The sequence below is a fragment of the Diplotaxodon limnothrissa genome, linkage group LG5, assembly GCF_057381915.1.
Source record: "Diplotaxodon limnothrissa isolate DT_005_m linkage group LG5, D_limnothrissa_male_GT1.1, whole genome shotgun sequence".
Classification (NCBI taxonomy): Eukaryota; Metazoa; Chordata; class Actinopteri; order Cichliformes; family Cichlidae; genus Diplotaxodon; species Diplotaxodon limnothrissa.
In genome coordinates, this window is record NC_140600.1 from 19,586,274 (window position 1) to 19,647,221 (window position 60,948).

General features: G+C 42.1%; 4 protein-coding genes across 5 annotated transcripts; all 4 read left to right on the forward strand.

The window, feature by feature from the left end:
• The first annotated feature begins 5,588 nt into the window (after positions 1–5,588).
• On the forward strand, positions 5,589–7,719 carry endou (endonuclease, polyU-specific). Of its 2 annotated transcripts, XM_085354096.1 has the most exons (8): positions 5,589–5,662; positions 5,773–5,854; positions 6,212–6,400; positions 6,487–6,692; positions 6,802–6,915; positions 7,007–7,113; positions 7,196–7,338; positions 7,418–7,719. In XM_085354096.1, the coding sequence occupies exons 1-8, from the start codon at positions 5,614–5,616 to the stop codon at positions 7,530–7,532; spliced, it is 1,005 nt and encodes a 334-aa protein (XP_085210222.1). In that variant the 5' UTR covers positions 5,589–5,613; the 3' UTR covers positions 7,533–7,719. The 2 variants fall into 2 exon arrangements, with proteins under 2 accessions (XP_085210222.1, XP_085210221.1); XM_085354095.1 differs by lacking the exon at positions 5,773–5,854 and having other exon boundaries at positions 6,241–6,400.
• An 8,426-nt stretch (positions 7,720–16,145) lies between these two features.
• LOC146632135 (neurogenic differentiation factor 4-like) lies at positions 16,146–17,135 on the forward strand. Its single transcript, XM_085354097.1, has one exon. The coding sequence runs from the start codon at positions 16,146–16,148 to the stop codon at positions 17,133–17,135; it is 990 nt and encodes a 329-aa protein (XP_085210223.1).
• Positions 17,136–23,955: 6,820 nt separating this feature from the next.
• On the forward strand, positions 23,956–50,107 carry LOC146632136 (zinc finger protein 385A-like). Its single transcript, XM_085354098.1, has 8 exons — positions 23,956–24,428; positions 39,217–39,362; positions 43,423–43,533; positions 48,135–48,315; positions 48,494–48,823; positions 49,299–49,486; positions 49,577–49,663; positions 49,778–50,107. The coding sequence occupies exons 1-8, from the start codon at positions 24,416–24,418 to the stop codon at positions 50,003–50,005; spliced, it is 1,284 nt and encodes a 427-aa protein (XP_085210224.1). The 5' UTR covers positions 23,956–24,415; the 3' UTR covers positions 50,006–50,107.
• A 2,105-nt stretch (positions 50,108–52,212) lies between these two features.
• LOC146632137 (G protein-coupled receptor 84-like) lies at positions 52,213–53,409 on the forward strand. The gene has a single exon (XM_085354854.1). It carries the CDS (start codon positions 52,213–52,215, stop codon positions 53,407–53,409), a length of 1,197 nt encoding a protein of 398 aa, XP_085210980.1.
• The last annotated feature ends 7,539 nt before the right edge of the window (positions 53,410–60,948 follow it).

Genomic DNA, 60,948 nt, shown 5'->3' on the forward strand with positions numbered 1-60,948 from the left:
ACATTAACATGAGACATGGACTTTCAAAGTAAAACAGGAAACCCAAAACACAGACTGAACAAAAGACACAGACTCACATGCAAGCACTACAACAGAGGGAACAGAGACGTGGGACCAGGACAGACACAGACACTGACTGGATGTGGGGATACAGCAGACAGGGGAGACAGCAACTAAGGAACACAGACAGAAAACCAGAACACTAAAACTCTAACCTAAACCTAAACTAAGAATGATCCTAAAACCCATAAAGCAAAGCTAGAATATAATGAAATAACAAAATCAAAGAACCAAAAACACAAAACACTGGGTCAACGACCCAGGGACCCTAACAACTCATGCACACAGGTACACACACTATCTTGGGCTGCCTCTAAAAATATCTTGTATTATCAGTACTGTGAGCTGTTCAGTAACATTGCCACTGTTATTTATGCATATGTTGGTTTTTGCTGTGGTTTCTCTGCTGTTTTCTTTTTCTTTTTTTCTCAATAGGTGCAGAAGCATTTCTCCTCTTTCAGCCTTTCAGTCATATTCTCTAATGAAATATGACTATCAAGTGGACCATAATAGTACCTTATATACACTTGTTACAACCAAGGTATACAAGGTATAACCAAGACCACAGAGGGTGCCACTCGTGTCTGCTAAAAACAGACAGCTGAGTCTACAATTCCCAAGGGATCAGCAAAATTAGACAGTAGAAGACTGGAAAGTGTTGCGTTGTCTGACATGTCTTCCTGCTGTAAAATTTGGGTAGTAGGGTCAGAATTTGTCTTCCTGCCAAGTATAATGCTGGTGTTCACATTAGACACTAGACAGCAGACAGGTCAGTAGTCACTGTAAAATCTAATTAGTTTGCAGAACTAAAAAAAACTATGCAAACTCGTTGCCTTGAAAAAATTGAGTAAAGCTTACTTAAGACGGCTAATTTAGGGCAACTTATTGATTTTGAGTATGCATTGTGTACTCGGTGACCTTTAGCTTGCCAAATCAAAATATGCTAGCTTCAAAAGGAATTTAAATCCAATTGTCCACTATAAAATATTATTGTATTAAAGCAATTCAAAACTGCCTAATTTTTTGTTCCTTGTTTCATCATTTTGAACATTTTCAATATAAATGTTCAAAATCGTGTTGAAAATTTGTCGATCAAATATAACACTGCAGGGCAGGCTATAACACAGGCTACAACAATAACACTACAATATTTTATGTGTTTCTCAAAGGTTAAAAGCCCAAAGGCTAAACAGCAATTTTGTAGTTCTTTCCAGATTTTAAATTAAAATAAATCTGGTTGAGAAAATATGCACATAATATGGGCACAAAATATGCACTTATGCAATATAAGTTCTATTTTTGGGGGGGGGGCATGAACCCTCGTGTGTACTTTTGGGGTAGGAAAATCAAACATTTATATGTCATCAGGCATCCCAAGAAAAATCCAAACCAGTGTTTGTTGCAGAAGTAGTTTTATTTGTAAGTGAACTTCATTTCAAGGCATCAATTTTTCCAGGCTTTAAATCAAGGTTGCACTCTCAGTTAGTGTTGCATTTGAGCATGTGATCTCCACATGATGAGAGATACCGAAATGTGTGAGCTATTCTGGGTTATCTCACATAAACCCTGTGAAATACAGCATCTGGTCATTCAGGTGGAAAAATCAGAGAGGGTCCCATAATAATGCATAAATGTACTTCAGATTACTTTGATGGAAATGACATTATTTTTCAAGGCAAATTCCATATACAAAAACAGCTTATGACATATATGTTATGAGCTTTGATGTTTTTTATGTGTTAAAGCTCTGTGTGATAACCAAATGTAGTTTCCATTGAAGAGAAAAAAAACTGGAGATGTTTATCCTTAAAAAGATTGATACATATTTTTTTTTTAAATGTGATTCAAATATAACTTCAATCATATAAATACATAATTAATTAAGATAACACCTCAAAAAGCACACTGGTGTGTTTTGCATAAAAGGTGCAATTGTGATGAAGTGACATGACTTATGGGTCTGGGTAATGTGAGTGCTGCTTTCGGATTGTTCGAGTGAATTTGTAATTTATTATTTTCTTTTAACTGCACACACACTTGAACAACATAAAGGCTGTGTGCTCCTTTGTGGTATGCCTGGCATTCCTGATAGCACACAACTCACAACAATAACACAAAAGACTGCTTTCAAACAAGGTCTCACGGCTGGTGTGTCGGTGTATGCCGGCATGGACTGGTCCCAGCACCACACTCCATAAGGGAAGAAAACTTTAATAATCAATGCACAGCAGCTGTACTAACCAGCTCCACCTGGCACTGCTCTATGAACTCCCTCAGCCACCTCTCTTTATGCAGCTGGGGAAAACTACAGCTCACTACCACACAGGCTCACTGGCTGACTTAGGTTGGGGAACCAGCCTGTTTTGTTGTTGCAGTTGCAAGCTTCAAATAACAGCAAAACTCACAAGGTGTGTAATGTGTAATGCACCAGTCGTAGTGACAGTGTGACTTGAGATAGTGAGCTCCAACTCATCACATGCTGACGCTTCTTTACACATCATTTTTCAACATGCGGGACAAATGTTTCAAAGAAATGTTGGCAAGCCAAGGCAATTTTTAAAAAAAATTAACCAAGCAGTTTTCTTGCTTTCTTCAGATACAAAAGTAATCACTGAGTGACAATAAAGTGGAAAGCATCAGCTCTTAATTTGTCATTTAAAACACCATCTCTCACTCTTATTTTTATTGAGCGTCATTTGCTAACAGGGTAATTTGTTCCAATGTTGCAACAGTTGGTGTTTCAATCCAAAGGACACTTTTTTTTGGACTGACATGAATCTACAGAGCCGTGAAGCTAGATCCAGCATGAAGCCAGTGGCTGGACTCCTTCATGCAGTGAAGTCACTGCAGTTTGACATGGTCTCAACAGAGGGTGGTACTAGTTTTCATCCTGCATACTAGTACTGCAGAACATTGGTCATCAACCAGATTGGCAGGCATACATTTATGTTATCCATCCATCCATCCATCCATCCATCAGGAACAATAGGTCAGGAGGAGACTGCGAGTGGTTAACCCCAGGAGAGCCTGAAGGCCTCCACTATCATTCCCGTCCCCCCAAAAACTGGTATAGACAGCCTCGATGACTACAGACCTATAAACCTCACGTCTACAGTCATGTAGTGCTTTGAGCGGATAGTGTCAGTGTCAGCACATCAGAGACGATCTACCCTACCCCCTCGACCCCTACCAGTTTGCTTACAGAACAAATCAGTCCACGGAGGATGCCATCACCATCACCCTTCACACAGTGCTGAGCCTTCTCGAGAACAGGGAGAGCTATGTGGAGACAGTCTTTGTGGACTATAGCTCAGTGTTCAACACCATAATCCCAGACATCCTCACCAAAAAACTGGACCATCTTCATATTCCCCCTGTCACCTGCTCCTGGATCAAAGACTTCTTCACCAACCAGCCTCAATCAGGCCTACTCAGTCCCCACCTTTCCCCTCCCCTGATACTCAGTACCAGATCTACTGCACACTTATGAGTGCACACCAACCCACCCAACAAATGCTCTTTACATCACCGTGGTTTGGCTCATCTCTGATGGAGATGGGGCAGTGACAGGGCGGAGGTAGAACATGTCCCACTGGTGCTCAGAAAATAACCTGAAACTGAACATCCTTAAAACAAAAGAGCTCAGGAGGCACAGGAAGATCCACTCCCCAATTATTATAAATTGAAAACGGGTGGAATCTGTCTCCAACTTCAGATTTCTGGGCACCCACATGTCCACCGATCTCACCTAAACCCACAACACCAAGCCACAGCAGTGGCTGCACTTCCTTCGTGCCCTGAGAAAGAACAATCTGGACCAGAAGCTGCTGCTGGCCTTCTACACCTCCTCAGTGGAGAGTGTGCTCTCCTACTGCCTGGGTGTTTGGTACACAGGGCTCACAACTGAGAGCAGGTTGCACAGAGAGTAATTAACATGGGGGCACACCAAGTTGTTCACAAGCCAGCCAAGATAGAATTGCTCCAGCGACTTATGGGTGTGCCACAGAAAGCCATCCTAATCAGGTGCCCAAACCACCTCAACCACCACCATGCTGCAGCCCATCAGAATCAACACGAAGTGTGTGGAAAACGTGTCCAGCTTCAAGTTCCTGGGTGTGCATATAGACACAGACCTCCAATGAAGCTCAAACACCTCTGCAGTAGTGAAGAAGCTCCAACAGCGTCTCCATTTTCTGAAAATCTTCAGAAAAATGGACCTGAAGAGGGAGCTGCTGATCGTCTCGATTGAAAGTGTGCTGGTATACGGCATCTGTGTGTGGTTCTCCAGCTGCACCACGGTACACAAAAAGGCACTTCAGCGGGTCATTAATATGGGCCAAAAAATCATTGGCCATCCTCTTACCTCCCTGAAGCAGCTGTACAGCACTCGCTGTCTCAGGAAGGCACACAGCATCCTACGGGACTGTACACAGCCAGGACACTGGGTGTTTAAGCTGCTGCCATCTGGTAGGAGACTCAAGGACAGCTTTTACAACAGGGCAATAGCCCTAATCAGTTTTTTTTTTTTTTAATTTTTTAATATAATAATATTAATGTGCAATAAACATTCACTCATTCTTTTATTTATTAAGCCATTCCTATTTTTTGCTCATACTTTTCTTGCACTTTTAAAAAAAATGAAAAGTTACTGTGTTTTTTTGTGTTTTCTTGCTTTTAGTTGCGCTTGGTGCTGACGTTGGACAGTTTCCAATTTTGTTGTACTATTGTACTAGGTATGAATGGGCAATGGCAATAAAGAGTTATCTTAACTGCCTAATTTCAATGTGGAGAAGCAATGGCTCTACTCTGCACCATTGTGAACGTGAAGCATTTAATCTCCTAGTTTAAATTTCTATAAGTCCCACTTTTTTAATGGCGTAGTTAGCATTCATGTGAATTGAATGCAGTTTTCCTCTCAAGTTCAGGACATGATGCTGAAGTTTCCTTCAAGCACCTTGAGAACTTCTCTATAAGAACAAAAATCCAGTGGAGGCCTGGAGCTCCAGCTGTGGGGAGGTGAGGGCACTTTAGTTTAGGGGGTGCCACAGTCCCCCCTGCCATATCCCCTTGGAGCTCAACCACCTCTAAAGGTGCTGTCAGTTCATTACCGACTGTGTCATCAGCTGCTGACATACATATGTGTGCTGCTACTAGTGGGTTCCCATCATCAGGTTAACAATGCTATTGTTTTCTCATTTTAAAAGCTGTGCCCTTCACTGTGGTTGGGTGTATTTAGCACTTGGGATTACCCAAACAACAATAACCACAGACTCTTCTTTAAAAACGTGATGCAATTGCTGCCATGTTGATGCCTGCTGGTGTGGTCAAAATGTATGTGTGGCCATCATGTTCCAACAAGTGACTACTTGAGAGAATTAAAGCTGAGTAACCTGTGCATAGGTGCTCTGTCACTTAACTCCACCTCCAATGGTCCCTGAACCAGTATGCCCTACCTCTCTGATGGTAGTTGGGCAAAAACCACACCCCACTTTGACATAAAGGAAAGGCCATAACAGTTAGTACACCCAGATATCAGGCTGCTGCTAAGCAAAGATGAAGCTCCTTGCTGTCCTTGTACTCTGTTTGACCCTGGGTTTCAGCAGTAAGTCATTTATTTTTTAACCCATCTTTGCATTTTTATTATGATCATATTACAGGCAGAACAAGGATGTCAGTGTGTTTATAACACCAGTCTGTCCGGTTTGTTTCCAGATACGCTGGACTCATGTCAGGGACGATGTGTTTATGGAACAGATAGCAATTACTCGTGCCAGTGCCAGTCAGCAACTCATGGGCAAAGCTTTTTTTTTTTTAGTATATGTCCAGCAGGTGTCATTGTTGGGCTAGTCCATATAATGAACGGAGATTAAAAGGGTTCAGTTTGTTCATTCCCTAACTGCATCTGTTGCCTCTATGTTGAGTATAACCCAGTGGTGGAAGATGTATTTTGATACATGAAAGCAGCAATACTAGAGTATAAAGATACTCCAGCTTTCATTGTGGAAAGTTGATGTTTTATGGTTTGTGTGGTGATCTAAACAGCGGTTTAAATGTGATCTCTGACTCAAGCAGAGTTAAGTTGGACTATTTCACATACTGTTTTTAACGTGACTTATTTACATTCCTGTTATCTGTACTCTGACATCTCCAGTAACACACATATGTGCATGTATTTTGTAGATGCGGGTGGTACCGTAACTGATGCAGAGATCAAGTCTATCTCTGAGAGACTTTATTCTCTGGACTCAAACAAGGCTTCAGCCTCAGACTTGGTCATTGACCCTCAGGCTCTGGTGGCCGACTCTCAGACCAGCTCTGAGACAGATCGCTCCTCAAAGCCGTGAGAAAAGCCGTTTTATCAGCACAGCAATCTCTCGCTACATAGCAGTTTTTCTATGTCCTAAATCTTTTTTTTTCTGCTTTCAGCTTGTTCAGCTACCTGAATGAGAATGCTCTCTTCTCCAAGCCCACCTACGCTGCTCTGCTGTCTGTGCTGGACAACTACAACAGGATGACTGGACAGGCAGAGAACTTCAGCTCTCAGCAGCTGGCTGAGCAGGACAAGTTTGTCAGGGAAACTATGTCCAACACTCAGCTGGGACGGGAGCTGTTTGCTTTTCTCTACAACAAGGGTAAAACATTTCTATGCATGATATTTCACCTTCACGCATCCTCAGCAATACTTGAAGGTCGGGTACGGTTATCCTCGTGTGTTTTCAATGTCTGTGTTTATATCTTAAGGCATTTACAAATCAGAGGAAGACTTCATTCAGGACCTGAAGATGATGTGGTTTGGTCTGTACTCTCGCAACAACAACCAGCTGGACTCCAGCGGCTTTGAGCACATCTTTGCAGGTTTGGACAGAGCAGATTTCTTTTGAACATCTTATTTATTTGAAAACATATTCTCTTTTTTGTACTATTTTAAAACCACATTCTCTAACAGGAGAGATCAAGGGAGGAAAGGTTTCCGGTTTCCACAACTGGATCCGGTTTTATCTTCTTGAAAAAAGTGGAAAGCTAAACTACTACAGCCACAGCTTCAATGGGCCTGTAAGCACTGATGATAAAAATCCTAAAATACTCTTTTAATTTACAAAGGGCGCTGCATTCATTTTTTTCTTTCTTGCTTCAGTGGACTACATTTCCTGATGTCTTGGGGATGCAGTTCATGTGGGACAGCTACTACAAGCAGGTTGGCTCTGCGGTCATTGGCTGCAGCCCGGAATTTGACTTTGCCATTTACAGCCTCTGCTACATCACTCGTCCTGGAAAACAGTGAGTAAATGTTCACATCCTGTGACGCCTTATTGAACGTGGATCTGTTCTCATTTCTGCTGTCTATCATCATCCTTAGGTGTCATCTAAGTGTGGGAGGGAAAACGCTCATTATTCAGACTTACACCTGGGATAATTCCTCCTATGGAGATGGGAAGAAGTTCATTGGCTCGGCCTATCCCGCATCCCCTTAAAGACTGACATTTCCCCCTAAACAATAAACAAATTGCAGAGCTGCCTGCAAGTGTTTCATTGCACTCATTATATAATTGTTTTGAAATCATTTTCCCAATAGTAGCATTTAAGTTCAAGTTCCCGAATTGAAAGATGTAATGTGATGTAAATTTGTCACAACCTTCCCTCCTGTATTAAAACAATACAGAGCAATAAATTAAAAAATACTTTATCTCCTAATGATGGTTTCTTTCTGATTATCTAGTTGCATAAACAAAACTGTAAACCAGCAATTAATCTGCAGTGAAACCTTTCAGAGAAGTCTCTCGGAGCATGAGAATGTGGCGATCTCCCAGGGGCACGATCAAGCTGTGCCTAATGGGGCAAAAAATGGGCGTTTACACACCGTGAGCGGGCACAACGCTGACACTAACCGTTCAGTCATAAGAGCGTGTGCACACTTGACACAATTGCTTATTGTCTTATGTAAGAGCAAAACAAAAAAACAGAAAACAAAATGCAGTCTTTTGCAGTATGAACTATAGAAACAAAGAGACATTAACAGATCTTGTTCTGCTTGACCTGCTCTGAACAGTAACCACCAGCTAAACCTGTTCTTATCAGCTGTCCATAAAGCTGCCAGTGTGTATAACTCCCCAGTGTGTGGGGTTAAGAATGTGTGTGTGTGTGTGTGTGTGTGTGTGTGTGTGTGTGTGTGTGTGCTTGTGCGTTTCTGCCTTTATAAATGGATGTGTATGTGTGTGTCCAGCTGGTATGGGGGTTGATTTTACTCTTTCACTCATCTAGGGTGACTAACAGGATAAATTCTGGTCTGCCGACAGAACAGGGGGGACACACTTGCTGCCCTGTTTAAAGAAAGTATTACAGGAGGTGGATCTGCCACTGATCCCATTGTCCACCAGTCTGTGTGCATTCATGCAAAACAAGAGCACAAGACCAGTCAGTCCGCAGGAAAACTCAGCCTTCAGCAATTCATCTGATTTAGGCCTCACATGTAGTCAAAGTGCTGCAGCAACATGACAATAAAGTTCGCCCAGGGAAGAATTTCTCTTGCTATTTTGTCAGACCATATTACATTTTCTTTGCTGGTGGCTCTGGAAATTAGAAGAGTAAATCTCCTCTCTTTTCACTCTGCCCTCTTTTTTAAGCCCCAGTGGAATCAAATTAAATCACAGTGGGGCAAATAAAAGGGGGAGAAAAAAAAAGATTCAATTGTTTCTTTTGTCACTCACACAACTTCATAATCAAATTATAGCTGGCCACCCGCCAGCGTGTCCTCGCATCTCCCTCAAATGGGCTTCTCCTGGCACATCTCGTGAGCCACCTGACTTTTGTTTTGTAATTATATTATCCCGCTCTCTCTTTCGCGTGTTGCGGCTAATGGCTGAGCGGGCTAGCCCAGCTGCACACGCAGAAACAAAGCTGCTTATGGGGGCCAGACAATGGGCCTGTGGAAAAGGGACGCCTGAAGGCGGTCAGCCAATGAGCACGCTCAACAGGGGGCCAGCAGGGGGTTTAGGAAAGGGTTAAGGGGGTTTAGGGTTCAGCCACAGGGAGAGGAGGAGGAGGGGAGGGGCGTGTATTTTACCCAGTGGTGGGGTCCATCAGTGAGATGGTTAGTAGAAAGACACATGGTCACCATCACCCCAGTCTCCCCAGGGTCGATCCTGGGCTGGAGGGAGGTTCAAGTTTGGCTTAGAAGACTGGCCATTTCTAAAGTTGATGGGGGACCATGAAATACAGAACAACATTCATTCTCTGGTGTTGTTTTGTACGTTTTCCAAACAATTTGAAGACCGTATTGTTATTGCTGTTACCGCTGGTATAGATGTTGAAATGGATACTGACATGTGCAAAGTGAGAGATACAATCTCAGTGCACCGATACAACCTACGGCCATATCAAATTACATGTTCACATTACATTTCTCATATGGAGAAAAAAAAAAACTTTTTAAAGGCTACACATGGGCTCTATCCTCATCCCCAAACATGAGAACGCGCACAAACACAAACAGACACACTGTCTTCATGCTGCGGCGCTGGCATCTCTCTATGGAATTCCAGTATGACAGATGGACAAAACCCACTTTCCCCACTGTCACACACAGAAACACTGGGGATTCAGAGGAAGGTCATGTCTGTGTGTGTACTGAAGTGAAGTTTTATCTGTCCTTCTTTTTTTTATTAAAACAAATTCCCGTCTCATACCTAGAGAAGGTGAGGAGTCCTCTGAGCATGCGAACATGCTGAGTGGGCTGAGCAGCCAGTGGAGAATAGATGAGCATCTGAGCCACAGACTGTTAAAATATGATATATGTTCAAGCAAAGACCATCTGCAGCAGGACTTCATCATGTGTGGCCAGCACACAGGGATCAGGGGACATCATGGCATACATACGAGCACCACTTGTCGAACATAAAGATCGGATAAAAACTGCAAGTAGGTTGCATTTAAATAGAATTATTAACAGGCTAGAAGAGAGAGAAGTTTTTCAAGTTTGGATCAAAGCTCTTAGAAGAATAATGAATAAAATTTATTCTGCTAGGTTGTTACAAAATGTTTTACAAGCATATGCAATGGGGACACGAGGCCTCAGCTATCATATTCCCCTGCCGGTTCCACTCTGGGGATGTAAGAGACCCAGCTCTGCTATTCCCATCTCAGGCTGCAGGTGTGGAATAGGACAGGAAAAGATGCGGGGGGAGGAGCATGGGGCAAGGTGGTCGACTTGGGAATGAATATAAAGTGAAAGCACATAGTTTGGAATTGCAGATTACCCTGTAAACTATGTTAAGCCCCTCTGTTAGAGCATGTGGTGCTCTTTTCCTAAATTGCATATACAGGGAGTGCAGAATTATTAGGCAAGTTGTATTTTTGAGGAATAATTTTATTATTGAACAACAATCATGTTCTCAATGAACCCAAAAAACTCATTAATATCAAAGCTGAATGTTTTTGGAAGTAGTTTTTAGTTTGTTTTTAGTTTTAGCTATTTTAGGGGGATATCTGTGTGTGCAGGTGACTATTACTGTGCATAATTATTAGGCAACTTAACAAAAAACAAATATATACCCATTTCAATCATTTATTTTTACCAGTGACACCAATATAACATCTCCACATTCACAAATATACATTTCTGACATTCAAAAACAAAACAAAAACAAATCAGCGACCAATATAGCCACCTTTCTTTGCAAGGACACTCAAAAGCCTGCCATCCATGGATTCTGTCAGTGTTTTGATCTGTTCACCATCAACATTGCGTGCAGCAGCAACCACAGCCTCCCAGACACTGTTCAGAGAGGTGTACTGTTGTCCCTCCTTGTAAATCTCACATTTGATGATGGACCACAGGTTCTCAATGGGGTTCAGATCAGGTGAACAAGGAGGCCATGTCATTAGTTTTTCTTCTTTTATACCCTTTCTTGCCAGCCACGCTGTGGAGTACTTGGACGCGTGTGATGGAGCATTGTCCTGCATGAAAATCATGTTTTTCTTGAAGGATGCAGACTTCTTCCTGTACCACTGCTTGAAGAAGGTGTCTTCCAGGAACTGGCAGTAGGACTGGGAGTTGAGCTTGACTCCATCCTCAACCCGAAAAGGCCCCACAAGCTCATCTTTGATGATACCAGCCCAAACCAGTACTCCACCTCCACCTTGCTGGCGTCTGAGTCGGACTGGAGCTCTCTGCCCTTTACCAATCCAGCCACGGGCCCATCCATCTGGCCCATCAAGGCTCACTCTCATTGCATCAGTCCATAAAACCTTAGAAAAACCAGTCTTGAGATATTTCTTGGCCCAGTCTTGACGTTTCAGCTTGTGTGTCTTGTTCAGTGGTGGTCATCTTTCAGCCTTTCTTACCTTGGCCATGTCTCTGAGTATTGCACACCTTGTGCTTTTGGGCACTCCAGTGATGTTGCAGCTCTGAAATATGGCCAAACTGGTGGCAAGTGGCATCTTGGTAGCTGCACGCTTGACTTTTCTGAGTTCATGGGCAGTTATTTTGCTCCTTGGTTTTTCCACACGCTTCTTGCGACCCTGTTGACTATTTTGAATGAAACGCCTGATTGTTCGATGATCACGCTTCAGAAGCTTTGCAATTTTGAGACTGCTGCATCCCTCTGCAAGATATCTCACTATTTTTGACTTTTCTGTGCCTGTCAAGTCCTTCTTTTGACCCATTTTGCCAAAGGAAAGGACGTTGCCTAATAGTTATGCACACCCGATATAGGGTGTTGATGTCATTAGACCACACCCCTTCTCATTACAGAGATGCACATCACCTAATATGCTTAATTGGTAGTAGGCTTTCCAGCCTATACAGCTTGGAGTAAGACAACATGCATGAAGAGGATGATGTGGACAAAATACTCATTAGCCTAATAATTCTGCACTCCCTGTACAGCATTCCCAATCTCACGCTCTCTCTTTTCTCCAGTTTAGAAAAATGACAACAATCAGCAAGACAATTTGTCATCCTCACTTTTTGGAGAACTTTGGATGGTTATGAGCATGCGTCTATTTACATCTGGATTGCTAACATTTTCTTTCCTTGAAATAATATGACTTTAAATCATTGTGTGAAATTTGCCACCTACTTGACGTTACCTGTATATTAGTCGAATAAAATGTCAAATATACAGTCACAAGTGTTTTAGTTGTAATTCTTAGTCAGCTGAAAAGTTAATGTAATCTGTATAATCATTATTAATTATTAATCATTATTAATCTAATCATTAGTATACCTCATCATATTCCCTTGTCTTTAAGACTTTCAGCCACGTTTCATGGTCCCCATCACTGAATAGAGTGACGTGGCTGAAGCGATACAGCAGGTTCTGCGGTCAACACTGAATAGAGCTAGCATCCATATAATTTTTTGTTTTTTGAGCAAATCAGAGTGAAAACTGTGTTGCAATTTGCTCAAACTACTGACATAAAAGTTCAATGCAATAAAAGAAATTACTGGACTTTTCAAATTCAAGGTTAACTTACAGCTATTGAATAATTCTGTCACAGTCTGGCGAGGGCAGACTGTATGAATTGAGAAAAGGACCCAAAACGCAGACTCCAAGGAACAGGGAACAGAACTTGAAATGTTAACAAAGGCGAGCCGTTTAATATGGCTGGTAGAAAAGGTACAAACAAAGGGCAAGGCAAACTGAAGCAAAATTAACACAAACCTAAACTGGGGAATCTAAACAAACAATAAGAAAAACCTAGACAAGGAAATTGGAAGCATGGCATCGGAAACATGGCGTGGACAACAGACGACCTGACAATCACACACTGAAAACAGAGGACTTAAATACACAGGAGGTGATTAGGGGAAGTGGAGACACATGGAGGAACAGCTGAGGGTAATAAAGCAGGACGAGGCAAGGGAAGCAAAACTAGAAACACTCACATGAGACATGGACCTTCAAAGTAAAACAGGAAACACACTGACTGAATTCTAAACATGCAAACTTAACAGCAACTGGGGAGACAGAATATAGGAACCTGAAATATGGTACAAAACCATCACAATGGACATAACATGGAACACAGGGAAGCCATATGACGAAGCCAAAGAGCAAAACCTAAGATAACCATAACTGAGATCTAGGGAAACACGAAACAGTACCACAAAGGACTCAAAACATAATCCATAATATAAAAACACGAGATCTCTCCAAAATGAAACAGGAACATGAGAGGCAGACATAACAACATAAGACAACAGACATGAAACACACGAAGGGCAAGGGAGATTTAACATAGTTGGAACACGAGGGGGAAATAATAAGAACTAGAAACACTTAGGCATGATAACAAATAAACTTAGGAAACCTGATAAGCTTAAACATACACTATGAACATCAAAAGAACTGAAACTCAAAACACTGGGTCATAAGACCCAGGACCGTGACAAATTCTGATAAGCGAAGACATTCATTCATTGTCAGTGAATGTGGGTTATGGTGCTAAGCCTCAATATTCAGACACCCATGTCCCGCAGAGAGGACGAGGGGGGCTGGAGCGAGTCTCGAAGTCACATTGCTCATTTAAGCGCACACCTCAGGAGACCAAACTTACCCCTTCTGGTCAGAGCGGCCTCTCAGTTGAGGTGAACTTGTTTAACAGCCTCATCTCCACAGCGCAAAGGGCCTATGCTGGACGAGGGGAATGGCTCAAACACCTGCTCACACGCAACTCCGAGCTGTCACATACAGTTAGGCTCACGCGACCGAGCGCGTCTCCCCTCCGTTCACTGACACCGTGCTGCGGATTTGGCGGCCGCCCTCGCGCCTCAACAAAGGCCCGGGCCTCCCCTGTTTGTCTCGACAATTTCAGTGAGCTTATGCACATCTCTCACACACGCGCTCGCGTGCGCGCAAGTCTTTGAGCTCCAGGGGCTACAGCCACGGGCCGGCCACGCGCGAGCCGAAGCGCGTCAACAGGAATTGGATGGGAGTGGGAAGAGGAGGAGCTTTAACGTGAAGGTTAAAACCCGGAGCCCCCTCAGAGTGACCCGCACTGAGAGGCTGAGCAGCTCCGCACAAGGAGACGCCACTGAACTTCAGCGCTGCTTGATGGACGGTGTGACCGAGCTGTGATCCGTGGAGAAAGGACAAATATCATCTGACAGACTTCCTGAGGCGGTCCCGGGACACATCAGCACCGGTATGTTTCATAGCGCAGCCGAGAGAGGCTCTGCGGGTCTCACATGTGAGTGAGTCAGTGTGGACACACTGTTTACACGTAATTTACATTTTAATGTATCTTACAGGCAACTTGCTTTCAGTTTAGAGTACCAGATTTTTTTGGCATAGGGATTTTATTTTGAACTAAAGCAAGTGCACGTAAAGTCAACAAGAAATTAATATATCTAATGAAAAAAGTACAAAAGGCTTATCTTAATATACTTCAGCAATAACTGCTTAGGCACGCAATTTGTGGGGAGACATTAATATTTCTGCCTTTGAAAATGTCTATTTGAATTCAGACTGAGCCCTCTGTCAGGCTACTGATCTGCGGGATGTCGATCTTTCATTTAATCCCATGGTCGTTGCTTCATCCACGGAGTAAATCCTGTGATGGCCCAGATTAAAGTCCTGTCGGTGACTTGCTGGGGCATTACCAGTTCACAAGTTGACCGGGATTACCCAAAGAACAAGGGAAGGGGAGAAGACGGGTAAAGCAGATAATACATATAGGGGAAAATTCATGTAGCTATAAAAGCATTAAAAGCCATCACCTCTCTCTGCAGCTGTAATGTTTGGCCAATCAGAAGTACATGAGGCTGAGAAGCGCGCATCAGGAACTGTCCGGTGCTGAAACCGTCGGCCCGTTTGAGGACTTATTTGTGCAAAAATAATGGTTTTAAAGGTTATTGATGTTTATTCCTTGTGACTTAAGACTTGTATTCACTAACCCCAGGTTACCACGGCCATCAGACCCCTTAATTCACCCCTTAACCTTCCCCAACCTTAACATCGTATAATCTTTCTGGGAGTCAAAGGAGCTTGCTAAGAAAAGCGTCTGGACTTCTTTAAGTTACTTGAAGACGTTTCACCTCTCATCCGAGAAGCTTCTTCAGTTCTAAGGTCAAATGGTGGAGAGTCCCAGATATCGCCACCATTTGACCTTGGTCTTATACTTAATTTCTTTCATTTAATTTGCAAACTTTTGATTTTTTATTTCCACTTCCGTTGGTGAGGTTTAGGAACCAAATAGTGTTGGTTAGGTTTAGGAGATTATGCTAAAATATCCTTGAACAATATTAACCACCTGCTACATTTTGTAGTCATACATGATTAAAACAACAGTCAGAAATTAGTAACATTAGTGGCAATGTCATTACAAAATTATTTTATGATGCATTAAAAACATGATCCAGAAGAGATTACATGTTCCTTGAAAAACAAACGATAATACTGATGAGCATTTGTAGGAGGTGGGGCTGTTAATTATGGCTAACACACCTTTATTATGAAGCCAGGAAAGATAAACTGCTGATCACCTGCTGATTTATGAAGAGCTGTTTAATCCACTGGAACACTTATAATCTGAGACAGGTCCAGAATCACCATGTTCAGTCCAAACAAAAGCTGCTAAGTATTCCTCTTTAGTGGTGCTAAAAAAAAATTAAATAAATAAAATAAAAGTTAAAAGGAGCAAATTCACATGTGAAAAGGCTCTGATCAAAATATTACAGAAATAAATATATTTCAGTGCATTATAAATTATTCAGAATTTAGGTAATACTTATGTAGGATGACCTCAGTGACCAATAACCTAAAATATACATTCCAGTTTAATGCAATACTTTCAACAGCACATGACTTTAGGAAAAAAACCCAATATTTTGTATTATCATATGTTTAGGAAAAACAGATAACATTCATAGAATTTCAAAACAAATCCTAGTGTAAGTACAGTCACTGTATGTATTACAGTACTCATGTTGAATGCATTGCTTTATATAAAAGAAGAAGCTGGAAACCAACAACAACGAACTTGACAATGATGAATCTGAGGTCTAATAAACAATACTGTCTGCTATTATTACAGCATGTGTGTCACAAAGATGTTCTTTATTCTCTATTTTTTGGCAGATTGCTATGATGATAAAGCCATATGTTAGACAAGGGGAGGGTGAGGAGGTCGTCAGCCCTCTGCAGTGGATGGACGGAGACATGAGCTCACCTGATGGGGATCCATCGGCCCCATCGCACAGCTACAGAACAGGTGACATGATCCAACAGGCCAGAGAGATGGGGAGTGAGGACGCAGAGGAAGATGAGGAGGACAGAGAGGAAGGACCAGAGGATGAATCAAAACGACGAGGGCCTAAGAGAAAGAGGATGACCAAGGCCCGGCAGGAGCGTTTCCGTGCGAGGCGAATAAAAGCGAATGCCAGGGAGCGCTCGCGTATGCACGGCCTAAATGATGCACTTGAAAACCTGCGCAGCATCATGCCCTGTCACTCCAAAACACAGAAGCTGTCCAAGATCGAGACGTTACGGCTGGCCCGCAACTACATCTGTGCTCTGTCTGAGACTCTGGAGGGGGGCCTGTCCACAGAAAGCAGGGCTTTCATGGAAACGCTGTGTAAGGGACTGTCACAGCCCACGACCAACCTGGTTGCCGGCTGCTTACAGATGGGACCAGCTCCGGGTCCTGGGATGAGGCCTGAAGACAGACATGGAGGTCGGCCACCACCTACACTTGGTGGCATGGTGAGCTACTCCTCTCCAGGACTGCCAAGTCCCCCATATGGCACATTTGACTCAGCTCACCTGCTTCACTTGAGGGCGATGAAGGGAAGACCCTATGAGAATCACTCACCAAACGAGTACAATGCTGGTGGCGTGGGAACCCCTCCATATGACGGCCCGCCTACACCACCTCTCAGCATCAGTAGCAACCTGGTGGCCAAACAGGAGCCTTCACCTCACTACCCACCTTCCCACCGCTACTCTCCCACCCCTGTGGAGCAGGTGCTGTATCATACACATACCGGATATGATGTACACTTAGAGGGGCCATATGACTCCTATCATCCACCGCACATGCCTCCCCGACAGATTACATCTGTCTACAGAGACTGAGGAGGATCGGTTCCACATCAGCCTTCAGTACGACTTGAAGGATGGAGTCCCGTCCTTCACAAACACTCAGGCTGATTTAAAGAAGCTGGCTCTCTCTCAGTAGACAGACTGGTAGTCAAGCACTGTAGAATAGTTTGTTTTTTAACACTTGTGGAACATTTGCACAGTAGAGTAGCACTACTCAGCATTGCTAGTATTAGAAAATATTTGACTTAAACCAATAAATTGTTTTCCAAAACTCATTTACCAAATGATATAAGGACATAGCAGGCTGCTGCTGTCCAGCTGCCCGGGTACTGTAAAATAAGCACTTCTAATTAAGCTTTGGTAACACCAGATATTATTCCACATAAAGTATTTTTAATTTATTCGTTAATTTAAGATGGTGTAAATTAATTTTTTTCTGATGTGTGTGTTTTTGTTTTTTTTGTTTTTATTTGTACATATTTGTAGTCCAAGCTTTTCTTTGTCACTTAGACTCATCCATCTAATATCTTATCCTTGTTTTGTGTCCAGTTTTTTGTTCCATTATATTCAAGTTTCACACTTGAAACCATTCATTTGTGGGGATCAAGCTGATCTTCTGTGAGTAATGACCGAAGAGAGAGATATTTGTTTGTTTGTCTTTATTTTAAATTTTCTGTAATGTGGAGGTTTGCAAAGGGGATCGCGGAGAAGCAAAAATTGTAATTCTCAGGTTAAAATTGTAAAGAAACTGCAACATATGACTGTTTTTCTTTTCAGTCTTGTTTCCTTTGGGACAATTGATGTTATTAAAATACTGAAAGTTCAATTAAGTCTGTTTTTTCTTTTGTTTACTACTTGATGAAATGTTTTATTTTTAAGCATATATATTCATCAGAATCCATCGTTTAAACACTACCAACATTAACACGCCTTGTTTACTTGCTACTTTGTTTCTCATTTTTCTCTCCAGATCTCTGTGGTTTAGCGGCACTAATCCCCGGTGCCGTCTTTTAATGAAGGACGAATGTGCGAGGCAGGATTGCAAGATAAAGATTTATGATTAACATGGCTGCCCGCCTTCTTAGGCTTTCTACTTCTCTGACATTGCGTTGGCATAATCCTGCCCTGACATCCACCCAGGCTGCAACTTAACACTTGTATTATACACATTTAATAAATACATTTCAAAAAACATTTGAAATGCTGGAATCAAATTTTAAAAGCCTGGAAATAAACAGCCAGAGTGAGAAAATGATGAAGATAAAAGCAAAAACAAGAGAGACCTGATTTGACAGCAGCCAGTCTTGCTTTATAGTCCTTGCTGGTCACTTTAAGGGCCACCCACTGAGAGGTCAGGGAGAGGGGTCAAGAGGTCATGGGTCAGTGGTGGGAATGGTCACTGAAGGAACACTGGTGACCAGTTTCTTCATCACGTTGCCGGTCATCTTTCTGCGTGTTTCTGCCCTGCCTTCATCTTTTCATTCAGAGCAGCGAGCGTTAAGTATGACGTTAGAGGTTATATTTTGGCTGAAATGCTCCTAATCCCGATAAACACGCTGATGAACATCCCACGCATGACCTGCACTGGGAAAAAATATATCGCTTTGTTTTCACAAGGATTAGTATAAGCCTGTGCGTGTATTTGTAATGCATTTGCACTACTAACCAGGAAAACCAGGGACTAACTTTGAGGGGGCAGGATGAATAACAAATAGCAGGACATCTCTCTGCTTGTTGGAGACACAGACGATCCCCAGACAATTAACATGCGGAGTGTTCCTACATGATAAATGATGGACGGCTGATCGACCAGCGTCTTGAAAAAGAAAAAGAAAAAAAAAGTTTTGTGATTTAAAAAGGACACTTCTGCACACAGGAGAAAGAAAGGACTGCATTCACCCTTAACCTTTTGACCGTTGACCCCTCTGACATTTAATATCAACGATGCCTTTTATTGAATAAATGCAGAAACTGTTCACAGTGCCTCATTTACATGTGATGTTTTGAATAATTTCCCAATTATGTCAATTTTCCCAAAGGAAACTTGCAGCTTGGCAACATTTATATGAAAAAATTAGACAAATGCAACAATTCAAGCACAGTTTAAATCAAGCGCCATCAAGTCTTAGTAGTTAGAAAAGGGTTTCAGTCATATTTATGAAACCAATAAAGTTTTAAGAACAATAAGTGTATATATTTGTGTCACTCTAACATCATATGGAACAGTAGCTTCCTGCTGCCTGAATATAAGTACCAAATTATCTAAAGAATACGTGCTCACTTATGTGAATCCACAATTTGTGCGTCTGTGAGAGAGACGCACAAACTGTGTTATTTGGGATGAAACAGTATTAAGCAGCTGATCAGAGCTCAGTGTCTGAATGGTGTCATTTACTCGTTAATCCAGAGGAGAGAGGGGCAGTCAGTGCAGCAGCTCCTCTTCTCCATTTGATGCGCAACAGTATGCAGCTGCAGCGCTTACTCAGCTCAGCATCTAATGCACGGTTAAACAGATCCTGTTTTGGAAGAATTTGAAGAAAAATGAGTCTTCTGTTGTGAATATGCTCATTGTTATTTGTGTTTTATTAATTATTATTATGTTAGATGACAAGAGGTCAGGACAAAATCTATAATGAAAGAGGGAGGAATCTCACTGCCACCTAGTGGTAGAAGTTCATTCCTGCAATATATGTATCAGCTGCATGAGATATAAGCATTTGGCCACTAGGTGTCAACATTACACAACTTCTACAGTCTTGGTCTTGACTGAAGTCTGTAAAGCATACTGTATTAATAAAAATACAACAACTGTTTGACAAAGACACATTTGGCATCGAGTGACTGGCATTCGTTTACAATGAAAACCCCTCAGACTAAATACGATGGAGATGAGATAATTTCTCAAATACTTCCTTTGCGATGACTGTGAAGGTAGACACATAACAAAAGAGACATTTGGTGAGAACTCCTCTGCTAAACACAGTGAGCCAGCAGAGTGAGCAGGGAGTGGGAATAGAATTAACCTATTTACAAGTAAACTGGTTGATGGAGTGTGTTTGGATGAGAATAATCAGGCTAATGAAGATACCTGGGGACTCTGCTCTATCAGAGAACTGCATGCTATCCTCTCCATCCAGCAAGTGATCATATCAGAGTCTAATTATTTACCGTGAAAGTATTTAGTATTTTAGTATTTATTTATTTATTGTCATTGTCAAGAACAATGAAATTGCGTTTGGGGCTTCCATACAACCCCAAAAAAAGAAGAAAATAATAAATACCCCTTAAAACCCAAGTGTACATATTTAACCCAGTGTGACTCCAATGCAATAAGACAATCCTTAGCAATAATGTTCGTAGAAATTCAGACAAAGACCTGAGAAACATGACAAAATACAACAATGCAACCCATTCAATATTATTGTACTGTGAGATATGATATCAGATATGATAGTTATCTATTTAAGAAAGAGGGGGGGGGGGGGGGGGGGGGCAGGAGGGGGAAGAGAATAAAGATATGATGCACCAATGCAGACCAGTTCATTGCTATTAAGAAGTTGGATATGGTTATTGTCCGTGAGAGGGGGGCAGAGAGTTCAGGAGCCTCACAGCCTGTGGATACAGGCTGTTGGCCAGTCTGGATGTTCTGGCCTGTATAGACCTGTACCTTCTCCCTGAGGGCAGCAGATGGAAAAGGTGGCGCGCAGGGTGATGTTGGTCCCGCAGGATACTGTGCACCCTCCTCAGACAGCGAGTGGGGAAGATATTACTGATCTCTGGCAGACTTGTTCCAATAATTCTGCCAGCTTCTTTCACCACCCGCTGGAGTGCTTGCTGATCGGCCTTGGTGCAGCTGGGGAACCACAGGACATGAAAAAGGATTAATCAAGGAAATCTGACTGATTAAATCTTCAAAGCCAGCACTGAAGTGCATCGGCTATTAGGGAAGAAGGTTGTGGTTGGGGCTTTTATCCTTGAGGGGGGGAAATGAATGATCAAAAAAAGAAAAAAAGAGAAAGACAGTGCTCTCCAGGACTGTTGGCACACTGAGTAAAGGAGAGGAAAGAAACACAAAAAAATGGCTAGAAAAACAACACAGCTGGCACGATTTGAAGAAAAAGTGTTTTTTGATGCTTTTTAAAATGCTTTTTGGTAAACTTACCTTTGATTTTATGTGATAAGATTTTCAGAGTTAATGAGGCAAACAATGTGTTTTGTTTCTGATGAAAGTGGAAGCTAAATATAGAAACAAACACACTATTTGATTAGTTAGATAATTAAAGCACTCCCAGATGGCAGTAGTCTCTCTTAGCAGGACAATGCACACGTCAAAGAAAAATCTCAGGAACACCAGAAGGAACATCACTGGGAGCCTTATAGCACTGAGCTGGTCTCCAAATTCCTGAGAATGTGATATGATTAAGCATATTTAGGACTCAGTGGAATAAGACTGGAGCCCTACAACCCACAGCCCACTGGACCTGTATAACGTACTACCAGCATCCTGGTGTCAGACCTGATAGGACGACGCCATGAGGGCTCACAGGTCAGAGCAGGTTTAAGAAGATAATGTTAGCTTGTACAGCTGACTGGTGGACACATTATAAAGTGTTTTCAACCAGTTTTTAAAGATTTACCTTTGCATGTCATATATAAAAATTTCAAGAAATACTTCATATTTGTTTAACAATAAATATGTACAGATACAAATACAGTACAAATTTGTCAGACCATCTGCCATAAAAACAAGAAAACAAACATTTTTTAAATCTGAAACTCATTTAAAACTAAACATTGTGTTGTTAGTTTTATGGTTATGTTGTTATGTTATTCAAAAATATAATTTTAATTAAAACACTTAATTGCATTACTGCAATTATCATTACAGAAACATAAAAGCTGATTTTGGTATTTACCAAATCTGTTCATTTAGGGCATCTGTGGCATTAATTTGTGTTTACATATAAAACTATAATTGAGGTATAAGTATAGTTTACTAATTATAATTTTGCACTTTTACCTAAGAAAGAATCTTTTTTTAATTAATCTTAAATGGATAAGTTCTACTTGTAATTGAGTATTTTTACTGTCTCCTGTATTTATTTAAGTTTATAAATATTTTTTAAGCCGAATTAAAATGAATTTGTGTCAGTATAGTTCCAGTGGTCAGTGGTGTGGGAGAGAGGTTAGCCAAACCACATCTTTCTGCTCAAGTAAAAGTTTGTGGATTGAAGAAGAAGTTGCGTCAAACTAACCTGCTGCACACATGAAAGGAGAACAGAGACGTGAGCAAACACTGAAAATCCATATATAGATCACTGAGGGAGGAATGCAATGCACTGCATTACTCTGCAGGATGTTACGGTGAGCCATCTTATAAAGGTTTTATGACAGAGAGATTAGTTAAAGAGCAAAGGACAGGGCAGTCAGAAAATGTGTGTGTGTTGTGTGTGTGTGTGTAACTGTATCCGCTGATGAAATGTGCTTACTGCTCCAGTTTGTCGTCCTTCCTCACTGTCCCTCAACCTAACCCCTTATCTGGCATGGTGCCAGAAGCTGTTGGTGTGTTGCTTTGTCCGTAATAAACATGCAAATGAAATAAAAGTGAATATGTCTGCCTTAAATTAAACTGGGATATAAGTTTACATGAGCACATCCTTAGAAGAGTTATAAAGTGACCCTGCCAAGACTGACTGGACGCTACCATTAAGGCTTTTACAGCTTGCATTAAACACTTGGTGTTTTTAAATGGCCTGTCTCATTTACACAAGGGCACTTCACACACTCAGTGTCTTTAAACTGTTCACATCATTTTAATAGACTGTAGTTAGCCACGCATTTATTCCCCATATTCCTCAGGTGACTACTTGGAGCGCACAAGGCAGACTAGAGCTCAGACCGTTTAGTGTATCAGAATTAGACTGACATTTACTCGATATTGGGCCATGCGTCAATCTCACCTCAGCCCTTGCCTCCTTCTGCTCCACCTAATACTCCCCTACCTCTCCAAAATGACACGCGCAAGCACATTTAGGACATCTGATCTGAATCTACACCTTAACTGGCAGAAAGCAGGAAGCAACATGGTAGCGCACAGGAGTCCCACAGTATCATGTTTGTAAATTTTGTGTGACTATCTTCATCTCGCAGCCATCCACATTTAATTTCACCATCTCAGCTATACCAGTGCTTCGCTTTAGATGTTTCAGTAGGTGAGAAATGGAACTGGGTGGCAGAGAGGCTGAGAGTGTTTTGGATTTGCAGTGGATCAGCATTTTAAAGAAGGCCACCTAGTGTAAAATTTACCTCCTGATGTTCGGTGCGTGATGTGAGTGAAAAAACAGAGTGTAACAAACTGAAATTCTTCAGCTTGTGGATAACAGGGACTGAACCGATAAGCAGAATCATCAAGCACATGTGGACAGAGCAGGATTTGAGCAAAGGGTTTTGACGATTGTGTAAATAACTCAGGCTTTGCTCATAACTCATTATAACAACCCGGTCATTCAACAAATGAGCGAACGAACCCTGTGGGGCAGAGCCATTTGTGTGGGAACCTGTTTCAAGATCAAACAAGCAAAAAGAATACACAGTTTATCTGTCCATAAGCCATCTGTTTCATCCACCAATTACACTTCCCTTTGCTTCACCATGTCAACAACTTCTTTCAAGTTTCAGTGACTTTCCACCATCTTCAAAACACACACACACAGTCCTTATTCCCTCTGATCTGCCATCCGTTGCTGGGTCTCCCCTCCTCTCTCCTGCCCCTCCTTTTCCGTACACACACTCCCTCTCTGCCTGTATCTCCCTCCTTCCACAGTTGTCCTCACATATTAGGTTCCCCAGTCCTAAGAAGCAGAATTAGCCACTGGAATCTTGTGCACTTGTTTCCTTCACTCCCGGCAAAGAGGTGACAGCATAACAGGAAAACACAGAGAAAATACAGACAGACACAGAGTATTAGAAGCTTTTTGAAACGAAGAGGATAAAGAGAGCGAGAGAACCGAAGATGAAGAAGCTGAACATCAAGATGCTTGTAGTTTGATGCAGCCACACTGTGGGCATGTGGCTGTTTGCACCGAGCATTTCCCTCTTCACTCCCCAGCTGACTGTTGCCAGTTCTGCGCTCACGACGCTGAGTGTTTATTTATTTATATTTCTACAATAATGTGAGCATACTTTTTTTTATTCCACTCAAAGAGGACGGCATCGCTGTGGTACTTTACGCTGGCTGACACACTGACCTCCGGACTCTCTACTGGTCAAAGGAGCTGGATCGCATTGAGCATCGCGAAGTGCAGAAGCAACCAATGTGGGGCTCAGGTAAGATCATAACAGACTACTGAGCAATGCAAAAACACCCACCAGCCTGAGTTTGCTTCCTTTGATCAGCTTAAGAAGAACTGAGAGGCTGGGTAAGCCGGGATCCCCTCATTACTGCAATATTCTGAGCAGAAATAAAGAGCGAGTGACAGTGGCTACACGAGGCTTTGAAGGTTTCTCTCTTTGATGAAAGTTAGGCCAGTCTCCTGCAAACATCAGCACGTAGGGTCAGATAAGACTTTGCACTCACACTTGGTGTGACCCTTTACACACTTCACTGATATGATGCAGGAAATGGATGATGGAAGAAGGAAGGTGCATAGAAGGAGGAGAAAGAAAGAGAGCAACCTTTGGCGTGAATAGATAGAACAGAACTTTTGTTTTCCCTGACATCCTTAAACAAATTGATAAGCAGAACGGAAAAGCTTGTGGACACACAAAAGATATCAGTAATGTTTGTTATTAAAGTGAAGGCTATTCACAGCTAGAGCTGTGTGGGGGTAATTCTTGTGTGCCCAATGTCAGCATATTCTGATTCCTCATATATACAGCAGTAGTAATAAACAGAATCTAAAGCACTCTGGCGTCTCGGTTAATAGCATGTGAAGTATAAGACACCAGTTTTTGGGTGCTTACATAGAGGGAACTGATTGCACATCTGGCCTCTGCTCACATTATCCTTAGTTGAATCCCCATTACCTTCCATCATAGTTATTCCAAGTATTTGTCTTAATCTGGTTAAAAATGTAGTAAGTGCAAATGAAATTATTTGTTTATGATCACATAAAAAATGCTTTAATAACACTAAAATATTAACATATATAATTTGCCCCTTCCCCATCAGAGGGCACTGTAATGTACAACACACGTGCTGATGAAGTGCCCTGTACCCCTTTACTCTACACAGACCTGTGTTTAGTCCAGTGTGTGTCCTTGTGTGTGCCTGTTTGTGTGTATTTATATACAGTGCATGTTAGTCATTTAGTTAATTCAAGCCCATTTTAACCTCCACGGTGCAGTAAATTCAGTAGATCTTCTCTCATCACGTCAGTGCAGAAATACACTTTACATTATACAGCTTTATAACTAAGCGTAGCTCAAGTTAGTATGTAGTTCATATGTAGAACAAAAAAAACAAACAAACAAAAAGACACTTATGCTGAGTGTGACATAATTTGCATTTACTTCATCTGCATCGTCTGTTTGGCACAATAGCCTGTATTGGGTTACGTATACGTTAAGTATATGCTTATGGCTATTCTAATGTTATCTGAGGTGGACTAGCACAACACTTCAGGCCTCACCGCTAAAGATTAAACCTAAATTGGACTTTTTGACAAATCAGTCGATACAGTCATGGCCACCCGGGACAGTATGCAGTACACAGGACTACTGAATGAACAGTATGCAACTAAACACTGATCAAAACTTTAATACTTTATTCTAAACATAATGGGAGCCGTACGAGTCGTGTAAAAGACTAAGTACACCCTTCCTGCTACTATAGAAATTCACAGGGTAAGTAGAAGCTGATCAAACTTCATTAACTGATCATCAGCAAGTGTGAGCACCTCCATACAAGTTGGTACTAAGGCAGTTTGCTGGTTTGCCACAATGCTACAATCCCACAATCTTCCCAGGATTGGACATCCCAGGAAACTCACCCCATGGTCAGACTGTGCTATGCTCAGAGAAACAGCACAAAACCCAAGAGCCACACCTCAGACTCTACAGGTTAAAGCTAAACCTTCACTGAAACTGGTTCATGCAACAGAAGAATGATGCCAAGCACAGCAACAAATGTTACAACACAAAGGCTGAAAAAGAGAAAAATCAAGGAGCTGCAACAGTCCAGTCATATGCCAGACTTAGAATCCAACAGGTGCATAAATGAATGCCTGGAAACTTCATTGAAATGACGCAGCACTGTAAAGAAAAGTGGGCCAGAATTCCTCCACAACGACATGACAGACTGATAAAATTATACAGAAAACAAAGTTATTGCTGCTAAAAGTGGTTCTACAAGCTACTGAATCATGGAGTGACTCCTGTGAAAACTTTCTTCATAAATGTTCAAGAAATATTTGAATAATGATTAAAAATTACTTTAAATAATCCATTTGAGTTGTCATTAAATCCACTGTATAATTGATCAATTCAGCAAAGATATTCTTTCACACTGACAGAACTTTTTGTTCTCCGAAAACCAGAAAGGCTCTTCATTAAGTAGACAAGGCAAAGACTTAGCATAAATCCCCAAGGACACACACACGCACAGACACACACATACACAGATGGGATGGTTCGTCACATGAGCTCTGAGGTCCGATTTCATTTTCCCATGGTGACATCCATTAAAGTCATGCTGTGTCTGACCCTCCACCCTCAGACAGCCATATTAGCACCTGGCCCATTGGCCACAACATTACACCTGCCTGCATTATTCAGGCTGACTCTACTAATGAGGAAACCTTATCACACACACACACACACACACACACACACACACACACACACACACACACACACACACACACACACACACACACACACACACACACACACACACAAACTCTACCCTGGGTTCAAGCAAACTTAAACACAAACAGACTGACACGCAGCATTATTTGACTTACTTTAGGATGACTGTTTAATTATGTAAAAATGGACCAGATCGTGTTGCCTAAAGCCCGAACAAAAGAGTTCATGTGACAGCCCGATCTTGTGAGAAAGTGTTTGACGAAGGCTCGCACATCCATTAGCACAGCATACACCTTAAACTCATTGTTCTGGTAAATGTTGGTATAGGAGTGCGTGCAGTGAGCTTAGTATTTAAGCTCATTCAGCACTCTCTGCCACTGCCTGTCAAACAGCTGTCAGCTCCCTCTTTCATCCTGCTGTTTCACCATATCTTCCACATTTCCTCACCTTACACTTTCATCCCCGAGTCAGTCTGCATTAACCTCAATTTCTCCTCCCCTCCCCACAATGCTTCATCGAGTCTCTCAAGCTGTCAGTCTCTACTGCGCCTCTGCGCCTGCTCTTCTTTTTGTCTCTTCGCACACTTGTCTGCAACAACACCGTGAACTCGGTCAGCATTTTCCAAAATGTACTGCTGATTTTTGTGTATACAGCTAACAGACAACAGACAGGTAGAGGGAGAGAGCAGAGGAAAATCTCAGGAGGAAATTGTCAGAGCACAAAGACATATTACAGATCTCAGATGTTGTCGATGAGAGTGAAAGTGAGACGAGGAGAGGTGTGTGTGTGTGTGTGTGTGTGTGCTGGGCTGGGGGGGGGGGGTCGTCAATAGTAAACAGGAGACAAAGGGAGACGGAGAGAAGGAGAGAGCAGAATCGACAGCAGCATTATCAGTCTGCGTCCTGATTCAAACACCCCAAGAAAATGTTCAGTTCCAGCTGCTCTCATTGGCTAAACCTCCAACCAATCACAGCTTAGAAATGCAAGGTGCCTTTAGGTTATACCCAACCCCAAAAATATGGTCGAGAGAGAGAGAGAGAGAGAGAGAGAGAGAGCGAGAGAGAGAGAGGCATGCTGTAGTGCAGAGGTTCCTCCTGTGAGGCAAGCCTCCATCTCTCTGGTGTTCCTCCTGCTGGAGTGAATATATAACAGTGAATAAATTACAGGCTTCATTGCAGTAGATTGAGTGCATGCTGTGTTGCAGTCAAGGCTGCTGTGTTTCTCCTCTGGCAACAGCTGCCTGAGACGTGTACCGAGACTTGAAGGAGAAGAAGAAGGAGAACTATCTAATGTGGATGAGGGACACTGAGCGGGAGGGAAGACACAGTGTAGAGAACCAAAGTGAAGGTTGTGATGTTGGATGTCTTTTCCACATTGCGTTTTGAGAACCAGAGAGGGGGGCGCTTAAGATTTGAGTCGTCCTTGTAGCTGATCAAAGAGGAGAGGAGTCAAGCAGGAAGATAACGTGGGAAAGAGAAGTGGGAGAATACAGCATGATCTTGGGTAAGACAGCATTGGAGGGCTTTTTCCTCCTCCGTGCTCTCATTGATCTGATTGATTTTGTTTTTCTTCCACACAGTTAGATTTCTGTTCTGATGAGATGATCTCTTGTGTATGGTGCAAACTTTTGATATGCATTTATGCGATGTTTTCTTTGACATGCGTGATCAATGTGTCACCCTGTGTGAAAGAAATCTGTAGGGTCTTGTGAGCAGGCTCGCTTTGCTCCAGTTCATTTGACTTTGTGTGAGAACTTGACTCTCACGCTCACCAAGCTCGTGTACATTAGATTATTTTAAGGCAGTTCCAGAGGAAATAAGGACATGCTGTCTTAAAAAAATATATGTATCCCACAAAAAACATGAATATTGCAAAATGAATGAGAGAAGAGACCTTTAACCACATTAAGGCGATTAAGGAAATATTCCAAATTCCTATGAAAATGTGTTCATTTTAAGTAGTCTAACATGACCCTAAGCTGAGGTAGTCCTTCATTAAAAAAGAACTTAGTGCATTATGTGATCAATTATCTCAGTTTCTCTTGGCCTAAGGCATAAAAGCACTCACCACTGACAGGGTGCAAGACTGCATGTCATTAATCAGTCTAATCCTCCGCCTCGCCAGCAAGCTTCATTACGGAACAGATTCTGGAAACTGGAGATCTGGCTTTTAGATTCCGTTTTTAAAGGAGAATTTTTAAGATCAACAACAATGCTGGCTCACTTCCCTGTGGTCGGTACATACATTACTCCAACATAATGCTCAAAGGTGTCAGGGGACAAATCAGCATTAAGAAGAAGTATAAAAAGGTCAAGAAAGCAGTGCCATAAAGCCACAGAGTGGTTTTTTTTGTGCAACAGAATAATGAACTCCAACTTCAGTCTATATAAAGGCTGTTTTGTATGCTTGTACACAAATTGAGTTTGGATTACGTTTGTGAAACGCATTTACTGCAGTCAGTTGAGTTATGCTGATGTTTTGCAATCTGCAGAATATTACAGTAGCTCTTCAATGCCCCGTCCAATAATGTCATGCACCGCACTTTTATTTAAAGGCTAAAACAACCATCCTTTAGACACAATCATGTGAGGCAGAGGCGTATAATTTAGAAACATATAATTTAGATGATGTTTTCCAGTTCCAGCCTTTTATCTTGTTCCGTTTATCAACACTAATCCATCTTTCCTCACAGTAGATTTGATTAACCACTGTGACCTTGTCCCATGTACGTGTGCGCTGACTAAATATTTGACTACTTTATTTTTGTTTGCTTGCTCTTACCCCTGCTCGAGTCTTCCTGTGATCTGAGTGTGAGCTTGAGCTTGTGGTAATCCTTTTCCCAGTGCAGAAGCTTTAACTCTGCATGCATTAGACACTAAACGCGCTGACACATGATCACAACAACATGGGCTGATAGGATTTTATAAACTGTATTAGTTTCCTTTTCGAGAGACAGAAGTAGCTCCAGATACTGAAATAGCAACCATGAAAGGCAAAGGCAGGAACAGCAAAGATGGAGGGGATGAACAGGGAAAGCCTCCACCAATCTACAGTCCTGTGTCTCCCTTCGCTCTGTCCCTACATTTACACCTAGTTTTAATGTCTTTTGATGAAAGGAGGAAAATCAAACATGTTGACACAGTGTGCCTCGCAGACTAGAAGAACTGTGCCGAACCTGGCTCATCTCCCTCGATGCAGAGCAGTGGAGAACACAGTTTAGTAACTCTTGTGTAATTTTTGTGATGAATATTTCAGACCCAGAGGTTTTTATTTATTTAAAAGTGAGCCAAGGCTTCCTCTAGTCTGATGCAAAGACCTCAGTCAGCACTATATAAAAGTTCACGTCTTGCATCACATCTAGACACACATAGACGAATTTTCCCCGCTCATCCGTGGCCTCCAAAGGAATCAGAGGTGCACGTTGACCCCGATAAACAACATGACCTTTAAATCCAGGCAATGCAATGAAGGGTGAAAAGTATTGGCATTTTAAATGGAGACAGAGGGCTGCCACTCTGTGTTCAACAACCTGACACACATTTCATATGCTTAAGAAGCCTGAAACTTTTGCAGAGAGCGGATTGAGAACTGCAGGACTATACGGGGCTATATGCTGACAGTAAATGCAGCAGAGCTCAGACAGGACATCAACAACTACCTTTTATCACACAAGGAGCTCATGCAGTCCAGAAATTACATTTTGTTTATCTAAATTACAGTGAGATAACAGTAAAACCGCTGCAGTAAGTGGCATATTGTTTCTGAATGTATCGTTGTTATTTGTTTATATAAACTGCTCGAGGAGGATTGCGCACAAATGACCCATAACTCTTCCTAACCTTACGCTAGTCCAAACTGGCATAAATGGGTCACTGGACAGTGAAATCAGAGTGTGTCATTTCGGGGGACACCAGCATCTGCGGTATCGTATAATGTCACAGCAAAAATGCTCATCACCACTGCTTTTTGCACGCTGAGTCTGACATAGTGTCATGTGATGCTGGGCCACAATAGCCTTGTTTACCCACCTGTAAGTACTGCAAAATGAAAGAGGAGTGATGGTGGAACTGTGAGAGGGGACCAGAAGTGTGGACCCAGGAAACGAGGTAGAAACCGTGATCACAGTTTGGTATATAAACTGTAATTAATGTTACTGAAAATCCCCAAATTGACCAATTTTCATTTTTGCAAAGACGCTTCTCATGCCTAAAGTCTGTAAACCTGCAGCAAAAGTAATGATAGGTGATGTTGCTGTTAGATCAGGAAATCTCATATGTCATTTTGGAAGGCAATAACACATTTGTCATTAAGTTTGGAGCCCTTGTTGACCATAATTATACAGTTAAATGCTCTGAAATCTACAGCACAAAACAGTAATGTCTATCATTTACTGATTTAAGGACTCCAAAAGTAGCATGAGAACATAGGCTGATCATACAGTTGTTTATTGTTTATTGTTCTGATGTTATTCACACTATGTGCGCCACCCGCCTCAATCTTACCCTTGCGTGTTGCTTTATGGCCATGCTATAGCATAAAACCACACTCTCCCTTTTAGACTGCAATCAAATCCCAAAATACAACTGGTCATTTCTGCTTCTGTGGAATAAAACCTGTGCTGTATGTATTTCAGCTGTATACCACACAATCCTTCTTTGTTCTCTGTGACTTTTCTATGCATTGAAGATCAAGTATTCCTTTCTTTTGTCTGTTTTCTTTTTTATAAAACGATGATGCATCTGGCTGCTGTTTGTCTGATGCCATTGTTTTGTATGTGCATTTTTACTGAACGTGTTTGCTTTGGATGCTCTTGTGTGTTCTGTGTACTTTTGGTTCTCGGGTTTCTGTATGTCTGTATCTACAGTAGTATATTATTCCACCACCCAGCAGGTGTTTAAATGATTTGAGGGAAAAAAGGGATAATAATGTGGGGCAGGGCTGCTGTTCATGTTGTCCTGGTGGTTCTCTTAATGGCCTTCACTTTGCTCTGTGTAGCTTTGTGCTAAAGAGCTCTGGTAGAGCCTCAATGGTGCCTGCGACACAATGAAAGACAAAGTTGGCAGTTGGATTCGGGCTGTTTCCAGCAACTCCCCAAAGAGCTGAAGCCTGACACGAGCTGAAGAACAGGCAGATGTTCAACAGTCTTTTTAGGAAACAAATCTCTTCAGGATGCAGCATGTTGACATCCACACAACCATGCAAAAGACTGAATAGACAGATGCAGTTTTAACATTAAAAGCTTATAGTTTAAAAGGAAATATCTGTATCAGTCAACTTTGTAGGTGGTAAAAGGGAAACTTGTGAAAAGGTCAAGGTGCTGTTAATTGGAGAAGTGGACCTTCTAACTGACATACGGATGGTTTTTTATGTCAACACAGAAATAGTAATGCATCTTCTGTTTCCAGTTTGTTAAGTAGACTTTGGTTTTACTTTATTAATATTATAACTCTTTGTGTGTCTTTAATGGAAGTATAGTAGATAAAACTACTAATGCTGTTGTTTTTCTTAAAGACAGAACCTTGAAATGCTGCAATTCTGGCCACAATAGGCTTAATGGGAGAATTTCCTAAACACATGGACACAAATGTGTTGGACACTCCTTGGCTAGGAGTTCATCAAGGAGTTTCTTGGCTGACATCTAGCAAACTCGAACACTTCTGGTGAAAAGACTGCAAAAGAAAAGCCTGTCATAATCAGTAGCAAGTGAGACAATGAACATATATTACTAATATTCTTAAGGTTCATTTATTAGTATTTGGTGAGTTGGTTTCTGTGGAAGTTTGTTTCCACCACCACAAAAATTGTATTGATCCTGTCGCACTAGTTTCTATCAGATGCCCATGCCAGCATTCGTTTCTATCAATGATCAATATTTGGACTGATCCACCCTCCTCTAATGGTAAATGGCCTGTATTTGTATAGCGTTTTACTAGTCCCAAAGGACCCCAAAGCACTTCACACAACCAGTCATCCATTCACACACTGGTGATGGAAAGCTACATTGTAGCCACAGCCACCCTGGGGCGCACTGAAAGAGGCGAGGCTGCCGTACACTGGCGCCACCGGGCCCTCTGACCACCACCAGTAGGCAACAGGTGAAGTGTCTTGCCCAAGGACACAACAACAACCTGAGACTGTCCAAGCTGGGGACAGCTCGAACCAGCAACCTTTCGATTACAAGGTGAACGCCTAACTCTTGAGCCACGATCGCCCCTAATTTTAATAGTCACATGGCAAATAATTGGCTCGCTGTGTGGTTAATTTCACCATCAAAGAGTTCTGAGCTCCAGTTTAAGTGAATGAAATTATAGTATTAAGCAGATATCTTTGCTATTAGCTGATCTTGCAGCATTAGCTGATAAATTAGCATCTCACCTTTTTCTCCATATAGTGTCACTTCTGGCTCTTAGATAAAATTCCGAAAAACAATATGGATGCAATATGGATGCAGTCCTTGTTGAGGCTTCAAAAACTGTTGTCAACAAAGAATTGAGTGATGTCACAGACCTACATCATATTTACTGTATACTCTTTGGGGTAAGCTTTAAGCAGATTGCGCAGACACCTCACAGGAGACACTTTGTACTCTGATACACAGTTAAACTGACTTCTACCAAAAGCAAGTCATGGCATGTAGCTGACCCACTAGAAGAGGCATAGCATGAAATTGCTCATCCATGTACGCTTTGCATGTGACTTGCAGAGGTTAACCCTTTGCAACAGCTGTAGCCTACTTGACTTGACTCCTTTCAGTATTTTTAAAGCAATGTTTTTAACCAGCATGTTCCACGCTGTGGTTCAGCTGCATGGAGTACGACTGCTTCCTTTAGGTAGCAGATGGCCTTTGTTCTGTACATTAACCTGCAGGTCGACATGGCTCTTTACCTCCTCTGGTCACCTTGGACTCACCTCAAAACATGCGGCTCTTTCCCCCCACAACCCCCACCCCCTCCTCTGATGCCTTCCTTTCGCCTCCTTGTCCAGACCTCCTTTTCTCGCTCACTCGACTTGAACCACTCAGTTCAGGCCATTAGTTCTCAGCTTATCATCTCCAGTTCCTTGATAGTCACTTTTTTTTCTTAACCTCTTCATGGGGAAAGACTGTGAAAAGACTTGAGAAATTATTTACAGGAAAATATCCAGACAAAGCAATGTCCTGCATCATTACAGAATAATTTTTAATTTTAATGAGAGCAGTGAAAAATCTGCAGAGGAAGAAAAAAAAGTATTCGGTAATTACAAACACTGCATCAAATCAGAGACTGGAGCTGCAGAAGGACTAAGGAATCTCAAGAGCACTGCATAACAGGCACACACACACACACGTTTCCACTGAAAGAGGACTTCAGAGAGTTCTCTAGGAGGCGGCATTTAAGCTTGGCCACTGGGGCGCAAAGCATCTATCATTAAAACAAAGTGCAGAGTGAAATCAAATGTGTTCTCCTTCTCAACCACTTGACTCTCCTCTTCGCTGTGTCCTTTCCAGATCTCACACAGACCAACACAACATTAATCAGAACCCAGCCCATAAATTACCCTTTTTTTTAGAGCATCATCTATTCAGACTACAAAGGTTTGTGTGCGAATGTGAATGTGTGCACCGTCGTCTGTCCCCCCGCTTAGGTTGAAATAGCTGCCTTTGACTTGAGGGTAAGCTGAGCCGCAGTAAATTGGATTTCATGCTCAGTCCTTCACAGCAGCAGTATGCGACACTAAGACAGACCCATCTTCCCTCTGCATTCACGACAAAGTTAGCACTGTGGTTCTTTAAAGGTTGGAGCTTTAAACACAGTTGCATGACTTTCTTTTTTTTCTAGGATTGGTTTTAATGTCAGCTCTGCCAAAGTGTGGCAATTACCAACTCAGCATTTCAGCTACAAAACTGAAAATGTTAGTCGTGAATCACAGACACACCAATGGTGTCATCTGCGACCAAATGTTGGATCAGCTCTGTCTCGCATTCCTTTGTACTTCAACCTGAGGGTGAAAGCCAAACCCAAATGCAGTGAGCCCAGTGGTTTTCTGGTTATTAGACACCCTTCCACCACACGGTTGCCTCTGTCTCTGCTGCAGTGACAGCAAGGGGGTTTTTGTCAGGAGGCAGGCTGGTTAATCCACCACAGACGCTCATTTCAGAATTATCTGTGCACAGCAGGCCATTTAGATGCAGATGTGACGCGGCTGGCATCGTGTGCCGGTCCTCTTGAGCGTGGAGCTAACAGGCCTGGATAAAGGTTTCTTTCTTTGGTGGGAGCCTGCAGTGTCTTTGCCTCTCATCAGACTTCATTCTGGCAGACAGCATGTCACACAATCTCCCATCCCCTTCCCTCCCGGTCCCATCATGGAGCACGAAGATGGAAGCAAGCAGGGAATACAGAGAGACTCCTGCGACGCCACTGACATTGACATTACCTCTATGATCATTAAACCTAAATTGGCTAAATGAATTGCCAATTTGAGAAGCCTTAGTCACAGCATACTGGTGTGTGCACCGCACGCCTGTGTGTGCACCTAACGGGGGAGATAAGATTCCATCTCTGGTTGTCTGTTTTCCTTTTTCTTTTCTTTTTTTGTCCCTCCTCTGCTTCTCTTCATTTCTGTCCAACTACCTCTCTCGCACAATCTACACAAAAATTCAATAAGCTATTACACAGACATTGATCTCTTTCTCACACATTTGCATGGGGGGGGGGGCGAAGTAAAGCAGTGAGATGACGGTGCTGTCAGTTCATTTCAGTGGAGAAAAGGAGCTGTAGATGGTGAGAACTGGATTTATGGAGTTTGGCAGCATCTTAACACTTTAATGCTCCTCAGAATGTGTCCAATCAATGCTCTCTCTCCCTGCATGGTCGTGGCATTCTCTTATCTGATGTCACTGTATATCACTCAGGAGCTGGGTAGGTCAGGGGACGATGCTGCTACGCTCACGCCGAATTGGTTGGTGCAGAACGTGGCACTAAAAGCAATGAGCAGCATTGTTTTAATGTAGCACTCTACTGTGTCTGCACTGTAAATACAGATTTACTATAGAAGACGTTCTTTGACCTTTAAATTGTAATATAGCGTAAAATGAGCTGTGGATTTACCAGAAACGTGCCGGGAATACATTTCACCAGCCCAAGAGGAAACACAGTGATGATGTCTCTCCATCGCTCCACTCAGCTGAGACACTATTGTCCTATTATTTGCTTGGCAGGGAATTAAACTGTGCTTAATTGCATTCAATTTAGTTTCTACTTTTTTAAATTTACCCTTTTGATCGAATAAAGAACAAACAGAATTTTAAGTGTAATAGGCAGAAGGAGAGTGGTGAACTGATGCTTGAAATAAGTATTATTTACAGTATGCTGCATGTAACCCTAACCCTAGCACCCGCCCACTAAAATAGCTTGGTGGTATGTTCATGAACATTTTTCTCATTTACACAAACACAGTCCTGTGGCTGTGAATACATCCTGCTGCCTCATGTTAATCCATGTCTGAAAATAGTTCTCAAAATGCTACTAATGCTACTGCTTCGGGTGCAGCCGCTTGGACACCTCCCACTGGTTTATGAGCTCTTGCTTCAACTCGATGATTTTTTTGTTCATCATTTTGTTTTTTTTCTCTTTTTATTAAACCAGATACTACAAGTGGAAGGGGATTCTCACTGAGAAACCAAAGACACCACATGGTCATACAGCAGCAGCTGGTCAATCACCAAGTAGCCTTGGCTCAAGGCATTCCCTGATTAATTTTCCATGTGACTAATAAATTGGAATATTTCACAAACGGAAAATCATGCTGCAAACTAGTGAATGAGAACCGAGAGAACTCATGGCCACAGACAGTCTCTTTACTGTGCAGCCACACAACCAGTAATGACCTCGTAATACAGTGACAGGTCTGTCCCATCTACACTCACCAGCCACTTCATTAGGTACACGTAACCTTCATGAAAGCATATCTAATCAGCTATTCGCAGGGTCGAGACATGGTCGAGACGACCTGCTGAAGTGTGAATCGAATGACAATGTGGAAGAAAGGTGATATAAGTAATTCTAAACATGGCGTGGTTGTTAGTGTCAGATCCAGTGAGCAGCCTAGGAAGGAAACAGTAACGGATATAACCGCTCTTTGCACATATGCTATGCAGAAGAGCACCACATGTTAAATCTTGAAGAAGATGGGATATAGCAGCAGAAGACCACACCGAGTCCTGCTTCCTGTCACCTATCAGGAAACTGAGGCTCACCAAAATTGTAAAATTGAAGACTGGAGAATCATTGTTTGGTCTGAAAGCTCTGCTGCAATATTCAAATGGCAGCGTCACAATTTAACATAATCGGCTTCAAACCATGGATCCATCGCTGCCCTGGTTAACGTCTAATTGTGCAACTTTTTGCATATTTGGGCCTCACAGTACCAGTTGAGCATCATTTAAACAGCCTACTGAGAATTGTTGTTAAGAAAGAAGGAGGAAAGGAAGGAATATAGCTAGCAAGCTAGATATATAGAGAGATAGATGTTTATATTCCTTCTCTCAGTATCTGTTGTTGGGCAGTCACTCATGCCTTCCTGATGGTATGTCGTCTGAAATTAGATGTGTCACTCCAGTTTTTTTTTTATCCTTCACAAATCTTGCTGCTTTTGTTTTAAAGAGGTGATAATGGCCACCATTTGAACTGTGGGCTTTATGTCTGAAGGACATTTAAACTACAACCTGTAGCCTTACACCTATTTTTTTCCCATAATATCAAACACTCTCCTTCTCATGCAGCACATGTAAAAGTATTCACACATGATTAACAACAGCTACAGCTCAGCTTTACCTGTCACAGCCTCCCAAGGACACTGAAACACCCTGAAGAGGAATGCCAAAAGTACAGACTTTCCCCTCCATCTATTTCTGATCCTGACAGTAAATTATTTATGTCTCCCCTGTTGTAAGAGACGGGAGCCTCCTCTGATACCAAAATAGTCTTTTCTTCCCCTCGTTTTGACAAGTGACCAATTTTCTTTTCAAAACTAACAAAACTGTTAAGGAGCCTATAGTCATCACAAAGAGGCAGCAATAAAGGGAGATGACTGCATATAATCTCAAGAGAAAAGATTATACAAATTCTCTCTGGGTAGCTAGATTGGGCCTGAAGTGTCCTGCTGGTTTTACACTGGAGAAGAATAAGTAGTGGAAGCATAGGTGGAAAACAGAAAGAGGATGATGATGAGAAGAAGGAATGGAAGAACTGGTGCTGGAGTGAGAAGAAGTACAGATGAGGGATAGAGAGCCAGGCAAACAGAATAAGAGACCATGAAATAAGGATAGAAAACTGTGCTCGGTGCGAGAGACAGAGACACTGGGAGAAATGGAGAAAAGACAGATATCTGCAGCACCCGAGCTGCGAGGCTTAAGGAGCTTAGCTCTCCTGCCCATCACAGAAAAGTCTTCAAGTGCAGGCATTCAGTGCTGCTGAGCAACTACTGAGAGAAAAGTGAGCAGCAAAAGCAAAGAGAGGAGAGGTTTGGGTGATGAGTGGGGTTCAAATGTGAAAAAAGGCACAGAGGATGAGGGAAGCAGCAGATTTTGTTTTGATACAGTGAAAGAAAAGATGTGTTAGAACTTGTTGTAAGATTGTTGGATATGTTTTGACACTTCTGGAAAAAAACAGCTCAGTGTTCAGAGTTATATACAGAGTTCATTCCTTGCTTTGATTTTAATGGCGGCACCCGTCCAACATGATATCATTTCAAAAACTCATTAATGAAGTGTCATAATATTCATTCTTGGCCCAGATCTGGTATTGATGATGACGTCAGACCACTGAAGAGTCCCTGTTTTGTTTTGTTTTTTCATGCCTTGACGTTTGAGCAAGCATCAAGAAATTTCAAAGAGCTTTTTCTGTGAATTAACAAAAACTTTCTTTTATAATAAAAGGACAGTGTGGGCAATCAGCTGCACATTTATTTCTTACACTTTAAGAGTACTACTTACAGTTTTATTTTACACAAGAGCATTTATTAAAAAATGAGACATACTATTGAGACTTTACTTCTTTTTCTTATCTTAAGACATTACAGGGATTAACTGTGTAGTTAAACTTCCTTACAGTGACAGAAAGGGGGGATTTCACAAGTCCAGCCCACTTAGGATCAAAGTGGGCTGTATGTGGCCCATCATGTGAAATTAGTTTGACATCCCTGGTGTAAGCTCGTTTTCCAAAAGGTCAAACTGCTCCTTTAAGAAGAACGCTTTATGGTTGCCGTCTTTTACTAGAATATGTAATTATTTATAGGTTTTTTAATATCATTGTTTGCATATCTACCGCAGGAGGTGTAAACCGCCCAGGGCCTGTCCCTGCCTTCCTCAGGAGCCCACCTGTCATCCCACCTCCACTGGATATGAAGCCGTTCCTCCAGTTCCCCCTGGAATCGCCTCACCCAGCCAGCATCGGCCTCTTCCACAACTTTAACACAGTGAGTGCTCACAGACATTCCTGTGCATATGCGTACAGGCAGCGCCTGGGATTTGTTATCAGTTTGTTTCACTTAACAGGAGACAGAGTTGGTATTCAGTTGTGGCTCCGGAGCCTCTCGAGTGAAGACAAGTGATAAACTGATAAGGGATTTATGGTGTCTAATACAAAATAATAAGGTGACAGCTGTTTGCTTTTTATTCAGCACAGTGAGTTTCAGTATAATTGAGAAAATGCCCAAGCGAGTGGTTTACAGCAATAAAATGAGTTACAGCTAATCAATCGTATAAGAGGCACGGGCTGTTCTCCACAGTCAGCATTTTCTCCACCTCCCTCACATTTCTAGATTGGGTTTCATGTGAAGGTCATCGTGGTGACAAAAGGGGACGGGCGAGCGCCACCCACAGACACACACACACACACACACAATCAGTCAACTTGGGCAGAATGACCCTTGTGCAGGTTTATGATTCATCCTTCATCATCAAGGGCATTGAGTGTGGCCACTAATCCCACAGCACTTTCATGCAAATCATTCTCTGTCTGCACAGTAAAAATTTATACAAGTCCACAATACTAAAACACTCTGTGTGAGTCACTTCAACATCTACTGTCATCATATAAGATAAGAGGCTGCGGGAGCTTAAAGGACACAGTGAAAGGCAAACTGACAAAAACAGTTGATTACAGTGATTATTGCTTCAAGCTGAGTTATGGTCCTGTTTGGAGTCAGGTCAACCTCACCAGGTTTACAGGCAATTTCCAAATACTTAACATTCTGCAGAGCCTACAGTAGATCCAGCCTTCTTGCACTGAGACTGCACAGTACTGCGCTGTGTGGTAAGAGCTCTTTAAACTGCTCTTTAGAGCCACGCAGTCCTAGGTCATTAGTCCAAAACAATTCAGGCTGTTTTACAAAAATGAAGACTGCCTTATTTTATACACTTCAGCGGGGAAAAAATACACATTTCCATGGTAACAATCTGCCGTTCCCATTCAATTCACATAATTATGGTAATAATAGGGTCCAAACAATGACAAAAAAAGAGTTAATTTAGGCATAAAAATGCTACTGTTCATCTGGGTGCCTGCCTTTGAATTTCTCAAACTAGCTGCTGGGACATTTTCAAAAGGAGTGAATAGAGCAGAGTTGCTGAGGCTCTGAAGAGGTGGCACAGCTGGCTTTTTTTTAGTTTTTTGGGGAAAATGAATTCTCAGTAAATTTGTACTACAGTACATAAGAGAGTCAAGAGCTACACTGCTCTGCACAAGAAATAAAAACAGATGCTGACATACACTAGCTATCAAGCTGTTTTTACACATGCGCTGCACCCTCACACTTCTCTAGACATTAGCCTGCACAGGTGCATGTGAGAACACAAATGTCTAACAGAGTCTTTGTAATGTTCACGTGTGAAAGTGGCTTTAGTTAGATCCAACTCCTTAGTCCTCCTGTTGTTATAGGAGGAAGAGTGCTGCATTCAGAAACATTTTATAACTTGTTAACAGAAAAGCCAGTTTTGTGTTATGCAACGTAGAGGACAAGAGCCACATCCAGGCAATGTATTTATATTTTATAAAAGCTTGTTTAATACTGTAGAAAACAACCTTCAGCCAGGAGTTCAGTATTCCCATGTCAGACAGCCTTGTTGACTGCCGGGAGCTCGATAATTAGACTTCAAGTGCAAATTTGGTTTCACTTCATAATTCAGTCTGACATCGTGTTCTTGTTTAACTGCGTTCGGTTTGGAAAGGGACGTTCGTTTGCACTAAGAAGTCAACAGCAGGTGACATATCTGTTCCTCAATTTCCATCAACATTAAGCTGTGGCAGCTGATGATTTCAGTGTTATCTTCTCTCAATGATGACTTGCAAAAGCCCCTGTAGCAGAAATTACATTTTTTTGCTGCACTGATGAGCAAAGCAGAAATGCAGGACACAATCTGGAGGACAAGAATGTACCTACCTGTCTTCTTTAGATTTCTTGATTAAAGCAACAAAACACCAGGGATCCACAGACAAAATCTAAAAACCTTTGCACGGCTACTTAACCAGTTTTGGTGAAGTTGCTTCCTAAAGTGTTTTTGATGCTCCCATTAGATGCTGAAGATAAATTTTTGAATAGAACTCTGTGTCCTATAATGTAAAACATCACCTCTTTCAACAAAGATGCTTTGCAATCCTATCATGAAACGCTTCCAGCCTTTTATTATGAAATATTATCTAAATCAACTTTAATGGGCATGCTTCTACCAATCGATTTGCTGTTGATTGCAATTAAAGATTCTTTAAACTCTCTGTCAGCTAAGCTATATGGTTATGTGGTGTATCCAAAGAAAAGGTTTATATGCAGCCAGATATGTGGGAAGCATCTATAAAGTGTGAATTACTGGTGCAGAAAAAGCTCGACTACATGAGGAGAGTTAGAGTGAAAGAGAAGATGAAAAGTGGAGTAATAGGTTAATGAGGTCATAAGAGTTGGGACAGAGAAAGAGATCCTGATGAGAACAGGTGGTCAAAGAAAGGCAGCGAATGACACGCAGTGATGGGAGACTACAGAGAAAGACACAACACACACGCACACATTAAAAGGCCCCAGATACATACCCATATGCACAACAGACAGGTTGAGCGCTGAGCTCACCCAGACGCAGCGCTGGCACACGGACAACTGAGCAGATGAAAACAAAACAAATTTGGAGGTGCTGCAGGTCTCCACATGAAAAGCACAAAACAGTCGAAAGATAAACCAAAGAGCTGACGTCACAGGCAAGAGGGGGAAAGACGTTTAAGTCTGTAAATATTTCTAACAATAGATTTACACCCAGTTTAAGTCCTCAGACCAATTACACCATTTCCCCTGGTGCCTGCAGCTTCACAGTGTAAACAGTCTCTCGTTTGGCAGCATGCATCCAGTCTGAGAAGGAGATGAGAGGTGGAGTAAAACCACAGTGGAGTTTTGGCTGCTTAATGAGGGCAACACCCAGCACTGCGGTTTCCAAACCCTGCCAAAGGGTCAGAGAGCTCACACGACTCCAATGCAGTTGTCTAAAAATGAGGCAGTAAAGAGTATGACATGGCATATTTTTCCTTGTTCTGGAAATGACAAACATGGGTATTATATATATATGCACGTCTTGATGCATGCTCAATCATCCAGGTAAGTAAATCTCCAAAAGTTGGAGAAATGGTCGAAAGATAGAGACTGAAGAAGTCACTTGGACGAGTAACAAAACGTTTCTCCCACTGAAAACGCTACGTCCAGATGAACAGAATAAACTCTTAACTTAAAAAAATATGAATATATATATATATATATATATATATATATATATATATATATATATATATATATATATATATATATATATATATATATATATATATATATATATATATATATATATTCATATTTTTTTAAGTTAAGAGTCATATTTTTATTATTTTGGAACTCATCACATGTCTGCCTGTAGCTATGATATTAATGTCTCATCTTGTGGTAACCCCTTAACCCTTTTACTCCGCTGTTATTTGTTTAAAAAACAATCATCTAAAATGCAGCAAAATCCAAAGAAAAGCTTCTATCTTTTCAGAGTACTGCATGGAGAAATTACTGCTTCTTGTAATACACTGGTATGTAGGTTTAAAAAAAGGAGCTTTTTTTCTGCACACATAGCAGTGTAAAATTCTTGGAGATTGCGAGTCTGTAATTAGGCCCCTCTAACCCTAACATGAATTAAAGCGTTTGAACGGCACCCAAGAACTCAGGCACAGACAGCAGCACCAGCTGCTGCAGAGAAAACACACACCTTCCTGTCCGCATCAATCACTGCTCCCTCTTCACTTCCCTCTTCCCCAACTCTATTTTATCTCCCAGCCTTTCTTCCCCTTCAGAGGCTGTCATTCACCTGCACTTTTTCTTCAGCGCCTCTCTCTCTCTCTCTCATCCACATTCACTTGGCTGAACCTTTGAGTGCACTGCAGTTAGGAGAAGCACTGGCCTCTGAATTTCTCCTGTGGTGCTGAATTTTTGATGTGACCTCTGGGCTGTCTCTCCTCAGATGGACCCTGTCCAAAAGGCTGTGATGACGCACACCTTTGGGCCACCTATGATGAAGACAAAGCGGCCAATCATCTCCTGCAACGTCTGTCAAATACGCTTCAACTCAGAGGTATGGCAGCTTAAGCAGTTCCAGAACAGGGTTGCTTTCATGGCCATAAAAATCCTACTAACTGACCACTTGCAAAATTCACAACACAAACAGTAGCTTTTTTTTTCTATCGGCTTAGCTTAGGTGAGTAGGATGCTGGGGAAAAAGTGACACTCAAACGCAAAAGCATCCTAGTTTTACCTGGATTATTAATCAAGTTCCTCAACCTGCTACATCAGCACCTGTGTGTCCTTTTATGCAGAGACCTTCAGATTAAATAGCTAAAAGCTTAAGTCTGCGGTGGCACATCCACTGTAGAGTGCTTTACCACACTGTGGAAACCAGTGCTGAATGCTTCTATAATAAAATTTAGTCTTATGTTAACACCTCTGCTTCTAGTTTTTATTGGATTTGGGAAAGTTTTGAGTGCCAGGCTTGTTAGCCCAGTATTTCAGAAGGTTTGCTTTAAGAATTTTGAGTAGTGTTGCTGCAGGATTTTAAAGTTTGGCGGGTGTAGCAGTTAATAAAAGGATGGGGTTAATAGAAACTTAGTTGGTTAAAGACATCATGTTAAAATAATGAATATCTGAATTACTTCAATCCAGAATTGAACTTGTATTCACTGCACATGACCTAAAAAGTCTGCAGTCTGGACTTGAAGTTGGTTGGTGATTGACTGCACAGCTGGAGAAGGTGAAAACTTAGTTCACACTTTAGCAGCTCCATTTTTAGCTTGTCCACCAAAAAGTGTGGGGGGGAGGAAGGGAGAGATATACCTGCTTGCTTCACTTCTGCTGGAATTCTCACACACATGGTAGTATTAAAGTTTCAAAGGAATGTTGTCTCAGATAAGTTCCTGATTATCCAAAAACTTGTCTTTTTAACTTGTGCAAACAGAAGTCTGAAAAACATTTCTTAGCTGTTGACGGCCACCTTGTGACTATAACTGTTCTTTATCCCACTCTGACGAGGCTGTAACTGACATTTGTACGACGTGTTTGCTGGTTACAGTAAAGCAGGAGGATGGAGTCCTAGAAGTTTCTGTATTGCTGATGGGGCACATTTGTGGCACATTATGACTAACAGTTGGCGCCTATGCCAACGCAAGGAAAGGGGGGCTGAAATAAAAGAGGCCTGAAGTGATGAAACTTTAGAGGAAATATTGGAGTGTCCCCCATTAAGGAGGCAGTCGTGTTAACTGAAGTTGAAAAGCAAATCATTCATAATGTGGGCAGCTACTGGATGACATGCCCAAACAAAAGCCTGATATACAAGCCTGGCTAAAAATATGATTGGATTGCAGGGATCAAGTGCTAAATACTTTCACTCTAAATGCAGTGGTGTGTAAAGGACACAGGCAAGGAGGGAGTCATGTGAAACTTGTGTAACACTGCCCCGTTCTCTCTGCGAGGGGCCGCTTAATTATATCTCCCCTGCTCAAACCTTGCGTGTTCTCACATGGTCAACATTATCATTAGTATTATGGGGGTGGGGTACGTGTAATAGGGAAGTGTTTTGATTCTCTTCACCATGTTCTCATTTGCATACCTGTGCGTCCACTGAAATGTGCATGTATGAAAATGCTTGTGCAGGTGTGTGTGCGTGGCTTATCGTGTGCCCGGGACTTCCAATTCTGAGCCACCTGTTTGTCCAGCCTGCTGCTTTACTCATGAGCTGGCAGCGTGCATCTGCTCTGCTGCAGCTCTACAACACTTTCCAGAGTAACCTGAGAGTCTGGGAGCTTAAAGCATAGTGGACATTCTTTAATAATGAAGGAATACTCTACTTACAGTGCTGTACTTGGCTTACTCATGCTGTCTGGTCTGTGCCATGGCTCTTAAGGGAATACGAAGCGAAAGCAAATTGTTGATGGTGGTCACTGGGAGTCAGGTGCCTATCACTGCTGCTCCACTGTAGTCCCACATGCTGTAATTATAACGCCGCAATTCATTTAAGGCCACAGAGGACAAATTAGCCTGCCAGTGTGTTCAGCTCTGCTCTGCTGCAAGGTTGACGTCACACCATGCTGCATTAGCCATCGTCACCACTGCTGTAACATGCTGGACACCTCTCTCCCTTTCCCCATCTCTCCTTGTCCTCCTCGGGCAAATGCAAAATCATGTTTCATTACCGTCCCCCATCCGTCTGGCAACTTTTGTCTTTTCTTTTTCCTCATCGGTTTTCATGTTTCCACTTCTCCCTCTGTGGGGGTATACTCTATGCCGTGTCTTTCTCTCCACCTCTCAAGCCTCTTTCCACCCCCTCTTCCTGTCACTGCTGTCTGTCCTCAGTAGATTTGGCTGCTAGACCAGCTCTATCTGCTTTCAGTGCCTTTTGTCGGTTTATAGATAAAACATCAAAGCACATCCTGCTTAGAGAGAAAAAGGATTTTAGGGACATTCACTTGCTCTCATTTTCTCCTTAAATCCCATTCCCACTTCTTCATTCATCTAAATTCTCCTTTCCGTTGGCTCTCACTCAGCTTCTCTCCATCCATTTCACCTGCTAAAACATAGTTTCTGTTTTATCATATGCTGTATTATTTACCTTTCTTCTTACATAAAAACCCCTCATTGACATCAATTGCTTTGGATCCTGTAATGTACTGTGCCCCCACTTCTGATGCTGTCAGGATTTTTTTATGCATGAATGGATGGCAGCCCTTCATTGATTTCTTGAAATTGAAGGTCATTAGGACAGTGAAAGTATCCAAGCACAAGCAGCAAGAAAACTATTGGGTTGCATAAAAAGATAAAAAACAAAACAAAACAAAACAAAACATGAAGGCCGGCAGCACAGAGCCTGGGTTACAACAAGAGAGGCCACTGGCTATTTCAGCTCTCTACTGTCCTTTGTTTGTCGAGTTGTAGGCCCCTCATCTCCTGCCTAATTGCAGGGAAGCACCAGCTGGGGGAGTAGAGTTACACAAGCAGAGCTATATCTGCCTTTCTGTCATCACCAATCAGGATGAGGGCTATATGGGTAACTATCATTGGCAGTTAATACCACAGGCTTACAGAGGCACGCTGGACACGTCCCAGTCGACCCTTTGCCTCAGAGCCCCAACATGTACCTGGCACACGCCTCATGTGGGTTTCTCAGCCTTTCTATTGACATAATGAAACAGATCTAATTCCAGAACGTGTTTGCATGAGCATACACATGCACATAGAGTCACACACACAGTGTCATATATTAAGGAGCTTACAGGAACTATATTTGTACCCTAACACCTCACCCTTTCCTTTGATTTCACTTGATGGTGACATGGACAGTAATATCTGAACTTGGAGGCTTACACTGATTTCCGTATCAGCGGGGAATATTTTCGGATGTAAATCATGCACCACATGATTTACATCAAATGCCAAAGTTAAATACCAGCACAACAAACCTTTTGTGTAATGAGGCAGAAAGTAAGGGCATTGAGGTTAGTGCCCAGCGGACATATTTGTAATAATTGTAACCGCAAACCTTAACCTCTACCACAAAAAAAAGATAATGTTTATGAATATGCAAAATCTGTAGAGAGGTTTCTAGTACAGGAACTTGTACAGTTGGAAGACAGAACAGGAAGCTATGGTCTGAATAGCTGCCGGTTACACTGAAAGCTCAAAAGAATAAGCTGTGACTTCAATGCTCTAAAAAATAAACAGTTACAACTAAAATAAGTACGGCTAATGTAGAAAGTGGAAAGCTCATGAAATATTGTCTTTTCTGGGACCTTCTAGCAATAAAAGCCTCAGTGATGAAGCCATATAACTGACATATAAAATGTCTGCAAAAGGAACCTTAATGCAGCTCTGATATGGCTGTGAAAGTGCACACATTACACGTTAAATCCGTGTGTTTTCCAGGGAATCCTTCACTTCGTAGGTGGGAGGAAGTGAGGAAATGGCAGACTTATAATAGATAACTTGTTTCCTGTTGCATCTTGAAAACTGAAATGTAAAATCCGACATCCCCACAGTAGATCTTTAAATGGCTCCCTTGGAGGATCAGCTTGGAACTGATCCTCTTAAGTGCACACTCGTGGATGCAAACTTTTTGCCCAGCAACTGACTGTCAACTGTCACACCTCACCCACATCCCCCCAGCCCATTTCAGATTATCCCACCGCTCAATAATCATCATCAGCTCAGCAGGCCAGTGCTGTGATTACAGCAGTGCTGAAGGAAGACAAGAATATTCTGGAGACTAATCTTTGCTGACTGCCTCATCAGTGGTGCACCATCACCCGTCACAAAAAACAGCTCAACAGACGCTGCATTACTCCTTCAGCCTCAAACTATGCATGTTTCTGCACTTATACAGAAACTTGAAAGAAGATTGAGATGTTTCTAGCCTCCATACCAAAGATTTAAATTGGGTACAGGATTGCAAGATGGTAAATAACATTTAATAAGCCTATATGAAGATGTCAAATGCATGTAACATGTTCTTTTTTTGTTTGATTAGGGTTTATTATGTGTGTGTTACTATTTGTAGACACTTCACTTGATGATCTATTAGAGTCTGCTTGGTTCAATATGGAGAAAAGACAACCAAGGTGGTGGGCATTTGGAAATAAGGACATGAACATGCCATGTTAAAGTGCCATGTGCTTTATTCTTGTTTTTCAGAGCCAGGCAGAAGCCCACTATAAAGGGAACCGTCATGCTCGAAGGGTGAAGGGTATCGAGACTTCCAAAACAACCCGTCTCCAAGATGGTGACAAGCAACACCATCCCCCTCCTGCTTCACCCTCACCTCCAGGCCCTTTACCATCCAGCCCTGAGCCTGATCCTAACAACAATAAACAGGGTGAGCATCGCCTCTCAAATACAGGAACCTGTCATGAAATGTAAAGTGAAAGTATTGGCAAACTGGTTTATCTAAAATAATATATTTTCGCATCAGGAGAGTCAGAAGGTTCATTTTATTGCTGATTTTGTTTTTTCCTAAATTATTCACTAACAAGAGATCTTTGTGCTGTTTTCAGATGACAATCAGTCCTGTCCCAACTCTAAAGAGTCACCGTCAACCCCCAGCTGCCTTCCTACTTCCACACCAAGCTCAGCAGATACAGAGTGCCCCCTCTTGCCTTCTGTCAACACGCCTTTGCCACTGTCTCCTTCCCCTTCTGCAGCCCTCAGTACACCCTCTGCAGATTCAGCAGCACCAGCAGCAGCTGGTCTTCTTGACACCCCGTCCCCAGCACCCAGCCCATCTTCAGGAGAGTCGGAGGAAGAGAAAGCCAAAAAGCTTCTCTACTGCTCCCTTTGCAAAGTGGCTGTTAATTCCCTCTCACAACTGGAGGCACACAACAAAGGTTAGTCCCAGGGGAAGTGGACAAATTGTGCAGCTTTCAAAGCGTCTTCAGAAACACTGAAGCGTGCCTCTTTAGAAGTTATTCTTCACTTGTTCTGAGTGTTATGTTTGAAGACGTGAAGCAGCTGCGTTACTGCCACTTAGTGGTGAGAATGTCATATTAAAACATGGTAAATGGCAATTGATAAAAACCTTAACACACAGCACCTACACTTAATATTTTCTCACTCAATTCTCTATCATAAAGTCCATTTACTGGCTGTTCTGGAGCTTTTAGTCTTGTTACATAATCCTCTGGAAGTTTAAAAAGCTTATTATTTATTTCAACCACTTGAACAACTTCTTATCCATATGGGAGACTCTTGCTCGTGGAAACATCAGACAAACAACAACAACAAAGAGGCAACAGAGAAAAACATTGAAGGGGAAAAAATCCTGGAAGATGCTCACTCTAGTATTCTTTTTGTTGTTCCCAGGTACCAAACACAAAACTATTCTGGAGGCTCGAAGTGGACTGGGACCGATTAAAGCTTACCCACGCTTGGGTCCTAAACCCAGCCCTGAGCAGGGAGGGGAGCTCTCCTCAGACCCTAACACTCAGGAACGCACCTTCCACTGTGAGATCTGCAACGTCAGAGTCAACTCTGAGCTGCAGCTTAAACAGGTGAGGAAGAAAAGCTCAAAATAGATCCTGAGTGGATTATATGACGAGAAATCCCATATCTGATTTTTTTTTTTTTATTTAATGTTCCAGCATATATCTAGCCGGAGGCACCGCGATGGAGTCGCAGGGAAACCTAATCCTCTTCTCAGTCGGCACAAGAAGCGCACAGACTTTATGGTACATGCTCATTTTTATTTACATGCAGCACTTCTCCCTCATAAATTCATCCTCATTTAGGTTTAATCTTAAAAGGATCAACAAGTCGTTTTTCTATTTGTTTGTTTTTTAAAGGAACTTCCAAAAACCCTAGGGGCTGGACTTTTACCAAATCCTCTGGCTGTTGCTGCAGCAATGGCAGCAGCAGCGTCCTCAAATCAGCTGGCACTACGTCCTCCCGGCCCAGCCTCCCATCCTCACCCTCATCACCACCTCCTACAGGGAACAACCCTCAGCCTGCTGAGGCCAGCCCCAGGACCCATCCGCACCACACACGGGCCAATCCTCTTCACTCCTTATTAATGCTGAAAGAGCGAGGACAAATCAGGAAGAAGCACACTGTGAATCGGAGGCCGGCAACCGCGTGCCATCAAGAGCCAAACCAGCTGGTGTTTCTCCAGCTGGTTTTTCAGGATGATAAAAACATGAACATGGCTCTTAATGGCGCATCGTGTAGCAAAATATATGTTTCCATCCTCTCCAGTTTCCATCAAGCATGGACTTCTTTCAGCATCCTCCAGTCTGCAGCTGACTAAATACCTGCATCTGTCATAAGATCCACTACATTGGACTGAAAACCCTACCTCTCTTAAGTTTATGGTTCATCTGCAAGGATTCATTACATATCCAAACGTTAACAAACATGCCTGCTGCAGTTAGGTGTAGTAGTTGCCTCTGATGTTAGTTGGTATCCATACTGTAGCTGTAAAGGTATAGTGGATTGTACCACTGTAATTTTTTCTATTTTTATTTTTTGCTTTTGTAGCCTATGAAAAGAAAAAGGTGCCCACAGTGTTGATACAATGTCTGCAGTTTCTGGCAAACATTTTCACAGCTGGCTTTTGTCTGTATTGTGTCAGGTTTACAGAAATAAGGAGTGATAAGAAGAACAGGAAATACATAGTTCTTACAGGAAGTCTTAAAGCAGAAGTGATTATGAAGTAATGGTAATCATAGATCATTGGCTACAGATGCACTATGCAGCTCTTGGTGTTTATTCTTAGCGTTTTAAGAGGAAACACAAGCTTAGACTTTATAAGAAACAGAGAACAAGAGGAAATACCCGTGCTAAGTCTCTTAAATCCCCTAAACTGTTTTTCTGATGATCCTCTGATTATCCCCAAGTCATCACAGATCGTGTATATAAAAGTCTCACAAAGCACACAAGCGGTGAGAAATATAAGTGAAAATGTCTTCATTATTTTATCATCTACACAACACTGTGCAAAACAGAAACTTTTCAGTGTCTTAATGGACTGACTTTCACATGCCGAGCACAGCAGGACAGTCGTTGACTCATGGCTTCTATTGCAGTTTGTGCACATTAAAAAGACTGCATTTCACCACTATCTGAATGAAGTGGAAACAGTGTGATGAAAGACACCAGCATTGAAGCAAAAAGGACCACATGCACAGATGAGAAGTTGTATGCAAAAAAAAACCTTTTTGACAGTGTTGCAGGTTTGTGTTGGGATAAAAATGTTTTGTTTGTCTGCTCTGCCTCGTGTGCTCCAATCTGCATCACCCAAAGTATCCCAGTGAAAACTGTTGGCTTGCGAAACTTTAGAGGGAAGCTTTAGGAAATGGAAACTGTAGCAATACTTTAAGCACTCCTGCTAACTTTTCTTGTCAACTGCAATAAAAAATGTCTTCAAATGTGATAAATGTTATTTAGGATTAGGATACTGAAACGTTGCTGTAAACGTAGATTAATAAAAAATAATAATAATAATAAATGGTTCAAGTCTGGGATTCCTAAATGTTGAGTCTAAGTAAAATTATATATATTAAAAAAAATCATTAAACTGAATTCATGGTTGTAACGAGTGGTGACTGGTGTTTTGTTTTCCAGTTATTTTAAGTGTCCTGCAGCACATAAACAGGAAATCTCACTATGAGAAGGCAAGAAAACTAAAGAGAATAACACCCCCCAACCCCAATCATCATATGAAAAGAAAGGTGGACATCATCAACTTCACGGTGAGAAAATTTAAACGCTTTTCATTAGAAATGTTTGAAAGTCTGAATTTTGAAAATATCACCTAGGTTAGAGTTCTTATGAAACTAAACCTCAATTAGTTTATCAACTTTCTGTTAAGTTAAAATAAAAGTAAACGCTGATTGTTGGTTTTGTCTATTTTGTTACCGCATTTTGTTGAGGGAGATATTCTTTTAATAGCCTATTATTAATAATAATAATAAATAAAGTATTATTACAATATTTAACCATCTGTTCCTGAATAAGCTGGTAACTTCTGGCAAAAACAGAAGTTTTGTTTTAGTTGAGAACAGTTTCACTGCAGATAGTTGAACTGTTTTGTTTACAATTGTTCATAATTATTTTTCTTTACTAACCATCAAAAACCAAATGATTACATTTGTTCACTTCACTGCACTGCCTGAAACCTCAAGGATTAGCTGACATTGAAAATCTTTGAGGTGAGGGCAGGCAACAGGATTTTGTTTACTTATATTCTGATTCCTATCTTCTGTTTATATTAGTTGACAAAATGCTGAGGAATCAAACAAACCACACCGAGGACTTTCTCTCCTGCCACAGTCCTTCTGTTGAAATCTACCGGTACTTTGCTGTGCTGTTGGGATGTGCTGTAACCATCACGGGTACGGTCGGGAACCTGATGACCGTTCTGGCTTTTGCCTTTGACCCACGTCTGAGGACTCGCTTCAACGTGCTCATTGTCAACTTGGCTGCATCTGATCTCTTGTACTGCACCATCCTGCAGCCCATCTCCGTCGACTCCTATCTACACCTCAGGTGGCGCAGCAGTGAGCTGTGGTGCAGAGTCTTTGGCCTGCTCCTCTTCCTCTCCAACTCTGTCTCCATCATTACCCTCTGCCTGGTAGCAGTGGGCAGATATCTCCTGGTCGCAAAGAGAGCTGTGTTTGACCGTGTTTTTTCTAACCACGGTCTTACTTTACTCATCATCTTTGCGTGGGCGCTCGGCCTGGTCAGCTTTGGTCCACTCTGGTCTGTCTATGTGTTTGTGCCACAGGTGTGCACATGCAGCTTCCATCGTACCCGGGGTCGTCCTTACACCACCATCTTGCTAGTTTTCAGCTTTCTTGTTGGCCTGAGCTGTGTTGGTGCATTCTACCTGCTCATTTACAAACATGTTCTGGTTGCATCACAAGCGCTGCTCCGTTACAGGTTCAGCCAACAGTCATCCAGGAGGAAACCAACACCAGCTCAAGAGACTGACGATAGTAGTGTAAATTCTGTCATAACAAACACGTACGGCCAGGCAGAACTTGCTCAGGGTATAGAGGCAGCTGGTGAAAAGTCCTGCCAGTCTGCTCAAAGTTCACTTAAGACCTTAAAAACTGAGCCCACATCTGAAGCTGACCTTGCACCACCTACTCCCACAAATGCAATGCTGGCATCACACTCGACAATTGCAGTGGATGAAAAGGAAATTAAGCACATAACACGGATGTGCTTAACTGTTTTTCTGTGCTTTGTGTTCTGCTATGTCCCCTTTGTGCTGCTGAACACAGCCGACAAACAGAACCATGCCCCTCAGGTACTATACATGTTCTTTTCCAACCTCACCTGGCTCAACAGCTGCATCAACCCCGTGCTCTATGCTGTCATGAATCGCAGGTTTCGACAGGCCTATCACATGCTGCTCACCAAGGCTGCTGAACCTTTCACCCACCTGTGTATCCGTCACACAGATCAGCGTTGATAAAACTTAAAGCAGACATTATAAGATGGGAGACGTGCTAATAATGTTGAGCTGAAATCAATGGAAGAATTTCAAAACAGCAAAAATATCAACATCAATTTCTCTTCAGGGTGGGAAAAACTTTTTAAAACTTTATTTTAGGGAGGTGACAGCATTTTTTTGAAATCTTGTTTCTATTCCGGACATAAGGTTTTTGACGGGGCATTTTCACTGTCTTGCAGGACAAAAATATGTGTAGTTCAAATTTTCCTCATTGTAAATGCCATAAAATGTTGAAAATTTAAATGAACAATTTGCTCTAAATGGACTTGACTTCATTTTGAATTGTTAAAAACTTTGTACCAAATCTCACAATCGCCCCGTTGTGTGATTGTCTCAGCCATAGTTCAATAGCTCTGTCTGTTATAATAACAGGCAGAGAATTATTCCAGTAAAAGATAATAGTTTCTTTCTATACATATAATTCTAAAAATTTGGAAATGTAATATTATTTGTAAAAATAAAATAACAAATTAAGAAATGTCTGTCAATGGTGTGACAATTTTAAGTTGGGTAATTCCAATTGGACAGCTATATTTAGCTAAAGGGCCCCATTCAAGGTCATGTAGCTGAGGGGCCACGTGAATCCCATGACACTCACACAGATTAAGTTTTGTTGACCTTATGTTTAAAATGTATATTTCTCAACATAATTACAAAGCGTTGTGTAAATGACACTTAAGTTATTAGTGCCACGGTTATAAACAGTGCACAAGTGTGATGAGTGCGTAACTTATTTGGAGAAGAAAGAACTGAAGGAGAAATGAGTAGAAGAGACTATAAAGAAGTGATAGAGAGCAAATTAGGATCCACTTTGGTAATTTATTACATTGACATTAACCTATTGTCTACTATTTTCCAAAGAAATATCATGAAAAGAAGGCTGAAGGAAACTGGAAAGTGTGTTAACTGTTTAATTAATAACAGCTCTAAAAGTGCATTTTTAACTAAAGTTATATTCATTAATGTTTTGCATATTTCTTAAAGTAAAATTAAAATGCATTTTTCAAAGACGTGAATGTAATCAAGAGACTGAGTGCATGAGCTACGAAGAGTCAACGTTCTTTCCGAAAATTAGGCCTCATTTAATAAGTAAAAGTTTATTTGTTGCAATCAGTACATTTGATTGATGTACTGTTGATGCAAAGAATGACTTTCTCTATCAACGTTTAAATAAATAAATATGTCACATATTTGGGCCATCAGCACCATTTCTGTCCCTTAGTGTGACATAATGTCCTCTGGTGTGACTTTCTGGTGTCCCCCCCCCCCCCCCCCCCCCCCCAAAAAAAAAAAAAACCCAAACACTTTTTTTTCTATCATTATCTCACCTGTTAAGGAGAAGCTACATTATAGATGTACATACGCTCCGCTCCATCAATGCCTGGAGTTAAATCTGAAATATTGGTTTTTAGCTGTAAAGTTTCCTCACTTTGATGCCAAGCTTTATAAACGCACATATATCAGTATTTTGCCAACTTGGCAGCTGAGGCAGAGGGCAGAGGACAGAGGCTGGAAGATCAAGGTGCGGAAAGTGGGGTGCAGGGGCTTTGTTGCCAGTACAACAGCAAAACTGCTTAGAGAGATTGGGATCAGAGAACAGGCACAACGGCAAGCTATAAGAGAATTGGCTAACACTGCTGAGAGGACCAGTCACTGGCTATGGCTAAAAAGGGCTGACATCACTTGGGCAGCTAAGGCAGTCAGCTGACCGCGAGACACACGCCCAGGATTGATCGACCCGTGGTGGGCCTGCCTCAACAGGGGGCGTCAAAAGGGTAAAACATAACATTAGAAATTTTATCGATTGACTGAAACAGCTGTCTCGGGGCCTCCTGGGGACTGTGCAACTAACCTCATGAAACCTCAATGAAAGAATAAGAAAGAAAAATGTTCCGCTCTTCTCCCCTCTGCTCTTCTTCCCTTTTCTGGGAGGCAGTGGGGAGGTAGAGCGTACAGCCCGATCCAGCGAGGAGGTGTGGGAAGCCAGATCAGGCGCCCCCCTTCCAGATCTCCTCTCTGCTTTCTCCTATCTTATCTTACTTACTTGTCTTACTCCTCTCTATCACCTTTTCTGTCCCTTTGAAGAAATGAGGCTCCATAAATGTTAAAGAGGCAAGTATTTCTCAGGTGCAGTGAATAGATAGGATAAACTATAGAAAACTAAACAGCAAAAAGAAGAAGAAAAATAACAATTTTAACATAAACCATTGACACACTCTGGGGCCTGATCAACCCTGGCAGGGCCTCCTTGGATGAGGGTGTCTAGTGATAATGGCCGAAACACCCTATGAATCCAAGGTTCACTACTGACGATGTGTCCCAAATTTTAACATGATAATTTAGATCAGATCTCTAATCTCTAAACCTAACCAAGGAAAAAGGGCAGATTAGCTTGGGTAAAAGAACAAAAGTTGAGGCACACAACGATGTGTGCCGCTAGTAAAGTTTCTGGGCTGCTTTTCCTCATAACAGCCATCCCCCAAGATTTTCGCCATTTAAAGCTATGCATTGTCAGGGAATGAAACATCTAGTCCTTTTACTGAATTCTAACTTTCGTTTTAATGATTTGGGACAGAATTTCAAAATCATCTTGTAGGTTACAAAATTAGATAAATGTTATTAAACGTTCATCAATCAGAATATCATCTCTGTCTCATCCTTTATTTCATTTCACTAGCTGGGCCCACGTCCTCATTTATGTTTGACAGCGTTTTAGTAGGAAAAAGTGAATGCTCTGACATGAATTGAGCTGCAGTTTGGGGAAGGCCTCGAAGGGGACTGGCGATGGCTCCCGGGCCTGGCAGATCCCCATGTACTGAATAGAAGTGAAGAAGCTGAAGAATGGAGAAGAAGGAGGGAGGCAGGGTGGGGCGTGTAAACGAGAATGATCAGCTTGCAGAACTAGGGGAACCTATATAGATCAAATTCAAATTCAAATTCAAATTCAAATTTTATTTGTCACACACACACAACCATACACAGTATGACATGGGGGTGAAATGCTTGTAGCTGTACAATGCCCGACCATTAAATGACAGAAGAAAAGTTTTACAATATTTACAATTTACTACAAAAATTTACAAATTAACTTAGGAATTTACAGTAAAGAATGTGCAAATAGCAGAAGAGATTATAAAGATAAGGATTATAAATTATAGGAATTATAGGATTATAGGAAATGTGTGGTGGTGCGTGTGGTGACGTGTGTGAGAATCCAGTCTTATAGTGACGTGTTTGGGAGAGTCCAGTCCTACACCTGGTTCAGGGCCCGAATAGCCTGGGGGAAGAAGCTCCTCCTCATTCTCTCTGTTTTGGCCTTAAGGGAGCGGAAGCGCTTCCCAGACCTCAACAGTGAGAAGAGTCCATTGTTGGGATGGGAGAGGTCCATCATAATCTTCCTAGCTTTGGACTTGCACCGCTTGGTGTAGATGGACAGCAGGTCAGGGAGCTCTGATTGAATGATGCGTTCTGCCGAGCGCACCACCCTTTGCAGATCTCGTCTGTCCTGCTTGGTGCTGTTCCCAAACCAGGTGCAGATGTTTGACGTCAGGACGCTCTCGATGGTGCAGGAGTAGAAGTTCTTGAGCACCTTCAGTGGCAGATGGAAGTCTCTAAGTCTTCTAAGGAAGAAGAGACGCTGACGGGCTTTCTTAACCAGGGTGTTGATGTGACAGGACCATGACAGGTCCTGAGTGATGTGGACACCCAGGTATCGGAAACTGTCCACTCTCTCCACTGGCGTGCCACTGATGATGAGGGGTTTGTAATTCCTCGCCTGCTTTGTAGTGAAGTCCACGATCAGCTCCTTAGTCTTGCTGACGTTTAGGAGGAGGTTATTCTCCTGGCACCAGGTCTCCAGGTTCCTAATCTCCTCCAGGTAGGCCGTCTCGATGTTGTCGGAGATCAGGCCCACAACAGCAGTGTCGTCAGCAAACTTGACAATGGAGGTGGTGTCGGATGTGGCTACACAGTCATAAGTGTACAGTGAGTACAGCAGGGGGCTTAAAACACAGCCCTGAGGCACTCCAGTGCTGAGTGAGATGGAGGGGGAGACTTGTTTTCCTACCCTCACTGATTGGGGTCTGTCTGTGAGGAAGTTGAGGATCCACTGACACAGTGATGAGCTGAGTCCTAGATCCGTCAACTTGGTGAAAAGCTTAGAGGGAATTATTGTGTTGAATGCTGAACTGTAGTCCACGAACAGCATCCTAACATAATTCCCTCTGCCAGTGTCCAGGTGACTCAGGGATGTGTGGAGCAGGTGAGATATGGCATCGTCTGTGGAACGATTAGTCCGGTAAGCAAACTGAAGTGAGTCGATGGTGGGAGGAAGTGAAGAAGTGATGTGATCTCTCATCAGTCTTTCAAAACACTTCATCACAATTGAAGTCAGTGCTACTGGACGGTAGTCATTGTGGCAAGCGGGCTGTTGTTTCTTTGGAACAGGGACAATAATGGACCGTTTGAAGCACGTGGGAACCACAGCTTGGGCCAGGGAGAGGTTGAAGATCTCCGTGAACACCGGTGCTAGTTGATCAGCGCAGGCTCTAAGGACCCGGCCAGGGATTGCATCTGGTCCTGCTGCCTTCCTGGTGTTCACCCTCCTGAAGGTGTTCCTCACGGCATGCTCTGTGATGACAAATGCATTTTCTTCACTGGTGCACTCCGAGCACGCGCAGCCGTTTGTTGTTTTAATTGCTGCGGCGTCGAAGCGAGCATAAAACGTGTTCAGCTCATCAGCCAGTGAAGCATCGGCATTCATCATTGAAGAAGTTGGTCGTTTATAGTCGTTTATAGTCCGCAGTCCTTTCCACAGGCTCCTAGAGTCGCACTGTCGTAGCTGTGACTCTAGATGGCAGCCGGAAGGAGCGTGTTTGGAGGCGTGGTCCTGCTCCTGAAATTCCGATACATAATCTCCAATAAATAAAAGATGGGAATATTTCCAAGGTGGAAAAAACAGTTATATTTTGTTTTAGTGTCCCCTAATTCATTTTAACAACTTTGGTATTAGCTTACTTTTATTCACACTGAAGTAATGAGAGACGTAACATTTCTTGCAGTTGTAAAATTTGAACATTCAAAGCCAGTAAACAATGTCTCCCATTTCATGGGTTGGCATTTGGATTAGCTTGTCTTCTTGTCACAGGTTTAGGACATGCTCAGAGAGCAGTTCTGCTGTTCCCACCTGTTAGTGAAGCCTCCACCTCCCCCTGGTGTTCATCTTCAAGAAGAGTTAACCTGTCAACTCTGCTGATGAGCTTTGCGACAAGTCGTGTTACTTAGCAGACTGTTTGTAAAAGCTTTTCACATCTACGCAGAAAATGCAGAGTAGTGGACTTTTGTGACACCGAAAGAGTCCACTCCCCACCCACTAATGCTCATGTACATGTATTTGCCCTAAGAAAAAAATCATAAAGTCTTTATACAACTTAGTTTCACTTCATATATTTCCCTTTGTTGTCCACACCCCACATGTAGTACTTTCCTACCCACCAGTGGGGCCTGCCCCTAAGTCTGAGAACGACCGTTGTAGTGGTTTCTGCTCCTAATTTTACCCACTTTCACCTTGCTTAGTCTTCTGGGAGAGGTGGTGGGCACACTGGGTTTCATTTGATTCTAGTTTTAAACTTAGGGAGGTTTTTTTCTGCACTTCTCCAAAACTGAAATGAACAACATTTGGTTGCTTCCGTCTCTTCCATCTTGTTCAAATGTATGACTCAAAGTAGGTTTAGGTCAACAGAACCTGCAACCCTTAAAAATATTTTCACAGAGCAGAAAATGTCAGAAAACAGCGACAGAACTAAGTGCTCACTGTCAAGATGCACATCCGTTACTCTGATCAAATAATGAATAGAATTTCATTTGAAACTAAAGGTTTTATTAATCAGTCATGCTTTTTCGGTCAGGTTTCAAACAATCAACACAACACACCAAACATGTGATTTCACGTGTGCTTTACACATTGTTTTCACTCAAGAATTCTTTTTTATTAGTTCTTTTTTTTGGATGCTGCTGCAGTAGCAGCAGACACGGGGCATGAGACAGACACAAGAAATGATCACAAATGTGTAAATCGTGCAGCTGCTCAGAGTGACATCAGGCTGCTTTTCTCCTCTCAAATTGTGTGACAGGAGCACGTGTGACAGTGAGTAACCATGGTTACAGGGGACGGTCTGAAACTCATGATCCCCAGTAAAAGATCTCAGGTTATTATATCCCTCTAAAATCAAGGCTGTGCTCAAATACTGAAACTTAGTTAAAAAAAATTACTGCTGTAAACTTAATAACACTGACATCATTCCATAGGAAATAATATGTGCACTGTGTCACTGATGTTATTTCAGAAGTGAAAAATGAACCCTTCTCCTGACTGCATTTGGTGTAACTTCCCTGTTCATGTTTTGTTGTGCTTTTCAAAGATATGCATGTCTGGCATTGGGTGCATGCCATGAAGAAGACAATAGAAGTTAATGTATTCTGTTATGCTCCATTTGATACTACTATTCTAAAACCACTCTGTGAAGTGTAAAATAAATACAATGTAGAATCTACATAGAATCTACATTGTATTTACAATGTATTTATCTACATTGTAGATAAATACAATGCAATGACAAAAACACTGTAAAGGGAGAGTGATCATTAAAAAATAAAATACTGCGAGGAGAGGTGGAGAATGAACTTAACCTGGGTGTCTATTGTCTTGTGTAGTCTGGGAGATGATTGGATGATGGGATGGTTGCAGTTTTCTCTGAGGTGGGGTCGAGTGGGCCACCCCGGGATCTGTGGGGCTGGGCGGTGCTGCTGCACCGATCCAGATGGGTCTGGGCCTCCCTGCTGCTGCAGCGCCGGGTGCGGTCTGCTTGTCTGCACCCCAGGGAAAAGGGTAACATCTCCTGGGTCTAGGTGCAGTTTTCCCCACTGGGGGCAAGGGTACCTGAACCTGGGTATAGAGCATGTTTGGGGAGTGTGATTGTGTGTACAGGTCATAATGCTTGACATTTTATATTCATTTAAAAAGTGTTGTTATTAAAAGACAAAAGTCAAAATACAAAAGATTTCAGGGCTGCACAAAGCCCCCAGTCAAAGGAGCTTGCAAAGAAAAGCGTCTGGACTTCTTTAAGTTGCTTGAAGACGTTTCACCTCTCATCCGAGAAGCTTCTTCGGTTCTAAGGTCAAATGGTGGAGAGTCCCAGATATAAACCTAGTGGGAGTGACCCCCCACAGAGGGACAAAAGGACCCCCTGATGATCCTCTAATCGCCTGAGCCAAGGTGTGAAACTGGGTGTGGGTCCCAATCAGCCAGGGTTTCGGGTGAGCTCATTGTGAAACCTGGCCCCACCTTATCATGCGAATTCCCGAGGTCAGATGGCCCAGGATGTGAGTGGGCGTTAAGGCGTCTGGGGAGGGAACTCAAAACTGGATTATAGATGGCAGACAGTTGGTGTCGTAAACCCCCGCCTCTGTTCAAAGTAGGGCTGCCACGATTAGTCGACT

Coding starts and splice junctions, on each gene's coding strand:
- LOC146632136 (XM_085354098.1), top strand. Junction 39,363..43,422: donor TCTTCCACAACTTTAACACA/GTGAGTGCTCAC, acceptor GTCTCTCCTCAG/ATGGACCCTGTCCAAAAGGC. Junction 49,664..49,777: donor AGAAGCGCACAGACTTTATG/GTACATGCTCAT, acceptor TGTTTTTTAAAG/GAACTTCCAAAAACCCTAGG.
- endou (XM_085354096.1), top strand. CDS start 5,614: ATGAAGCTCCTTGCTGTCCTTGTACTCTGTTTGACCCTGGGTTTCAGC. Junction 6,401..6,486: donor ACAGATCGCTCCTCAAAGCC/GTGAGAAAAGCC, acceptor TTCTGCTTTCAG/CTTGTTCAGCTACCTGAATG. Junction 6,916..7,006: donor CTTTGAGCACATCTTTGCAG/GTTTGGACAGAG, acceptor ATTCTCTAACAG/GAGAGATCAAGGGAGGAAAG.
- LOC146632135 (XM_085354097.1), top strand. CDS start 16,146: ATGATGATAAAGCCATATGTTAGACAAGGGGAGGGTGAGGAGGTCGTC.
- LOC146632137 (XM_085354854.1), top strand. CDS start 52,213: ATGCTGAGGAATCAAACAAACCACACCGAGGACTTTCTCTCCTGCCAC.